General features: G+C 36.0%; 3 protein-coding genes, 1 long non-coding RNA gene and 1 pseudogene across 4 annotated transcripts in view; 4 read left to right on the top strand and 1 right to left on the bottom strand.

The window, feature by feature from the left end:
* The window catches only part of LOC110718396 (protein NRT1/ PTR FAMILY 5.4-like), a 13,689-nt gene extending 10,103 nt beyond the window's left edge, over positions 1-3,586 (top strand). Inside the window, exons 4-5 of the mRNA XM_021897232.1 lie at positions 1,594-1,931; positions 2,928-3,586. Coding sequence (XP_021752924.1) covers positions 1,594-1,931; positions 2,928-3,436 — 847 coding nt within the window. The 3' untranslated portion in view covers positions 3,437-3,586. The remainder of the gene's footprint in view (positions 1-1,593; positions 1,932-2,927) is intronic.
* A 646-nt stretch (positions 3,587-4,232) lies between these two features.
* On the top strand, positions 4,233-7,103 carry LOC110717220 (B3 domain-containing protein REM5-like). Its single transcript, XM_021895875.1, has 3 exons — positions 4,233-4,368; positions 4,475-4,739; positions 6,628-7,103. Exons 1-3 carry the CDS (start codon positions 4,279-4,281, stop codon positions 6,837-6,839), a joined length of 567 nt encoding a protein of 188 aa, XP_021751567.1. The 5' UTR covers positions 4,233-4,278; the 3' UTR covers positions 6,840-7,103.
* A 3,368-nt stretch (positions 7,104-10,471) lies between these two features.
* Positions 10,472-14,002, top strand: LOC110717660 (annotated as a pseudogene).
* A 7,177-nt stretch (positions 14,003-21,179) lies between these two features.
* LOC110718397 (two-component response regulator ORR10-like) lies at positions 21,180-22,398 on the top strand. The gene is made up of 2 exons (XM_021897234.1): positions 21,180-21,437; positions 21,557-22,398. Exons 1-2 carry the CDS (start codon positions 21,347-21,349, stop codon positions 21,961-21,963), a joined length of 498 nt encoding a protein of 165 aa, XP_021752926.1. The 5' UTR covers positions 21,180-21,346; the 3' UTR covers positions 21,964-22,398.
* A 12,051-nt stretch (positions 22,399-34,449) lies between these two features.
* Positions 34,450-37,105, bottom strand: LOC110718398. The gene is made up of 2 exons (XR_002510908.1): positions 36,583-37,105; positions 34,450-34,771 (listed from the first exon to the last, which is right to left on the bottom strand). It is a non-coding gene; the product is annotated as an uncharacterized LOC110718398 (long non-coding RNA).
* Positions 37,106-72,089: the final 34,984 nt, after the last annotated feature.

Here is a 72,089-nt window from a genome sequence, read left to right on the forward strand (position 1 = left end):
ATGGTTGGATCAAGTCTAAATCCTCTTATCTTTACTTAGGGCCTGTTCTGAACTGAACCGATTGAAACTAAACTAAGCTAAACTGAACTGAATATTTTATGAGAGAAGGAAATTAGAAACTGAACACTGAAAATAAGCTGAAGAGAACAGACCACTCATAATTGGTTGACTTGTATTACTTTATGAGAATCAAACTCTTTTGAATACGGACCACAAAAACAATCATAACTAGCTCTAAACAAATGGTGTATCATTCGTTTTTTTTTTATAAAGTGTAGGAAAATTTGCAAATTGCAGCAATTTAAAGTTCATATTTTGCAAATTGCAGCCATTTTTTTTTTTTTTTGCAAATTGCAGCCAAAAAGTTCGTATAAATTGTAAATTGCAGCCCGATTCAATTTTTTCATCGATTTACATGTTAAAAAAAAACTTTGGTTAAGGTTTTAGGGGTCATTTTAGTTCTTAGGGGCCGAATTGAGCTCGGAATTAGCAAAAAAAATAACGTAAGTGTCTCATATTTACAGTTTCCCATAAATCGATACATTTTTATTGCGCAAAACAAGATACTTGCGTTATTTTTTTTTGCTGATTCCGTGCTCAATTCAGACCCCTAAGCCCTAAAATGGCCCCTAAAACCTTAATCGAAGATTTTTCAACTTGTAAACCGATAAAAAAGTTAAATCGGGCTGCAATTTACAATTTATATGAACTTTTGGGTTGTAATTTGCAAAATACAAACTTTAAATGACTGCAATTTGCAAATTTTCCTAAAGTGTATCATTCATTCACAATTTATCTTTTCGTACTTTTCTCATTTTACATCTGCTTAAGTTAGCTCAGAGAAGGTGTCAAAATACCATAAAATCTACTTAGAATTACTCAAATACTAGACTAAATGATTCATCCCTTTTTTTAGCTAGTACTTTTCTCATTTTGTTTACGTTAATCAAACTTCTAGCTTTGTATAATTCTCAATTTGCTAATCACAGTTAATTTCTTTGCCAAATTAAAGTAGTTTCTAAAGTACTAATTGTAAAACTTAGCTTATTATTTTTCTAAAGCAATATTTTTGTTGTTAATTAATAAGCACTAGCAAAATGGTAAAGCGTGGAGTGTTAATCTCGAATACTCCTAGCTAGTATCAAACGATACAAGTAAAACTTTAATATTACTTAATATTTGATGATGGTTGATGATTTGTTGTTAAATAATTTGATATAATCTGTATTTATTTGTTGCATACAATTTTAAACATTCTTGAATATGCTACACGTTTTACAAGTATTTAGTTGTTTATTGCTATGTATATTCTAATTAAAATAAATTTCAGCCCATTTTAGTAACTATTTCCTTTATCCTTCCAATTGACCACTTACAAGTGCCTAACTTGTAAATATCGAACCCTATTAAAAAAAAAAAAAAAAAAGTCTAAAGAATAAGGGTTGAGATCTGATAAGAGTCATTCTTTCTTCAAAGAAATTAGAAGTTGGTCATAAGATTTTCATTGAATATTTGTATCAAAAAAATATTATATGTAGGAGATGACGCATACACTTTGTACATGTCTTTTTACAAGCAATCAAACTCTTGCAGATGTCTCGACAAGGCAATGATCATCGACGAGAGAGATTCATTGATGAAATCCAGAAACCCATGGAGGCTGTGCTCCGTTAATCAAGTGGAAGAAGTGAAGCTCATAGTTCGGTTAATCCCGATTTGGGTATGCACCTTTGCCTACGCAATAATCGTAGCACAAGTCCATACCTTCTTCATCAAGCAAGCTAGCACCATGCAACGTTCACTTGGCCCTAAGGTTTCAATCCCACCTGCATCTCTTCAAGTCATCCCTGGGATTACTATCTTAATATCGGTTCCAATCTATGATAAACTCTTCGTTCCTTCTATGAGAAATATCACTAAAATCCCCTCAGGTACGAGTTTTAAATTGTTAAACATTTCAATTATTAATATCAAATTTATTTTAATACTTCGTAGCAGTCACCCCATTAGAAATAATAACTATATTATTTTTTTCTCTTACAAAAATTATAGCCCCCGATGTTAAAAATAATATTGACAGCTGACACCCTATGGATAATAATGACACTCGTCTTTAAAACCTGGCCCCGCCACTGTTAGCCATGTTAGACTAGTAGAGAAAATCTTAATTGTTATCGTAACTATCTAAAGTGATGTTTCACTCTAGTCAATCGCAACCAATTAGTCATTGAAGATGCCTAAATATGTGTCACGGATTGATCATTTCTGATTATTATAAGAGAATACAAATATTAAAATTTGGTAAATTTCAAGTCATATGATGCGAGATAAAAATGAGAATAACCTAATTTAATAAGGATTATGTTATTCAATATATTCAATATTGTTAGTTTATGTTAGGTACTTTTCTACTTATTAGGAATCAACTTTATGTAGTGTCTTATGATACAATAAACACCTTTTTGTTTGGACAAAATTGCTTCTGTAGTTCTACTCTGTTAGCAAACTTGTCTTTTTTTGAAAATAAAAAGCTTGATAGAAACTTTTCAGTTTATGAAAAGCTTGTTCTGTTCATTTTTTTTTTTTTAAATTGTGAGCAAATAATAGCCAAAAGTTTTTGTTTGTTGGTTCTTAAGAAAAACTTTACAATAAAGGACATTTTATGATTAGTCCTACAATTAGAAAAAATTAAAATAAAATCACTACACAAGGCGGTGTTTCTAGTAACATAAGGGCATGTAACGCGTCAAAAGCTGTCTTATGCTCTTTGCAGGGGTACAAGTACTAAAATTCGCAAATGTTGCATTTGTTTTTCCTATTTTCCTACACGTACGCGTACTAGTATTTGTTACAAATTGGAAAAATTATTTATATGGATTGTATTATGTTTAATCAATGTATAACTATGTAGAGAAATTTTCCTCCAGGTATAAGCTCACTCCATAGGATCGGCATTGGGTTGGGACTTTCCATCTTGACCATCGCGATAGCAGCTCTAGTAGAAAACATGAGGGTTGGTGTAGCAAGTAAGCACGGGCTCATCAACGATCCAAAGGCTATAGTTCCGATGAGTGTGGGATGGTTAGTCCCCCAGTTTGTAGTGATGGGACTAAGTGATATGTTTGCATATGTTGGAATGCAAGAGCTTTTCTATGATCAAATGCCAGAGGACATGAGAAGCATGGGTTCAGCCTTAACTAATGGTGCAATAGGGGTTGGTGCTTTCATGAGTAGCGCGATTATAGTTACTGTACAAGAGATGAGCAAGAAGTGGGGGGAAGAATGGTTGGTTAATGATCTTAATCGCGCTCATCTTGATGAGTTTTACTGGGTTTTGGCTGGGTTTTGTGCTTTGGATTTGGTTATATATGTATTGGCTGCTAAATGGTTTGTGTGGAAGAATACTACTCAAGTGGATCAAATTGTGATATGTTAATTAGAGAATGCATGTATATTGGTGTGACTATACATAATTAATCTTGTAGCTCAATATGAGGGTTGCCTAAATCATAATATATGTCTAAATATGTAGAAGGTTTGTGTTTGTGTGAGAAATTATCAATAGAAGTAAAGTTTGTTTGGTAAAGTTCCCCTCTTCTAATGTGTCTTCTATAAGCTCATATTGTTATTCCCTTAATGTACACCAAAATGCAAGTTATATATTTGTTCTAGAGTAAACGTATATGTGAAAATGCACTCTGTCCCCATAAAACATCACATGTGACTGGATTAAAAAGAGACTTTACAAGTGAGGGAAAGTGTTAAGACATAGTTAGATAACCTTTGCAAACAACACATGTAAATGTCTTGCATTGATAAAAGATACGAAAGAAGCTATACTACTATTTCTATTGCCTTATGGATGGATGAGATGGAACCTCCTTAGACTCTCTCTTAGTGACGGATTCAATGGCTAATAACTTTGGTTGGTATTAAATTGTCTAAACCTTATGAGACTGTATGAGTATTCCATATTGATGAATTCCACTTCCATTGCCTTATCTTTTGAGTGAAAAGGCGATGATATCTCCAAAGTTCATCAGGCCTCATGCCATAATGAGTTGCTGGTACAATTATTTGAGGTAAAAAAAATTGAAGTTATTGACTTGTCACATGCCAATTTTAAAAATTCAACAGTGCTTTGACCACACATACCCATTTACGTACAGTAATAACGATGGTATAATAATCAATCAACAGTTACCAAAAATACCTCAATAATTGAAGAAACATTCATTTCTCCCAAATTTGAACAAATAACAAATTAAAACTGCTAAAATGCACACTACAAAATTTTCAGATGAACCAAATTCTAACAATGGTGCTAAATTCATGCAGCCCTTCATCCCGGGTTTCTTCAACACCTTTGTACGTCATCCCTCCCTTGATTTAATGATTTAATCCCACGTTTTGTTTACCAACTAAGCTAGTTGACATTGACCGTTTCTTGTTTATACTTTTGATTTGCATGCAGTCAATTCCGGTGTCATTTATGAAGCGTATAGAGATGGAGCTAGACGGTCATCAAGTGGAGGGCGTGGCGCTAGTCACGGACGATAACCACCATTGGGCCGTAAAACTCGAAGGCGGCTGCCGTTTCAGAGATGGTTGGAGGGAATTTTGTGAGCATAATGAGTTGAGTGTTGGTGATTTTTTGGTATTTACACAAATTTCTAAATTGATCTTCAGGGTTACTGTGTATGATCCTACTACTGCCTGTGCGCGCCAATTTAGTAACGGTATTTTCTCCTTTTTTTTATTTTGTTATTTTTTAAATTAAAGTTTTTTCTGATTTAATCAAATCAATGAGAAATTGAAATCTTTAGTGATTTTTTTGTGCTTAAAATTTTTTACTGATTTTATTTTGGAAATCATCAGGATTAACATCTTTGACGTATCTATATTTCGATTCTATTATTGACAATAAAAAGGGAAATTCTCATTGGTACACCCGTGGTTTTGACTTTTCCCATTGATACACTCCAAAATTTTTGTCTTCCCATCGGTACACCCATGGTTTAGTCTTTTTCCCAACCGTGACTAACACCGTTAAAAAGTATTTCATTAAGTTAAAATAATTAAGAAAAAGACTATAATACCTCTTTTAAATATCTAATGTCTCGATTTGCGTATCAAAAATTGTTCGGTTAAAGTTTTGGAAGTCATGTTAGTCCTTAAGGATCCAAACCTCGAAATTAGCAAAAAAAAAATAACGCAAATGTCTCATGTGCGTGTTAAAAAATGTCTCGGTTTGCGTGCTATTATTTTTTTGTGATAGTAATTGTTCGGTTAATGTTTTGGGGGTCATTTTGATCCTCTAAGGATCTAAATCAAACTCGAAATTGTCAAAAAATTAACGAAAATGTCTCGTTTTGCGTCTCATGACAAAACAAAAAAGAAATATCATGACGTGCAAAATGAGATATTTTTGTTAATTTTTTGACAATTTCGAGTTTGATTTAGATTCATAAAGGGTCAAAATGACTCCTAAAACCTTAACCGAACAATTATTATCACAAAAAAGTAATGGCACGCAAATCGAGATATTTTTTGACACGCATATGAGACATTTGCGTTATTTTTTTTTGCTAATTTCGAGGTTAATTTGGATCCTTAACGACTAGGACTCCCAAAACTTTAAACCGAACAACTTTCGACACGCAAATCGAGACATTAGATGTTTAAAAGGGGTATTATAGTCTTTTTCTTAATTATTTTAACTTAATGAAATACTTTTTAACGGTGTTAGTCACGGTTGGGAAAAAGACTAAACCATGGGTGTACCGATGGGAAGACAAAAATTTTGGAGTGTATCAATGGGAAAAGTCAAAACCACAGGTGTACCAATGAGAATTTCCCTAAAAATTACTCCAATTTATAAGCTAATTATAAATTTATACGGAGTAATTGATTACGAGTTTTTTACTACTGTGATTAAAACATTTGCACAAGATATTATACGGTTTACCTATGAATGTGTCAATTGTCAATGTGTCAACGAGAGTGAGATCCAACTCAAGTAAAAAAATATTTTTTACTTTTTTTTAAGAAAGAAATGACCGAAGTAAATTGGAACATCCAATATAAGAAATTGAGACAAGTAAATTGAGACGGACATAAGTAATTAAATTGTCATTATTATAATGTTTAATATGATGAGAGAATCATTTGTAAAGCCTTCACTAAAGACCTTTTAATTTGTAAGGTATGAAGACATGTAATATAAATAAGGGTCTGTTCACATTTACTGAGTTGAACTGAACTAAACTAATTGGAGCTGAATTGAGCTAAAATGAATATTTTATAAGAGAAGGAAATTAGGAGCTGAACTGAACTGAAATTAAGCTGAAGTGAATATTTTATAAGAGAAGGAAATTAAGAGCTAAAGTGAAGTGAAATGAAGCTGAAGTAAACAGGCCCTAGTATGGTAGTGATGGTACTATCATTTCTGGAATCTTGATTGGTGTTTATGAAGATCAAACAATTTAAGGCATTGTTGTTAATTTCAAACTTTCATACAGAGTAAATTTAAATTACTGGTAATTAAGAGGTAAGGAAAATTAGGATTGTGGAATTACACATTTGTTGTCTAGTAGTAAATTATTAACAGTATTATTAATGTGTTAGGGACAAAAAAGAGAGGAAACCCAATGGAAGAAGATGGTGCTGCAACGGCACAATTGCCATCAGCTGAATCCAAATATCCGACCTACAATGTCACTATCAGTCCTACTGTCATTAAAATGGGTCAAGCGGTAAGTCCATTTACGCCATCGGCCCATATAGCGAACAATGTACATGTTAGCTCACTTTGCAAGTTTTTTAACTTAAATTTGTGAGGTCGTCTTGTTTTCAGTTCCTAGTTTCCTACCAATAATTACTCTAGTCATAAATGACAATATCATATATTTATTGGTAACATACTTTACACCTTGTGTATTATATTGTATCAACATAAGATTTTAAAAAACCAACACGACAACCCCGTTAAAACATAATGTTCAAAATCCCACATTAGAGGTTATTGGGATGATACATACAAGTAATTACTTAATTATGAAGCATTTAGCCACATGTATGTACAAATTCACCCTCCTACTTCATATTATTCTTCCTACTTTGATCAATTTTGTACCATTTACATACGAGTGTTTCTAAATGTAGTATCTTCCGAAGGGCTTCGTAAAATCAAGCGGTCTATTAAATAGACAATGTTACATGAAGCTCATAGATGGGAAAGGAAAGGCTTGGAAAGTGATGCTAAAGTACAAGAAAAGCAATGGTCAATCCTACATTGGTCAAGGATGGAAAGATTTTCAGATTGCAAACGGCCTCAAGCCCGGACATAATATCGTCTTTCAGTTCCTTCAGGATGGGAAAATGCCTATCTTTAAATGCTTTCAATTTCCAAAGTCACCTTAATTCCTATAAATGCATGTTACACTTGCTTGTATTGTTCTTCCTCTATATATAATGTTCAAACTACGCTTACACATAATAATTCGAGAGTAGATCGATTTATATAAGTATTTTCTTGAGGGAATGAAGTTGACTCGATTATTCAAAGCTTGCTGAACTCTAATTAATTCAGATTTGAACCTCGTTAGACTCCAATTGAGGGTAAAGTTTTATTTACAAATGTTGTTGCACTCTTGAAACTTAATTTTCTTGTTTTTGGTGCAAATATGTTAAAAGATTAATTATTGAAAATAGAGGTGATATACTTCGTATTATAATTTTATTCTAAATTCTAATAGATGTTAAGTATAACACATTTGTTAGCCTAGATTCACCTAGTCATAGAATCACCAAGGCCCCGTACTTTAGAGCTGCTCTGCTTAAAAATAATACTTAATCTGTTCTGTTATGCTCTGCTTCAATATGCTCTGCTATGCCTAGAAACTCAAAAGAACATGGTCCAACTTAGGGATCAAAAATTGCTAAAAATTGAGTCATAGCCAACTTCTTTTTTTTTTTTTTTTTTTTTTTTTTTTTTTTTTTTTTTTTCAAATTGGTCTTTGTAACTTTCCACTATCACATATTCATGCACACGTGATTTATGCATCTTCAGTTTAGTTAATCTGCCTCAAACGAGGAAAATCCATAGAAAATTAATTAGGTAGTTTTTACAGATATCATAACTTCTGTATCATTTTTAGACTAAACATGATTTATGCATCTTCAGTTTAGTTAATTTGCATCTTCAGTGTGTTTACAAATTACAACTTAAGGTTTTATGATGTAATCTGGTTTTAAGTTTTTAACTAAATTTTGACATAAGGTGAACTAAACGTAGCATAGGTTTGCTAGGAAAAAGGAGATGGAAATAGCATAAGAGAAGAGAGGAGTGTAATTATGAACAAAAATTGAGAATAAAGAAAAACTCTATAAGAGGAGCTTCTACTGAGGGATTGTGCCAACATACAGAAGGCATCTACAAGAACAAAAAATGAGAATAAAGAAAAACTCTATAAGAGGAGCTTCTCCTGAGGGATTGTGCCAACATACAGAAGGCATCTACAAGTGAACAATTAACCGTAGATAACATGAAATTAATAAAATATAATTTATGTTAGATCCACTAGGTGAGAGAAATGAATTAAATATTGTAAAAACTTTTCAAGTAAGGAAATGAAGTAAGTATTTAAAAATGGTCGAAAAAGAAAAGTGGAGCAGGTATTTAAAAATGGAGGGAGTGTTCATTATTATTACTTAGAGATAGAGGTGTTAATTCAAGTGTTTTGGTCGGATTTGATTACGTCGGATCGGTCGGGTCATATTTCAAACTTGAGGCATACTAAATATTGTGTCCATGTGAGACGAAATATGAATTGAATTTTTTTTGGACCGTTTCGCATCGGGCCGAGTCGGGTGTGGTTTTGACATCTTAATTTCAGTACAAGTAAATTTAGTTTAATAAGGATAAGTTCAATTAAATAATTTCAGTTTAGTCTAAATTAGTAATTTTAAAGAAGATATATAACATAAAATTAGTTTTTTAAAAAAATCGTTTCAATAAAATTAATTTCAATTCAATAAAAATAATTTAAGTTCCGCAAAAATAATTTCAGTTCAACAAAAATAAAGTGAAGTTAACGGGCCTTACTCGTATTATTTTGTATAAAAATCTTTTAGCATTTAATTAAATAATTATGCTGATAAATGTAAGGAAAGTTATTAGAATTTTTATGTTTCCATTTATTTCTATCCATGTATGAGTTGTAACCATATGTAGTGCATGAACCTTTTAACCCAAAAAATAATTTGATATTATCCATTTCCTTACCTATTAAGAACTTTTAAAATTTGATTAACATTGTACTCCCTCCGTCCCATAATTACAGGCAAATAACTCTAAAAAGTACGGTTTTTAAGGAGGATGGAAAAAGTAGAGGAATATTGTATGGAAAAGCTAAAAAGTGAAGAATGTTGATAAAAAGTAGAGAATATTTATGGAAAAGTTAAAAAGTGGGTAATGATTTTTTAGGTATGTGTGTATTTTGTATGAAAAAGTGAAAAAGTAAGTAATGATTTTTTTGGTATGTGTGTAACTTGTATGGAAAAGGTAAAAAGTAAGTAATGATTGGGTGTTATTTTTAGTAATAGGAGGAATATTTTAGGACACCCAAAATAGTATATTTGACTGTAATTATGGAACGGAGGGAGTATTAAATTATCATTTAATACATAATCTGTATTGATATGAATTCACACAAGTCAGTTACAGCCAAATTTTGTGACTTTTTTTTTTTTAATGAACTTTCTTTACCAAAGTGATTGGTACATAAAATTAAACATGTGAGGATGCCTTTTATGACCTTGTTCAATAAACTCACTAGCTTAGAGATAATATCAGTGACATAGAGTTAACTTAAAAACTCATATGTGATTTGTGACTAATTATTGTTTCACATTAAAAAGGATTTGTGACTAATTATTGTTTCACGTTAAAAAGGAGTATAGAAGATGATGAATAACCTTTCAAAAAAAAAAAAAAAAAAACAAAAAGAAGAAGATGATGTATAACAAATAAGTTTGATAAGTTTACACTAAGTCACTAATAATTACCAATTAATTTTAGGATTTTATCTTATCTGGGATTATAGATGGCCTTAAATGTCCTCCCTTGTTGGCTTAATGGCATAATAAGCTAGTCCATGTTTATATTAAGTCTCCCTCCGTCACTTTATTAGATGTCTATTTCTAGCATTTATTACTTACATAATAAAGAGAAGTAGACATCTAATTAAGAGACGGAGGGAGTATTAATTTTCTTTCTACCAAATTCAGTGGACATTAGCTACATACTCTAATTTGGTTAGTAAACGTGATGTATCAGTTGAGTTTTATTTAGTTTTTAACTCATAACTCCTATGATAATTGGCATGAAGAAAATGCTTATAAAGTTGAATTAGCTTAAAAACTATGTTGTGTACATACCCAAGTTGTCCACTCTAATACACTCCAATCAATGGGTTCTATCACACTTTTTGAACTCAATCTCTTTCATTCCATTGATCGTGTTCTCTTTTCAAAGCTAGTTACTACTTTGAAAATACAAGCATCTTATGGCCTTGTTGTTTTGGCTAGAGGATGCAAAACATTGCAAAATCATAAGCAAATTAGCGGATTTATCGGATAACTTTCTTGATGATGTAGTCAATGAAGTTGTTTTGTGCATCAATTGTCTTAAAACAAAGACACCAACTACTCATAATGGTAGCCTTCATCTCTTGTCAAGAATGATGGACAAAGAAATATCCTTGAAAATAATATGTGACATGAAATTCACCGCGATTAGTTGTGTAAAAGCTTATCTAAATGATGTTTGTGCTTGGATTTTTACTGACATTTTAATGCAAGTTTTGCAAATGTCCTCTAATTTGACCCTCAACCGTCCTCTTTTTGTTCCCGGTTTTCCTCATCGTACCTTCGGTCCACTTGAAATATTTATCGTACCTATAAATGCTATTGTTCCTAGTAAAGGGTTATGGGGTTGGAAATTAGAATTCGAAGCTCCAATTGAAGATAGGACCCTATTCCTCACATTTTCACGAGGTTTTCCGGTTTCTCAATAGGAAGTGATGCAATTTTTTACACAAATGTGTGGAAATTGTATAGAGAGCTTTGAGATGGAAGTGGTTAATAATCACTCATCAAAGGTACAATCTTTGTATGCTCGAATGGGCCTACGTTGTGTTGCCTACATGTATCAAATTATGAGAGGTAAACATCTTGCTATGTTTCGTTCAAAAGGTAAACATATTTGGGCTAGAAAGTTTGAGCGACGTGACCTCTAGTTTGAGGGGTCATGCATGGTTACTTTGGTTAATAATGTAACAACGAAAGGAATAAACGCTACCTAATGAATAAGTTTAATTTGAAGAGTATTGTGTCCTTTATCTGTTATACTATGTTTTTTTTTTTTTTTTTGTAAATACTACTATGCATCTCTTTTAAATGCAACACTTTGATTTTTATACTATTTTTTTTTTTTTAAAATACTACTATGCGTCTTTTTTAAATGCAACACTTTGATTTTTATACTATTTATATACTCTATTTTGACTAGCTTTTATTGATTTATGGTTAAAGAAAATATAGTCATGTGACTCATGTCTAGGATATATGGACCAAGTCCTAAAATATAAGATTTGGAATTGGAACCATTGGATATCGATTTCGGTTCCAATTTCGAGTATCCACTTAGATATATATTTGTTAGAATATAATACAAATTATAATATTTATCTAGGTCTATTTTCATTTATTACTTATATATTTATTTTATAAAATTTATTTAGCGTAACAAATGTAGCATAATCGGGTATTTAAACGGTTTCGGTTCCAAAAATTTGAGAATTGAAATTAGTTATTACTGGCTCTTTAATTGTGCTCGGAATTTTTGCTCACCCTTAGGGAGAGCTGTGAGCACGAGGCACGCGTCACGTTAGACATGAAGTACGTAGCGTGTTTGAGCAATTTAATCTAGCATAGTGGTTTATATAGTGCTTGGAAACTCTGGTAGGTTCCAAAGTTCGGTTACTGTTGCAAAACACATGCAAAAGATGGTAAAACCATCAAAATCAGAACTGAAGAGTTGCAGCATTAATGGCGCTCGATTCATGCAGCCCCTCCTTCCTGATTTCCTCAACTCCTTCGTATGTTTCTCCCTTAGCTCAGCAACTTTCATTCTTGTTTAGTACTAACTCTAAATTAGGTGACATATTTTGAATTTTGTCTTTTGTAATTTATTGAAATGAAAAATATGATGTTAAATCTGTTATAACTCTCTTAAGGTGTATTTTCAATTTATAAAATTTCAATAGTTTTAATCGTTGATAGTTAGAGAATCTACAAATGAATTTATGGAAAGTGATTTTGACATACCACCAATTGATTTTGACACACCCTTATACGAGAATGACATAGATAATTATACTCTCGCATAAGGCCATAAGGGTGTGTCAAAATCAATTTTGGTTTTGGTGTGCCAAAATCATTTCATGAATTTATGCATGAAATAACTTAATATTCCCTCCGTCAATGCCTAGTTCTCTTTATTATGTGAATAATAAATGCTAGAAATAAGTATCTAATTTAAATAGGCGTGTATTCCAATATGGAGAGTGTACTCCCTTTGTTTTAAAATGATTTCCAATTTAAATAGGCGTGTATGTCAATACATAATTTTGATGTATAATATTTTTAATTGTTAGAGGACCAACTCAACCATCTCAACCAACAGCTTAAGCTCAAAGAATATGTTTTATACTCTTTCACTCCCTCTCACATGAAAACACAGGCCCACCTATACTTGGTGCGAATCAATTCCACTTTGAAGGAGGGGCGGATGAGATTCGAATCCGTGACCTTTGTGTCACGCGAATGTTAGAGGACCTACTCAACCAAAAGCTTAAGGTGATGGTTGAGGTCAGAAATATGTTTTATACTCTATTATTAATGTACATAAATTACTGACATTAATCAAAGTGGTCAAGTGGATTATGTAAGTAGTGCAAAAGGCTAAATTGAGACATTTCTTTTGATATGGATGGAGTAAAAAGAAATGCGTTAACTAATTTAAACGAAAGAAGTAGGGGTCTAAGTTAAGCATTATTGAGGCCATCAAAAAATTTTAAGCATTAATGAACATTGGAGCATGTTAAGTCAAAGGCAAAACAACTACTTTGTACAAAAATCGAATGAAAAATAAGAGCTTGTCCGGGCCAGTTGTCTCAGCGATTATCAAAACCGTTTATCACATGTCATTTTCGTAAATAAATCAACAACTTTATTCAATTATGGAGCCCACATTAACAAAAAAAAGTTATTGATTTAATTACAAAAATGTCATGTGATAACAGTTTTTATTTCAAACTTGTATTTTTTGAAGGAAAACTTGTCTAGAAGGAACATATATGTTCACTTATTTGTTTAGAAGAACCTTATAAGTTTGTTTTGTTGTTTGGGGGACTTTGATGTCGGAATCTGGCCCTTTTCCCCCCAAACAACAAAACAAACTTATAAGGTCCTTTTAGGTCACTTTAAATATAGAGGGTCCTTCTAATAAGTGAACATATATGTCCTTTGTAGACAAATTTTCCTTTCTTGAATAACAATAATATGAAGTATCATTGACGGCCTATATGGATATCCTTGCTTCATTTGCATTTGAATGCAGTCATTTCCATTGTCATTCTCAAGGAAGCTGAAGAAGGAGTTGCAGGGTTGTCCATCCTCGACAGTGGTGTTGACAACAAAGGGTCAGCCTCACCGTCATTGGATTGTAGAAATCGAAGGTGGTCGCCATTTGTTAGATGGTTGGAAGAAATTTTGTGTTGATAATCAATTGGAAGTGAATGATGTTTTGGTATTTGTATATCAAAACAGCTTTATCTTCTGTGTCTCTGTCTATGACTCTGTTACCAAATGCGAGCTAAGATTTTCGTTGTCCTCCGATCACCATATTAAGCTCAATGGTACCTTCTACATAGCTTAGCTTCCTTATTTAACTTTTCTTCATTTTTTATAAGTTTTATACTTGACATAATGTTGCATTGATATTCTCAAATAATTTGTTGTGTAACATTGATATTACAAAGTGTTAAAACAAATATGAAATAGATGAAGTGAAATCAACAAAAAAGTGTGTTGTCAACCATAAAGTGTTCCATAAAAAGGCACACGTCTTATGTATTTTCATGTCAACCAAATGACCACTTAATTAAATTTTCGAATCATGTCATCATGATACTGCTATTGCTTAAACACTATGCTATTGGTGGTATTCATATTTTGATGCTTAACATAGTTTGTTCACTATAGGCTCAAGAAAGGAAAGATCCAAATTGAACATTCGATCTACTACTTTGTCAACTCGTAAAAGGAAACGGCAGGACTCTGAAACTGAAATTGCAACTTCATCAGTACCAAATAGGCAATGCCAATCCCCAAGCTGCCATATCACTCTCACTTCCTATAGTATAGAAAAAGGCATTGTTGTAAGTTTTTCATTAACATTTACTCGCAATTAAGTAGCCTATTATTTTACTTTCCAAGAATTTTGTTCTGATTTCTTCTGCCTATGCATATTTATTTATCTGTTGTTTTTTTTTTTTGCAAAGTATGATCTTATACTAACTTGTAATGTATGACTGTATGAGAATAATGAGCACCGAAACTACACCTTGTGAACCTCAAAGTTTCCTTACTCCCTCGAGGTTAGGGTACTTACATACGAACTCCGTATATGTTGGATTAGACCCTACAGAGTCCTTAGCGTAACATATTTATGTATTCCTAGTTTTGCAGACTTGCAGTAAGTTAAATTTCATATTGATTGATGAAGTATTTTATTTGCATCAAATGAGGATTCTAAGCAATGTTTATAGCTCAAAGATCATAATCCAATGCCTTTTTTTGTTGTTGCAATACGATATTAAATGTCACAGTATACTTAGGATCGATAACTATCTCCACTTGTTTCTCTTGTCAGTCTGTGACTTGTTTGATCAACATGCTTTCAGAATATCCACAGGAGAAACCAGCATCTGTCGCGCATAGTATTGCATATTATCTGCTGATACACTTGCCTGTTACATAAGTAGCTGTAAAATTGCAGATCATTTTACAAATCACCTATTAGTCTTCTGATAGTTCATGAAAAATAAGTGCAGTATCTTCCTAAATCTTTTGTGGTATCAAGTGGTCTCCGAAGGATGTGCTGTAACACGAGGGTCATAGATGGAAAAGGGAGGTCTTGGCAAGTGAAGCTAAATTACTGGAAATGTAACGGTCAAGCATATATTAGTAAAGGATGGAAACAGTTTCAAGTTGCTAACAATTTAAAGCCAAAAAATGTCATCAGTTTTCGGGTTCTTGAAGCTGGAAAATGTCCTGTCCTGAAATGCTATGTAAGTATGCTTTTCCTTAAAAGATCCTATTTTAATCAACTTAGTATTTTCCTTTAAACTGATGAATTCAAGTTTCCCTTGAATCTATGGATTGTTATTTGTTAAGACGAAAGAATTGCATTACTGAATTTTAAGTGAATTTATTGATAATATTTGAGCAGATATCAACTCGAGCATAGTATAATTTCAGAAAAGGTTACTCTTTTGGCTAAATTACTAGTTCCGGAATCAACATAGACTCAGCTCGATCCATTCTCTTGAGGGTGCTGGAATGTTAAAGAAATGTTGCCTATGTTGCTACTAGCTAGGTAAACACAATTAGCTGATTAGTGTTCATATTAAGATCGGTATGTAGTTATGTACTATAACAACATAAGTTCTTATGCTAGACTAACTTTTGGCAAAACATAATAGCTATTGATAATTTGCTGGCTATACCTTGTGGTTTTTCCGCGTGCTAAATCTACATTGTTGTTTGTTATTAGTACTTCTGTATAAAATTGCACCCCATTCCAACGAATGTAGCATGTAGTCCTTGCTATAAAGTTGTTTCGAATTAAGTACATGAATGCTTAATCTCCTTCACCCCAAAGAAGTCCTTATTTACTCCACACAAGCTTTCGTGGATGAATTTACCGAGGTAAGTACTCCAGGCACAAGGTGATTAAGTACCGGATAGTTGGCTTCCCTTGTCTCATGATTCCGGCCACCATAGTGTTGGGATTATTGGCATTTCCTTCCATTGATCGGAATAGAAGCAGCTAGCATTCGCGAAGCAGTTCATGATAAGCTTAATAGAAGGATCATCAAAGCCACATCTAATTTTGAACAGAAATCGTTGTCTTCCGATTGATCTCATATTCGGCTATATTTTAGACATGTCATATTCTCATCAACTATTAGCCAGTCCCAAACACATTAATATGTTTTTCTTCTTACTATTTTTTGTGAATTTATTACATTCAAAATAGAGGTGATAGGCTTGGCTCACTTGATATTGGGCCCAAAAGTCCATCACCTAGCCTAAAAGCCCTTTAATGTGGTCCAGTTTTAAGTCGACGATGGCCCTTTGATTTGATCAGCTCTACTTTAATTTAATTACAAACTTCAATTAAAGAAATACTGTGAGTCTGTGACATGTGATGATGTGAATAAATAATCAACTAGTAAAAGTAAAACCAATTAATTTGGAAATTACTATGGAAAAATGAGATTGGGAGAAAATTGATGTATATTAATATGAATTTGATTGGATTAGCTTGTGACTTCTTGGGTTTAATTGAAATATTTACTACTTCTATAATACGAAAACAAATCAAATAGACACAACACGAAAATGAATCAATCCAGTATGAGCCTTTCAGAAGCTCGGCATGGCATGTCATTAGGCATTATCTTAATCTAGCACGAGTACGATTAGGGATGACAATTCAATCCGAGTTTGATTCGAATCCAACTCGATCCGAAGAATAAAATTCAATCCAAATCTGTTTAAAAGTAGTCCAAATCCAAATCCAAATAAGAGGCGAATTGGATTTGGACCCTACGTAAAGTCTGACCAAGTTTAACCCGAGACAATATGATATAATAAATAAAGTTTATTAGGGAAAATTTATGCAATTATAGGTACATCACACATTACAAAAAAGAAATAAAGTATGCGGATCATTTAAAGGTCTGAATAAACGGATCAGATTCGAATCCTAAAATTACGAGTTGAATCGAACTCAGATTTGGACTTTTCGAATTTGGATTCAGATCTGAGTCCAGAGTCCATTTAGTAAACGGATCGGATTCAGATTTAGGTACATCCGACCCAAATCCTATCTGTTTTCATTCCTAAGTACGATGTACCAACCCAGTCCATTTTTGGCCAATTAAAGAAAAAAAATATATATTATCATGTAACCTGGATCGCACATGATTCATATTTATGAAAGATTAACACAACCTACCGTAACACAAGTTTTTCTTGAATCATTCCTAACCCGACTCACTTGATTACGAGGCATAACCTATGACACGTGGATTTGCCTAGTTCGATCTATGTCCAACTCTACTTCTACTTCCACACGCGGGAGGCCACGAATATAATTATGGTCCGCGTATCCCGAGGACGGGCCCTTAACCTGACCTCATCTTCTCCCAAAAAAAAAAAGTTGAAACTAATGTGAGCCCCATGCTCTAATTAAAATCAATCCGATTCGGAAATAGAATGGTCATAAGGAGACAACGATAAGAATGATAATAGGGTGAACTGTCACAGCAATATCATTCATGCTGGGCCTCCTGTTAGCATCCCCAGATTTGAAGCAAGATTTTCCAAAGGATCTGGAAGGATCCACCAAGGAAGCGGGGATAGCCTTTTGTTTTTGTTTTTTTTTTCTTCAAGGAGAATATTATTTATTGTTTCTTTTCTAAAGAAGATTTACCCTCAATAAAGTAGACTTTGTTAACGACTTTCTCCTTCATTTCCAACCATGTAATATTCCCATGTGCGAACGTACGTTTTCAATTTTTTGATTCTTATGTCTAGTCTAGGTGGTATAAAATATAAATCGATGATTAATAATACGAGTACATATTTTTATTTATTTTTTTAATGATAAAAATGATCAGTCTTGCAGGCTTTTAAATTTAGTATTTGCGGACCAAACACTTAAAAGAATGGAAGTAAAGGAGATGATAAGAGAATTCTTACCCCCATTTATCCTCATCATTTTGATAGGATTCGAACCCCATACCTTTAATACGTATTATCATACTCATATAAGGTTTGCTAATTGAATTGAAATCTTATGTACAAAATTATTGGCGTTGTAATTATTTTAGGTATACTGTCACATTTTGATCTCCTCCTAACACCAAGTGTAGATGTCATGTTCCAATAACAAGGTTAATTAAATAACCGCTCATATATTTGAAACTAATTCTTTGCCCGAGCAACGCTCGGATGTTCACTAATTTTTTTTTTATAAATTACGACTCTACATTGTTAGTTGTTTATAATCGTTTTTAATCAGCAATCTCACTTTTCTTTATTATATAATGTAAAAAAAAATATGTATTTAAAGTCGTTGTAATTGTTCTATTGTTTGGGTTATTGCTTAGGTGGTAGATTTTTTTTTTAAAAGATACATTATCGAAATAAATAAAGTTTTTGGAGGAAAACTTTTTTAATATAAACTCAACACGTGTACTCTAAGGATAAGGCTGGTGATTACTTTAGTATACAGTAAATATCGATTAGTAAGTTCTACAACTCTCAAACCTAATAAAATGGTTGAAAAATCTAAAGATGGGTGGATGAGTATATATGAGCAATTGGGAACAGTAATGAACAAAATTTTATAAAATACTTGTTGCACTTGTCAAGTTGATTTGCACTTGAGGTAAAAACTTTGAGGACAACAAGTGCATAGTACATTAAATAATAACTAGCTTTTTGGCCCGTTTAATGTACGGGTTATTACTTGGAGTTAATTATATGAAATAATTGTTTTAAATCTAAAACTTAAAGGAAAAAAAAACTGAGGGTGGTAAAACTGTGAAAGAAGATGAAGGAATTTATTTAGATATATATATACATGAAGATTGTGAAATATGAAAAGATATATTAGTTTAAATTATATTTACAATCTAGAAGATGAAAAGATTATTTTTATTATAATTCATATGTTTATGTAATAAGTACTAATTAATTGAACTTTATTTTATTATGGTGGAAATTGAACACTTCCCTTCTTACTTGAATATAAATATTAAGGGAGGTGACATGTGTTATATGGGGTATTGAGGGCATGTTCTCTTACGGTGAAATTCAGTTCAGTTAAGTTCAATTCAGCTCAGTTCAGTTCAGTTCAGTTCATTTCAGTTCAGTTCAGCTCAGCTCAGTTCAGTTCAGTTCAGGTCAACTCAGCTCCTAATTTCCTTCTCTTATAAAATATTCATTTCAGTTCAGTTCAGCTCGGCTCAGTTCAGTTCAGCTCAGCTGAGCTCAGCTCAATTCAGTCAATGAGAACAGACCCTGAGTGACTTGTGATGCCATGTGTCATGTAAAAAAATTGTGGTTTGTGTTTTTAAATACTAAGTATAGATGTACAATTAGAGTAAGCGATAAGTGATACGATACGACAATATACGATACGCACTAGACAAGAAAAAAAAAGGGTAATTGTGAAGGAATGTGAGTTACTCTTTTTGTTAAAAGACCAACTCAACCAAAAGCTTACGTTTGGGCTAGAAGTGTGGATGCAGCATGGGCCCAAACACATACCCAACGCTTAATATTTCACTTGAAAGCGGGGGGTGGATGAGATTCGAACTCGTGACTTTTGTGTTATGATGGCTCTGATACCATGTTAAAGGCCAGGACTAACTCAACTAAAAGGTTAAATTGATGGTTGAGACCCGGGAATGTGTTTTATACTCTATCACTTTCTAATACTAGAATAAAAACAACATAACACGACACTTTTGCTTGCTCAATGAATAGTGTTGAGCTTTTAATGTAGCGTTTAACATGATTTATGTCAGCTTTGATTTATGCTCCGTATATTACTTCATACTTTGTATATCTTAAGAAATGATTTTAAGGGGTAAGTTTTAGCATCTCCAATAGACGTACAATGGTAAGTTACAATGTTTTGTAGTTTTCTTTGCCACATCAATTTAAAAGCTATGACACTTGATAACTATTAAGCGTTTCAATGGTGCGCTACAACATCTTTTAACTTGCAATTGTTAAATTAAAATAAAATCAAATAGTTGTACATATATATATGTCACAATATGATTGAAGTTTCCCTTAAAGTATATATATATATATATAAATATATATATATATATATATATATATTTGAAGTTTAGTTGTTTATTTTTCAAATCAAGCATGTAGCTTGTTTGGAATATAATAGCTTATTTTAATAGAATATTATACAAAAAAATAGAGAAAAGTTACTAAAAAGGGAAACATTTTATTTATTTAAACATGAAAAAAGTATTACACTCAATTTAATACTAAGTGTATGTGTACCTTATTATTAAGATAGAGGGGTTGGTGTCGATTAACATTACAAAAGGAGCAATTTAGGTATTTCACTAGATGAAATGGGTATCATTAGATAACCTTATTCAATAAAATATCATAAACAACCAAACCTTAACAAAAAAAAAAATATATTGAAAAGTTATCATTTACCTTTGGGGCATCCTAAGTCACATCAAACAAGCATGACATACTAATTCAAAATAAAACGTTTCTTAAAATAGGATAGGTTTCTTAAAATAGGATAGGTTAGTTTATAAACCTAATTACAAATTTTTAATTAGAATAATTCCCATTAATTAAATAAAATCCAATACTTAAACCCATAAAGAAAAGGTCAAAAGCCATACCCATTCACCACACAACATGGGTTTGATGGTGGCTTATCCTTATATCGAAGAGTCAAACAAATCCACCCAAAACCCAAGATATCTTGATCTTGGTATAGCATATATTTTCTATTTTGACGAAGATTTTCTAATCTTAGAAAATCAAGAATAAAGATATTGCTAAAAAGACTCGTACCAAAATTATAAAATTTAAATTCAAACTTTTTAATCAAATTCAAACTTTATTTTATTTTTAATTTAATCGACCCCACAAAATAAAATATGCCGACAAAAGAAATCCCGCAGATCCTCCTACGTATCCCTTCGAATCTCTTTCCTCAACTGTCCAAATCTCCTGAATCATTAATTTTTCTTACCCTCTTAAATAAAACCCCCCAACACATAACCTTATTTCCATTATTCCTATTCTCATTCTCTCTTCTTTACCTTTCTCTCTCTTGCCTTTACTATTTTTCCGTCCTCCGGTTTTTTTTAAGTGTTACACTTTCTTTCATTCGTCGCTAAAGCTCAAGTTGGAAGATAAAATTTAATCGATGGATACCCAATTTCATGTTCTTGCTGTCGATGATAGCATCATTGATAGGAAATTGATTGAGAGACTCCTCAAAACTTCCTCATTTCAAGGTACTTTAATTTCTCTTAATTTTAATGGTGTGGCGAGTCACATATAAGAATTTTAATTTTGTTTGTTGCGTGTTTGTTTTTTCATGTTATCTGACCTTTGAATTCGTTATTTTTTGCAGTTACCGCAGTCGATTCACCAAACAAGGCTCTAGAATTTCTGGGTTTGAGAGGAAATCAAGGGAGTTTCGACGAATCATTAGCAAACAAAGTTAACATGATAATCACAGATTACTCAATGCCAGGAATGACAGGGTATGAATTATTGAGGAAAATCAAGGAATCAGAAAGATTTAGGGATATTCCAGTTGTAATTATGTCTTCAGAAAATATTCCTGCAAGAATTAACAGGTGTTTGGCTGAAGGAGCAGAGGAATTCTTCTTGAAACCTGTGCAATTATCTGATGTTGATAAGCTTAAACCCCATTTGTTGAAGAGCAAAGTTAAGGATTTTTGCAAATTTCAACAACATAGAAGGTTGTTAACTTGGTATTCTGATGCTCAAAATTTATGCCAAAGATGCATATAAGTTTCAAATTATATTCGAGTTTTGAATGAGATGGATAGAATTTCAAGTTGTTTGACTTGAATTGGAGATTGGGCTTTCGGAAATGGTTCGAGGAGGTTCAGATGCACGCAACTTTATGGTTAATCAATATCGACGGAATTAACATGGGTTGTTCGGGTTGATCCATAAGCAAGCTAATTGGAGATTATATTGGCTTTTGAAATGGCCCAATTAGTACATGGTGTATCATCAAACAAAATTGTAGATGTGAATTTTCTTAACTTTAGTCAAAATCCAAATTAGAGGTGTTAATTTTTATTCGCGACAATATTCTTTTAGATTGTTTGAGAGGAATTTTTGTTCATGGTCCTCTTTATAGATCTGTATCTGTATATATCCAGACCTAAGTGAATAATTTGCAATAACATTAACAATGAATTTTTGTTCTTTGTGCAAGATTTTGAGGTTCATCCTCTTTTATTTTTCTTGTAACCTTTACCAAATTTTATTAGAATAATCAGAACAATCAATAAATTTCAATTACTAGACGTAGAATAACTTCTTTGTACAAACTTTGGAAGGTCAAAATTACTCGTGACATCATTTAAAATAAATGTACACGGTTTAATGGTAAAAAAACTTCTTTCCCATTTAAAAAATGCGATTAAACATCTTTATCATCGGAGATCCTTACAATCAGTACGGGTAATTAAAAGTTGACGGAAATTAACTATTATTCGGTATGACATAAATTAAGATCATAGAGAATATTTATTTCTTCTTCGTTACTCTTGGCTAATATAAAACCATATTTTAGGGAACCAAATAATCCTGTTGAGATCTTCAATCGTGGCCTTGTTGTCAATAAAAGTATCTTTTGCGCTGGATATAATTGATTTTTCTTAAGAATCGAAACCCAACAACCACTTGGTGAAATTAGTTGGAACAATACGGTATGGATTATATCTTAAGGAACATTATTTGTTTTATTATCAACCTTCAAAGCAATTGCTTTTGGTAATGGCTCCAGCTATTAAAATTAAGAGCATTTAATAAAATAAAATTTTAAATGGCTGTTCTGTTACTCAAGTTCATTATTAGCCTGTTCTGTTCAGCTTAATTTCAATTCAGTTCAGTTCAGTTCTTAGTTTTTTTTTTCTCTCATAAACAATTCATTTCAGCTCTGGTTCAGTTCAGTTCAATCCAGTTCAACCCTAATCAATTCAATTTAATTATTTTCAGTAAATCGAAACAACACCTTAAATAATCCATTTAATAATTTAGTTCAGCTAAATGATAAAGGGAGAAAAGCAATATTATGCTGGCTATTAATTACATCGTTGTCTCACATTAACTTCCAAAACTTATCATGTTTATTATTTTCGACTTTTACAAATCAATCACATAAGCTTAAAAAAGTAGGTGAAAATTAGGCCAAAAACACAAAGTTCACACATTTCAATTTGGTTTGGTTTGTTTTTAGAAAACCGAATTACTATTTGGTTTGGTTTTGACCGAATAGTAATTCGGTTTGGGCTAAAAACCGTAAACTGAACTTTTACCCTATATTCAATACCTATTATTGATTTTCAAATGTTGAAGTGATTTGATGTGCAATTATGAAGTTGATTTTATTGTTCCAATTAATCAAATTATAAAAAAAATGTAATTGATGAATTCATTATTGAAAAAAGGTATTTTCAAATTATTTTTTATTTTATGTTCTAATTATTGTTTTTGTGTTATTTTCTAAGGTTGAGGATGATGTTATTTTGAACAATTATTGTTTCGTACATGCACGTGTACCATTCGTATGGTACACCCGAAAAAACATTACCCTATAAATTAAAGAACATAACTTATAAATAAAAGATCATTACATATAAATGAAACAACATTACTTATAAATAAAAGAACATACACTAGTAGAAAAAACGTAATGGCAAGCGGTTCAAACCCCTTAATGGCAAGCGGTTTTGAACCGCATGGGCTTAGGGGGCTTGCCAATATCCATTTAATTGGCAAGCGGTTCAGAACCGCTTGTCATAGGGGAGAATGACAAGCGGTTTGGCGCCAAAACTACTTGCCATAATATTATGTCAAGTGTAATGGCAAGCGGTTTGGCGCCAAACCGTTTGCCATTTGTTTAATTTTTTTTTCCAAAATTAATATTAATTAATAATAATAGTATTAGTGACCTGTTTTGATATACATATTAATCTGTCATTATAAAAATTATTATTATTATTATTATTAATTAATTAATATTAATAATAATTAAAATATTACAAATTTAAGAATAATAATACAATAACAACAATAAAATGCATAATAATAACATATATAACACTCACAAATAATATATAGTACTAATTATATATAATTAATGTACATATAAAAAAAAGATAGTAACTAAATATTGTTCATATATAATAACAAAAAAACTCAAGCTCACTAATATAATTCTACCTAGATGCCATCAAATGTCACGAAAAAAGCCCACATTTATTCTACTGCTTACATAACCTATAAATAAAAAGGAAAATTTGTAATTATTAATCCCAACTTTAGGCCATTTACTTTGAGTAATCCCAACTATCCATTATTCGTGAATAATCCCAACTTTGGGGGGTATTGATTTTTATCAGGTCCAAATGACTGATTACCTGAAGAGAAGATGTTTTTTTTTTAAAAAATCGCCACATGTCAAGCTCTAAATGGTCCAAAAAATGTCCTAAAAAAATCGTCAATCCACGACTGCTTCTACCCCCAGCCCTAAACAACTGGCGACTGCTTTCACCCCTAGCCGGCGACACAACCGATGCCGACAACCTTCCCTTATCCCGAAAAATCCCCCCTCGCTGAGGCCCATCCCCCTTATAAGAAAATACCTCCCAAACAACCCATTGCGAACCACTAGCCCCCGCTTGCTTCCGCCGCAAAAATTGAACCCTAACCCATTGGCTACTGCAAATTTGCCCAAAAAACCACCATTATTGCTTGGTGTGCGCGTTGCATGGTCTTCCTGGTGCGTGCATTGCGGTGGAGCAGCCAAATCAAAGAAGTGGAAGGGAAGGGGGTGTTTTACAGGTCGGGGGAAAGGAAGGGGAAGGGTTTTGGGGTGGAAAATAAAATTTCTGGACGGGGGAAGGGTGGGGATGTAACACCCCCAAATCTCCCTCTACGGAAATACTAGTATAATACGTATAAATATACCGTAGAGATAGACTTAGGCGTATTACCGCCGCGTGAAAACGCAAGACTACTCAAACTTATTAAAAATAAACCAATACTTTGCAGCAGAAACTTCAATACTCTTCTTTATTAATAATATAACCATAATAGTAACCAATGTTATGAGTACTCCAAATAGATACAAGACCAAATTCCTAATTTAGTGAAAACCAATCCCGGGACTCCAATGCATCATTTATTGACTCCAACCTGAAAATAAGCAACACTGCTTACCATTACGGTAAACAGGGCGAACCAAAACAAATAAGAAGTACGGGTTAGAAAAATATGCTAAGTACGGTAAGTGCAAGATAATTAAACTCAATTTATTCGCAAACATGCTTTAAAACCAATTTCCAATAAATAGTCCAATAATTCCAAACTATGGTTTAAAACCAATTCTCAATAATTCCAATATCAATAATCAATAAAACCAAATCCAATTATTTTAAAACCAATTCCTCATATTAAAACCAATTCATCTCCCAAGTGTGCACACCCCCCAAGCTAGTCTCCTTATGTTACAAGGCTATTCTTGAGGAAAGATGGTCATGCAAAGTCCAAGGCCTTATCAATAAACCAAATCCGCATAGTGGGATTACCAACATGCTTATAAAGCATAAATAATAATAAATCCATGATTCAATAAATTCTCTTTTAAATCCAATAATTCAAACTTTAATAATAATAATTCAAACTTCTTTTAATAAATTCAACATGCTTTTAAAATCAATCCTTTAAACATACTTTTAATTCATAAACCATAATTCAATTTAATTTAATTCAATCCATTATAAAATCATTTAAACATGTTATTCAAATCGATCACTTTCAAGGTATCTAGCCACCTAACGTACCTTGATCTTCACTTAGCCAACAACACTTCAAAAGAACTCTCAAGTAGCTTGATCAAAAACACCCTACAAGAAATATAACCTTAATCAATATAAGGTTAACAAATAATCACAAATAATTAAATTGAACCCTCCCAACTAAATGTACATGAACCTCTTAAATTAATTCAACATGAACATTATTAAAATATGATTTTATATAATTAAAAATACTCATAATAATTTTATATTAATCTCCCATAATAATAATAATTGAATAAAAGAAAAGGAGAAGAAAAGAATTGGATTTGCGTAGGAAATAAAAGGCATAACTTTCAGAGGCTATAACTCCTTTTATATAGCTCCGAATTGGGTGATTCTTGATCCTAACCTCAAGGATTTTTTGAGAGGAACAACGTTTTGTGAAACGTCACTACCCCAAAAACGGACCATAAGTGCCCAAAAATTGGCTTCAAAGATGAACAAGATGATTTGTGTAAAATTGAGGAGAAGAAAAGGAAGAGAATTGGTGTGAAGAATGTGAGAGGTATGAAGGGGTATTTATAGGCTAGTATGAGCATGAATTATGGTAGGAAAATGTAATTAGGGTTTAAGAGATTACTTGGAGAAGTGAGCAAAAATTTAAAGAAAGTTTTGATATTTGAAGGGATTGTGTATAATTGAATACGAAAGGTATGTATGTCATGAAAAATGTTAAGGAAATTGGAATTGCTTGGGGAATAATTAAGAAGAATGAAATGGAAAGAAAATATAATAATTGGATATCAAAAAGATGGAGAATTAGAATTATGGAAAATAGGAGATTTTAGGGAGATAATTAAAAAATACAAATTACCAAAATATTTTCCTAAAATCTTTATGGGATGGCCAAAATTATTGAGCTTTCCCAAGCTCATATTTTTGGCCTTCCTATTTAGTATTTAGGAATATATTTTGCTAGCTTAAAGGAATTAAAAATAATTGTGTAAATAATATTTATTGTAATAAATAATTAAATAATAAAATACCAAATATTCACCAAATAATTTAACTAATAAAACCAGATTTTATACATAAGAAAATCTGAAATTATTAGCTAAATAAATGGGATTTTTGGACTTATTAAAATAATAATAAAATATAGCTTTTGCCTTAATTAAAATATCCGAAATATATAAATAATCCGGTTTTTAAAATAGGATAAATGGATAATAAATCTTATCCAAAATAATGATTAGTTTTCAAAATACTTTTGGCGCCAAAATTCAAATATTATTTTGGCACCAAATAATAAATTTACTAAAATACCTTTTTTATAAAATAATTCCTAATAAATTAATTAGGAAAATACATATGAAAATACCGGGTATTACAGTCTACCCCCCTTAAAATAAGTTTTGACCCGAAACTTGGTCAAAAGAAACGAAGATTATTTTGAAATTATTGGTTCATGCACATCCTAACTTGACTCAAGACTCCAACTTAACTCAAGTAAGACTCGAAATCACTCAAAAATGACTCGAAAAGTAGACGCACGAAACTCTATCGCCCTCTACCCCCCTTAAAAGGAGTTACGCCCCGTAACTCGACCATTAACCTTAGGCAAACAGTTCTGGGTAACGTTTCCTCATATCAGCCTCAGCTTCCCATGTGGCCTCTTCAGTTTTCTGATTTGACCACAATACTTTCACAATGCTCACATCCTTGTTCCTTGTGCTCCTGACCTTAGAGCCAAGAATCTTTACTGGTCTTTCCTCATAAGTCAAATTCTCATCCATCTCAATGGTTTCTGGTTGTAACACATGTGTCACATCAGGAATATACTTTCGGATTTGGCTCACATGGAACACATTGTGAACCCTTTCAAGCCCGTTAGTTAAATCCAACTTATAAGCCACTTTTCCCACTTTCTGAATGATCTCATAAGGCCCTATGTACTTTGGGCTTAATTTTCCTTTCTTCCTGAACCTCATCACACCTTTCATGGGTGAAATCTTTAACAAAACCTTCTCTCCTACTTCATATTCCTCTTCCCTCCTTTTCAAATCAGCATAACTTTTCTGTCGATCTTGGGCTGCTTTAATCTTTTCTTGGACCAACTTGACCTGCTTCACCATATCCTCAATCATTTCTGGTCCAAGTACCATAGTTTCACTTATATCATTCCAACATACTGGGCTTCTACACTTTCGACCATACAAAGCTTCAAACGGTGCCATCCCAATGCTTGCATGGTAACTGTTGTTGTAAGAGAACTCTATCAAATCCAAGTGGTCTTCTCAAGACCCTTGATACTCCATCACACAAGCTCTTAACATGTCCTCCAATGTCTGAATCGTTCTTTCTGTCTGACCATCTGTCGCAGGATGAAATGCCGTGTTCATTAACAACTTAGTTCCCATCACCTTTTGCAAACTTTGCCAAAAGTTAGACAAAAACCTTGAATCTCTATCCGAAATGATATCCGTGGGTACCCCATGGTACTTCACCACAAACTTCACATAAGCTCTTCCCAATTGATCCATGGTCCAAGTACTTCTCATGGGTATGAACGCTGCTGACTTGGTCAACCTGTCCACTATCACCCAAATAGTGTCATTTCATGCCTTGGTCCTTGGCAAAGCTCCCACAAAATCCATAGAAATCGAATCCCATTTCCACTTGGGCACCTCCAAGGATTGGACCTTTCCTTGAGGCCTACGATGCTCAATCTTCACCTTCTGACATGTCAAACACTTAGCAACAAATTCAGCCACTTCTTTCTTCATATTGGGCCACCAAAAAGTCTTATTCATGTCCTTATACAACTTATCCCCTCCAGGATGCATTGAATAAGGATAATTATGGGCTTCTTCCATCAATCTTTGCTTCAAATCACTACGATTCTGCGGCATACACCATCTTCCCTTAAAGAATGCTTCCCTCATCACCAATGGTGAAATCCAACACTTGCCCTTCATCAATCTTCTTCTTAATTGCTTTTAACTTCTCATCTTCCAATTGACTATCCCTTATCTCATCATAAATGGATGGTTGAACCACCAAGGCATTCAACATCCTAGCCACTTCACCATGTTCCATAACCTCCAAGTTCAACTTCTGAAATTCCACACACAACTGATCTGGGACTACCATCACATTCACTGTATGTTCTGACTTTTTGCTCAAAGCATCTGCCACCACATTAGCCTTTCCCTCATGATACTGAATATCCAATGTATAATCACTCATATACTCCAACCATCGTCTCTGTCTCCCATTCAAGTGCGTCTGGGTGAAAATGTACTTCAAACTCTTATGATCCGTGAAAATCCTACAAGTCACCCCATACAAGTAATGTCTCCAAATCTGCAAGGCAAACACTATTGCAGCTAACTCCAAATCATGGGTTGGGTAATTCCCTTCGTGAACCTTCAACTGCCTCGAGGCATACGCAATCACCCTTCGATTCTGCATCAACACACATCCCAATCCCAACCTCGATGCATCACTATACACGTCATATAGATCACTCTCATCCGGCAAAGCCAGCACAGGTGCTGTAGTTAACCTTTCTTTCAAGATCTTAAATGCCTCCTCACACTCTTGGGTCCATGAGAACTTATGATCCTTTTTCATCAAACTTGTCATGGGCTTCGCGATCCTTGAAAAATCCTTCACAAACCTTCTATAATAGCCTGCTAAACCCAAGAAACTCCTTAAATCCGACACACACTACTAGAAAAAGGCTCATTTCCGACGGAAAAATTCCGTCGTAACCACCCCAAAATCCGTCGGAAAACCCGTTTCCGACGGAATTCCGTCGCAACCGTTTGTCGAAAAACCCTTTGTAGGAAAATTGTCTTCTTCCGACGGAATTTCCGTCGGAAACACTTTTCCAACGAAATTTCCGACGGAATTTTCCCTCGAAAGAGGTTTTTCAGCGTCATAAAAATCCGTCGGAAATTTCCGACGAAAATTTCCGACGAAATGAAATTCCGTCGGAAATTTCCGACGAAAATTCCGTCGGAAACTGTTTTTGCGAAATTAAAAAAAAAATACGCCGTGCCACCACTGGCACGGCGTATCACCCACCTCTAACCACCAGCCCCCTAACACATTCGGCCGTTCCACTACCCACAACCACCAAAACCCCTACCAACCTAACCCTAACCCACACAAACGAGCCCAGATCTACCACCCCACCACCCACCAAAAACCACCACCGCCACCACCAAAACAAACCATCACAACCCAAAAATTAAACAAAAAAAAGAAAAAAAATAATAAATCCCAACCCAACACCCAGAAACCCGAATAAAAATTGAAAACAAGACAAAAAAAAAATTATAATAAAATCCCAACCCAACACTCAACACCCAAAAAATTTAAATCCCAACCCAACAACCAATAACCCGAAAAAAATGAAAACAAGACAAAAAAAAAAGATAAAAATTCAGAACAAAAAAATTAAAAACAAAAGATTAAAAAAAACAGTAGATCTACTACACTTACCATAACGATTCAACCACAACAACCGAAATTTGTCTTGAAATTGGTTATATAAGGCCAAATTCGACCATGGAAACACTAGATCTAGCCTTTCCATGGTCGAACTTGACCTTAATACCATAAATTCGAATTAAAAAAAACACGCTGGAGCATTTGAAGGCCACCTTTGCCGGAATTTAACAGCAAAGAGAAAATAGAAAGGAGTAGCGAAGGAGAGGAGAGGGAGTAGCGAAGGAGAGGAGAGATAAAGAGAAGAGAGGGAGACTAAAGAGAAGAGAGGGAGAAGCGTTGAGGAGAGAGAGAGGAGAGATAAAGAGAAGAGGGAGAATGAAGAGAGAAGGGGAGTAGGGTGCGGCGAGAGAAGAGAGAGAAATGGGAGCTGAAATGAAGGGTAATGGGTTAGGGTTAGCTATTTATACAAAGTTTTCTTTTCTTAAAATAAATTTAGTTAGATGATTTTTGCGACGAAAAATTCCGTCGGAAATTTCCGACGGATTTAAATCCGTCGAAAATTATTTTGTTTCCGATGGATTTTTCCGTTGGAATATACTTTCCTACGAAAATTACGTCGGAACTGTTTGAAATCCGTCATAAATTTTCGACGGAACAAAATTCCGTCGGAAATTTCCCAGTTTGCGACGGATTTTCGGGCTCGTCGGAGAAATTCCGTCGGAAATCGGCCTATTTCTTGTAGTGACATTCTTTGGGGTTGGCCAATCACTCACAGCTCGAATCTTGCTTGGGTCCACCGAAACTCCGTCCTTGGAAATCTCATGGCCCAAAAATGCTACTTTCTCCAACCAAAACTCACACTTAGACAACTTGGCATAAAACTGATGATATCTTAAACATGACAACACTTGTCTCAAATGCTCCTTATGCTCTTCTTCATTCTTTGAATATATCAAAATATCATCAATAAACACCACTACAGACTTATCCAAGTATGGCCTGAAAATCCTATGCATCAAGTCCATGAACACTGCAGGTGCATTGGTCAAACCAAATGGCATAACTGTGAACTCATAATGACCATAACGGGTCCTAAAAGCACTCTTTGCAATATCTTGCTCCGCAATTCTCAACTGGTGATAACCCGATCTCAAATCTATCTTTGAAAATGCCCCTGCTCCTTTCAACTGGTCAAACAAATCATCGATCCTTGGTAATGGATACTTATTCTTCACTGTCACCTTGTTCAACTCTCGGTAATCAATACACAACCTCATACTCCCATCCTTCTTCTTTACAAACAATACTGGGGCTCCCCAGGGTGATGAACTAGGCCTAATATAACCTTTCTCCAACAAATCATCCAACTGGGTCTTCAACTCCCTCAATTCAGCTGAAGCCATCCTATATGGAGCCTTAGAAATAGGTCTAGTTCCAGGCACTAGATCGATAGTGAACTCAACATCCCTCACTGGTGGCATACCAGGAATCTCATCCGGAAACACATCTAGAAACTCTTCTACAACAGGAATACCCTCTTCACCTTTCTTTTCCTCACTTTCAAACTCTTGAACACTACACAAAAACAAAGGACAACCCTTCTTAACCAGCTTCTGTAGTTGCATTGCAGACACAATTCTCAACCCTGAACTTTTTCCTTCCTTTTTATACACCACTTTGGTCTTACTTAGGCTAGCCAAGGTGACCTTTTCAGCCGCACAATCAATTTTTGCTTCATACTTTCCCAACCAACCCATACCCAGAATCACATCAAAGTCATTCAAGTCAAACTCGATCAAATCAGCCAGAAACTCTACCCTAGAGATGGAAATAGGCACACTAAAAAACAATCTTGAACAACTCCTCACTTCCCCAGACGGAATAGACACATCTAGAGAAACAGACTCCGGACTCTCTAACCCGAGACTCCCAACTACTTCCTTAGAAATAAAAGAATGCGACGCCCCTGAATCAAACAAGACCTTCACAGGAGAAGAACTTATAAAGAAAACACCAATTACCACATCATTAGCAGACTCAGCCTGCCGACTATTCATCACGAACACACGACCCTTTGGGGCACCTCCCGCACTGTTACTGGTTCCAGCCTTGGTTGTAGGTCCACTAGACTGAGGTGGTTTACTAGGTGCATTAGACTCTTTCACCTTCCCAGACTTAACATTAGATTCCTTCTTGAAACACTCATACTCACGGTGTCCCAACTTCTGACAGTAACGACAAGTTACCGGGTTTCCCTCACAGTCTTTCCCTGGGTGGTCTTTCTCACACCTCTTGCAGAAATACTTCCTCTTGGGTTTCTCACCCCTTTGGTTCTCATTCCCTTTATGGTTGGATGACTGTCCCCCATTCCCCTTCCCAAAGTTCCCCTTGTTGTCCTTCCTATCTCCAGAATTCCCTTGGTAATTTCCATTAGGCTTGTGCCTCTTTTCACCCCCGTGAAAAGAGTCTGGGTTCTTCTTTTTCTCTCCCACCTGCTCCATCTCCCTCCCCTTAATTCCGTACAGATGGGCTGCACGGCCATAGACTTCATCTAGGGTCTCAAAAGTCACTCCCCCTAGCTTCCCTTGGAGGGTCAAGGTTAGGCCTTGCTCAAATCTTTGAGCCTTAATGGTTTCAGCAGGGACTACTTCCGGGGCAAACCTCATCAACTCAATGAACTTGTTGTAGTATTCACTGATTGACATGTTTCCCATTCTTAGGTTGGTAAACTCCATACACTTCTGCTTTCTAAGGTAGGAAGGGTAAAACTTCTCTCTCAAGGCTTTCTTGAACTCATTCCACCCAAAGTTTGGTCTTTTCAGCAACTCATCCTTTCTTTGGGCCCACCATAAGTCAGCTTCCTCCCTCAAGTATTAAACTACATTGTTCACCCTCAGCTCGCTTGGGCAATTGATAGCATCAAATAGCTTGTCAAACTCCCTAATCCAGTTTTCAAGGCTGGCTGGGTCCTCTTTTCCCAAGTAAATAGGTGGTTTAGCTGCAGCTACCCTCTTAAAGACTTCACTATAGGCATCAAGCTTAGGATTTCGGTGTTCCCTGTTCACCACCTTCGTGTTGTTCTCAGTAATTTGGGTCATCTGCTTAAGGACCTTTCCAACTTTGGAACCAGTGCGCTTACTCCTTAAATGTTCCCTCATTCTTGGCGACATAATTCCTGGGTATGATTATTACACTTGGAAATCAAAACAAGTTCTACTCATACAAGCATTTAATTCACTTAATAACACAGAGAAATTTCAAATAATTCATTTTATTTCATTAATAATTACTGAAAATACAACCTTGTCACTTAGGACAATTATTGAAACATGAAACAAAAACATAGTTAAAAACAATCAAATAACACTATGGGCATAACCATCTTCAATAGGATCATAATCCGGATCATCACTTCTATTGCTTGGTTCGGCCATGAGAGTTGGGTTATAACCACTATAGCTTGGAATAAGACCTGATGAGTTTGACCCAGATTTACTTATATTTCTGTTTGGGGCAGGAATGTAATGTGGTCTTTTTGTTGGACTTACATCCCCACAAGGTTGGCTCACTACAACAAATTGACCTTTGTGCCACGAGTAAAATCGTGGCACAAGTTTAAAATTCCCGTGGCTATGAAAATTAGCCAAGGAAATTTTGAATTTTACTCCCGTGGCACAAGAGGCTGTGGCTAGGAATTTGCCATGGGAATATGAATGTCGTGGCAAATTCTAATTTTTATGCCACGGGTATTCACATGGCAAACAAATTCACTTTCCACAAATATTAACGTGGCTAACAAATTATTTGCCACAAATTTTACCGTGGCTAATAAACGTTGTTGCCACAAATATTACCGTGGCTAATTTACTTGTTTACCCAAATACTACCTTGGCTAATAAAATCAGTTGCTATTAATATTATCGTGCCTAAATGGTTTAAAGGCAACGAATTTGCATTTTTTTTTCACCCAAATTGATCAACAAACATAGTGCATATATACACATTAAACTTAGATATTTTCATTAATAACTTGTAAATTTACAATGTTCATCCAAACAAAAACTGAAAAAGAATAATTAATTAATTAATTAATTAATTAATTAGAGTACACTAAATTGGAGCAGCAACAATCAGCAAAGCAGAATCAGTAGCAGTGTGTTCAACAGAGAGCAGCAACACCCAATTTTAGCAACGATTCTAGCAATTTTAGCAACGATTCTAGCATATCCACAACATTCTTTCTTCCACCTCTCATGAGGAGCACTGCGAGTCCCAAGAAAATACTTTTTACTCGCACTACTTACAACTGAAACAAGTGTCTGTCCAGCATGTACAACCAAAAGGTATAATCAGACCACGCAGAGATAGAGAAAAAGACATGAATTCATGTTAAAGGCACATCAGAGCAAACGTCATGGATTTTCTTCACCTTATTAGTCTTAGAAAATACACACCCTATCTAAAATCTCACCCCAAAAAAAAGAAGTTTTTTTTTAATATTTTGATTCAATACTGATTTGAAAGCACATAGTAGTTATGTGGCTCATTAGAAGAGAGAGTTCCTATTCAGAACAAGGTGTTGTGGAGTCACAGTGGCTATTACAATCCCTTTTATATTTAACACACTACGATGAAATATATTAGAGGCCTAAGTGGCCATAAACTTGTTTACAATAGTTGTCGTCAGATACTTGGTACTATTACGGTATGAAAACTTAACACCAGAAGCAATATGCACATAACCATCACATAAATATTGGACTGAGGTACTAAGAGTTCTTGACTAACATATGCTTACAACTATTGAAATATTGTACATATTAATCAGTCATATTGCCAGAAATACACCCATAGGACATCCACATCAACAAACCATGATTCAGATTTGACAATTAGACACATCATTACCCAACTGCAACTTTAAGATGGCTAATATACGAACAACACAAACAATACCCCAGTTAATGCAAGTTAAACAGCTTTTCAAAAGGGCAGAAGGGGCATTACTCACCCTGTACCCAGATCTAAACTTTAAAGGGTTCTGAAACATATTAGCAATAAAATTTGATATAATTATCAAACTAGGCTCATAATTTTTGAGAACAAAAGCCCCAATTACATAGTTGCATCCACTAAATTTATTCAAACATCAAATTAAGCTCATAATTTTATAGCAACAAAATTGAGTTCCTTATCTTATTAGTACTCATAAGATCACATCCCCTTTCAATTAACATGTTCCTCACCAAACAATTTCATTAAAAGGAGTTGGTTTTACTAAAAGCTCGAATCATCAATCTAGTGACTTAGCTTATCTTGCATTGGCAAGGATCACGGTGACTCTCAATATTCACCCTTCACCCACAATTTATTTTGGTTTCAAATACATAATAATAATCAAACTAAGGTATCAAACTAACAATTTACATATTGTTTCAAAATACATTACAATCAAACTAATGTCACAAACTCATAAAGTGTACAATGTGAAGGCATGATTTCTAGTTTTCAACAATAATTGCTCATCAACAACCACTTATATCACAAATGACCATAATTTATATTCAATATGCAGGTATACATAACAAACATCCATCAATCACATTCAGAAAACTTAGATAATTTGAATAAAAAAAAAATCACAGAGATAAAAAAGTAAAAAAGAAAAAAAAAAAAAAGAGAGAGAGAGACAAAAATGCTTAGAATTGTATACATTAATCCAGTAGATACGAATTGAGCAAGTACCTAATAAAATAACCCAATTTAAGAAGAAAAAACAGGGAATTTTGCCCTTAAAAAAGAATTGTAAGTTTAATTGCAAATAGTGGAACTAATTTGATATCAAATAAGCATTACAGTGAAATCAAATCAAATTAAACCCAAGAAATCAAAGCATTAAACAGGAATAATTGGACCAAAAAGGCAAAAAATAATGCAAAGCTAAATAACCTATAAACCCTAACCTCAAATTTCCGATTTTTGATTCGAAAATTGATTCGAATTTGCTGTAGGTTGAATTATTGCATGAAAAACCGTTTAAATTGGCTCAAAATTTAGTCTAGAATTTTTCGAATTTTCTCGAATTAAGGCTGAATATTTTCGTTCTTGAGGAAAGTTCAACGAATTCTACCTTATAAATCGCACAAATTGAATCCAGGACTTGTAGACGACGATGGAGGATGATGAATCGAAAGCCGAGAAATGGAGGATGTCGTGGAGCTTAGGAGAACCCTCAATTTGTGTGTAATGTGAATTAAATTTAGGATATATAAAAGCCTAGAGAAATTGAAACTGGATAATGAAAAAGAGAAATTAAAATTTTACCTTAGAAACTGCTTCAATGGAGAACGATAGGTGCGCTTCAATGGAAAATGAGAGAGAAAGAAGGGGAAAATACAGCAAGAGCACGGATCATTTGGGGGGTCGTTAAACTGGGGTAGTTTTTTATTTACTCAAGTTGACTGTTAATAAAACTTTTACAGAAAGAAGGGAAGTCATTTGGTTTCATATTAAAAAAATAAAAAAATAGAAATAAGGGAATTCATTTGTGAATGCAAACGAATAAATTAAAAATCGAAAACAATATTAAAATTTCTTACAGCATATTTTCTCTATTGAAATTTTATGAAAATGTATTATTTAATTGGTATTGATAGCTCCATTCCCTTTTTTAAGTTTGATTGGTACCAGTAATAAATATAATTTTCTATAGTGACTTTATCAAGCGGTACCAGTAATAAATATAATTTTCTATAGTGACTTTATCACGCGACTGCTGATATGGCTAATAATATAGATTATCGAAATTGAGGTTTTTATAAAACTAATGCATTCTTTAGGTGAATTTAAAAAAAAATTCTATTAGTCATATGCACTTGTTGCCATTACGCTGGAAAACATAATTTAACCATGTATTAGAAATAGATCCATGTTATCTTTCAAAAAAAAAAAAAAGGTCATGTTAAAAGACAAAATTCTTTAAAAAAACTATTGCCCCTTTTATATCATGATAATTAATATTTTTTTATTTTAAATATAGGGACCGAAGTTTATAAACCAGTGCTTTTATTTGGAGTCTTTTAAAAAATTTCTACTAGTGATTAGTGATATACAATTGTTGTGTTATTGTGCGAAAATAAATAAATCAAGCTTATTTATAAAGAAAATATAAGTGTGTATTAGAAATATAAATATATTTGACCTCTAATTTGTATTATGGTTTTATATAAACTAGTTATAATATGATATGATTTCCTCCTTTCCATGTCATGAGTAGATCAAGTTACAATTTTTTTATATATATTTTTAGCAAAAATCATGGCATAAATATTGTATGCTTGTGTCAAAAAATATTGTATGCTTGTGAAGAAAGTATTATTACCTGTAACACGAGTGTAAAATTTGCCACGAAAAAAAAAACAACTCGCAGCAATAATGTAAAGTTTGCCCACGGGAAGATAGCATTCGTGGCACAAATGTAAAGTTTGTCACGGGAAAAGCGCTACTCGTGGCACAAGTGTGATATTTGCCACGGGAAAATAAATACCCGTGACATAAATTATTCTTCTTATTCAGGTTTTGTGTCATATTTTTTTTTCCCGTGGCTAATCAAAATTATGCCACGAATTTGGAATTCCCGTGGCATAATTCGTGGCACAAGTGATGATTTGTTGTAGTGGCTTGAAGAAGCTTTGGGGTTTTGGGCTCTTTCTTTTGCAGTTTGAGAACGAATTCTGGGCCTTTTTGCAACATGGAAATGGGCTTTTGGGCTAGGTTGTTTGGAAGATTCATAGCTTGGAGTTTGGCTAAGAGAACGATAATGCTTGCTCCTACCAAGAGGTGGTACGGACTCATCACTAGATTCCACATACTCATGTCGCTTCTTTGGGTATGAAAAAGGTACTTGGGCATTTAAGAAGTACATTTGGTCATTAGGTCCAAAGGTTCGATCTTTTGGGATCGTGGGAATTTTCACAACTTGTAACACCCCCAAATCTCCCTCTACGGAAATACCAATATAATACGTATAATTATACCGTAGAGATAGAATTGGGCGTATTACCGCCGCGTGATTACGCAAGACTACTCAAAATACTTAACTCAATAACAAAAACTTGCTGCGGAAACTCAACTTTATTTTATTAATACTTATGAAAATAGTAACATTGTTATGAGTACTCTAAATAAAGACAAGACCAACATTCCTAACTATGTGAAGCAAATCCCGGGACTCCCATATGCTCATTCATGACTCCACCTGAAAATAGTCAACACTGCTTACCATTACGGTAAACAGGGCGAACCAAAACAAATAGGAAATACAGATTAGCAAAATATGCTAAGTACGATAAGTGCAAGATAATGTAAACTCAATTTATTTGCAAACATGCTTTTCAAACCGATTCCAATAAATAATCCACTAATTCCAAAACTCATGATTCAAAACCAATTCCAATGATTCAACATTCAAAATAATTGATAAACCAATTCCTTTAAAAATCCAATTCCTTTTTGAACCAATTTCTTTAAATCCAATTTCTCACCCAAGTGTGCACACCCCCCAAGCTAGTCTCCTTATATTACAAGGCTATTCTTGAGGAAAGACCCGGTCATACAAAGTTCAAGGCCTTATCAATAAACCAAATCCGCATAGTGGGATTACCAACCTGCTTATAAAGCATTAATAATAATAATTCAATGGTTCAATAAATCCTTTTAAGATCCAACAAATCCAATATAATTCAAACTCCTTTTTGATAAGTCCACATACTTTCAAAATCAAAACATTTTAAATAAATACTTGAGAATAAAATCTCATATTAATAGCTTTCCAAAATCAATAACTCTTCCTTAAAAAACCTTTTATTTAATTCAACAAACCTTTTAAAAATCAAATCATTTATTTAAACACGATAAGTAATTCAAACCATTTAAAACATGATTTAAAAACCAAAATACTTTTATCAATACCTCCAAACATGATTTATTTCAAAATCATAATTCAAATCAATTTAATTCAATCACCAATCAAATCAAATAAAACATGTTATTCAAACCAATCACTTTCAAAGGTATCTAGCCACCTAACGTACCTTGATCCTTGCTTAGCTATACACACCAAAAGAACCTCAAGAATCTTGGTCGAACACACCCTACAAATAAATATAACCTTAATCAATATAAGGTTAACAAATAATTAAAAACCCCCAACTATATGTACATGAACCTTTTAATTAATTTCTCATAAACATCATAAAAATATGATTTATATAATTAAAACTACTCATAATAATTTTTATAAATCCCCCATAATAAAAATAATAATAATTGAATAAGAGAAGAGAAGAAGAAAAGATAAGAAACCAAGGAAAAGAGAAGAATTGGATTTGCATAGGAAATAATAGGCAGAACTTGCAGAGGATATAACTCCTTTGATATAGCTCGGAATTGGGTAATTCTTGAGCCTAACCTCAAGGAATTTTCGAGAGGAACAACTTTTTGTGAAACGTTTATACCCCAAAAACCGAGCAGAAGTGCCCAAAAATTGGCTTCAAATATAAACGGGATGATTTGTGTAAAATTGAGGAGAAGAAAATTGGTGTGAAGAATGTGAGAGGTATGAAGGGGTATTTATAGGCTAGGGTGTAGAAAGGATAGATTTTAAGGTGTGATATGATTACTAGAAAATGTGATAAGTTTTTGGGGTTGTTAAGGTACTTGAATCAAATTAAGTCTAGATTAATAGTTGGGTTAAAAGATAAGAAAATTTAAATGGATATACATATGGTTGGGAGAAGAAAGATAGGAACAAAATGAGATAATGAAGAAGAAAATTAGAGGATAATTTAAAATATAATAATTAATAAACTAAAGTGATAACAATCAATAATAATAAAATATTTGAATAAATAAATATTTTAGATAATATCAAAATTAGTTAAATACATAATGTACATTAAATATTTCTCTTGAAATAGTTAGTAAAATATGGACCGACCTTAAAAAGATAATTAAACCTATATTATTAATTTAGAAATCCGAAAATAATTAATTATTCAAATGATTAAATACTTATATTTGGCGCTAAAATTCAAATATTATTTTGGCCCCGAATAATGAAATTACTAAAATACCCTTTTTATAAAATAATTCTTAATTAATTAATTATTAAATACGTATGAAAATACGGTGTATTACACAACTTTCCTCTTAGGTTCATACTTGCGCTCCACATGGTGCAAGTCCCTCTTAAGGCTAGACATAGTTGCTAACCACTTCCCTTCATGATGGTGCTTCTCATTCCACATTCCGTCTTTCTTAATCACATCCCCATATTTGTCAAAGAGAGGTTGGTATTTCTTAATTCTAGGCAAATGGGCCAAGGCTCGAAGAACCATCCAAGGTTGTTGGGTCAAGACTTCCTCACCATCCTTCTCATAAAGGGTCAAGGCCAAAGTACAAATTCTAGTTATGAAATCACTAACTGTGACTCCACTAATTTTCAAGTAACGAATGTCAAAATATTGGTGTCTCATTGCATCAATCATTTTCATCTGTTCCACACATACATGCAAAACAATTATTTAAGTGTCAAATCACACAAATAATCCAATTCAAAATCCATTTGCAATAAGCAATTCATAACTCAACCAAACATAACTCAAGATTACCCAACCATGGGTAATAACTCAAAAATCCGGACCTCTAGACCACACTCTAAGGTGTTTTAACACCAACTTTAATGCACACATAATCGCATACTCAAGTTTCAAACAATTTCAATTCTTTTTATTTTCGAAAATAATAAATATGTACTTGAATCGAGATTAAAGGACGGTCGAGCCCGCATCTCCCAGGAAAGTTACCTACGACGTTGAGGCGAGCCTTTCCTAAACAGAGAGTCGTACCCATTATAGGCCTCCGTAGAGAACTCAAGAATCCTTTTCTCTTCATCTTTCCACAAATAAGAAAATAGTTTTTTAAGTAAAAATAAGGCTTTTGACTCACACACAAATGCGAAACTCTATCTATCCTATATGCCCTCTTAAGTCTACCCACAATTTTAATTACTATTCCCATTTTAATCTTTTTAGGACCTTGAAAACTGATACCACTTTGTAACACCCCCAAATCTCCCTCTACGGAAATACTAGTATAATACATATAATTATACCGTAGAGATAGACTTAGGCATATTACCGCCGCGTGAAAACGCAAGGCTACTCAAACTTACTAAAAATAAACCAATACTTTGCAGCGGAAACTTCAATACTCTTCTTTATTAACAATAACCATAATAGTAACCAATGTTATGAGTACTCCAAATAGATACAAGACCAAATTCCTAATTTAGTGAAAACCAATCCTAGGACTCCAATGCATCATTTATTGACTCCAACCTGAAAATAAGCGACGCTGCTTACCATTACTATAAACAGGGCGAACCAAAACAAATAAGAAATACGGGTTAGCCAAAATGCTAAGTACGGTAAGTGCAAGATAATTAAACTCAATTTTTTCGCAAACATGCTTTAAAACCAATTTCCAATAAATAATCCAATAATTCCAAAGTATGGTTTAAAACCAATTCTCAATAATTCCAATATCAATAATCAATAAAACCAAATCCAGTTATTTTAAAACCAATTCCTCTCCCAAGTGTGCACACCCCCAAGCTAGTCTCCTTATGTTACAAGGCTATTCTTGAGGAAAGACTCGGTCATGCAAAGTCCAAGGCCTTATCAATAAATCAAATTCGCATAGTGGAATTACCAACATGCTTATAAAGCATAAATAATAATAAATCCATGATTCAATAAATCCTCTTTTAAATCCAATAATTCAACCTTTAATAATAATATTTCAAACTTCTTTTAATAAATTCAACATGCTTTTAAAATCAATCCTTTAAACATACTTTTAATTCACAAACCATAATTCAATTTAATTTAATTCAATTCATCATAAAATCATTCAAACATGTTATTCAAATCGATCACTTTCAAGGTATCTAGCCACCTAACGTACCTTGATCTTCACTTAGCCAACAACACTTCAAAAGAACTCTCAAGTAGCTTGATCAAAAACACCCTACAAGTAAATATAACCTTAATCAATATAAGGTTAACAAATAATCACAAATAATTAAATTAAATCCTCCCAACTAAATGTACATGAACCTCTTAAATTAATTCAACATGAACATTATTAAAATCTGATTTTATATAATTAAAACTACTCATAATAATTTTATATTAATCTCCCATAATAATAATAATTGAATAAAAGAAAAGGAGAAGAAAAGAATTGGATTTGCATATCAAGTAGCTTGATCAAAAACACCCTACAAGTAAATATAACCTTAATCAATATAAGGCTAACAAATAATCACAAATAATTAAATTAAACCCTCCCAACTAAATGTACATGAATCCTTAAATTAATTCAACATGAACATTATTAAAATCTGATTTTATATAATTAAAACTAATCATAATAATTTTATATTAATCTCCCATAATAATAATAATTGAATAAAAGAAAAGGAGAAGAAAAGAATTGGATTTGCGTAGGAAATAAAAGGCAGAACTTTCAGAGGTTATAACTCCTTCGATATAGCTCCAAATTGGGTGATTCTTGAGCCTAACCTCAATTATTTTTCGAGAGAAACAACTTCCTGTGAAACGTCACTACCCCAAAAACCGACCAGAAGTACCCGAAAATTGGCTTTAAAGATGAATGGGATGATTTTTGTAAAATTGAGGAGAAGAAAAAGAAGAGAATTGGTGTGAAGAATGTGAGAGGTATGAAGGGGTATTTATAGGCTAGTATGAGCATGAATTATGGTAGGAAAATTTAGGAAGAATTATGGTAATTAGGGTTTAAGAGATTACTTGGAGAAGTGAGTAAAAATTTAAGAAAAGTTTTGATATTTGAAGGGATTGTGTATAATTGAATATGGAAGGTATGTATGTCATGAAAAATGTTAAGGAAATTGGAATTGCTTGGGGAATAATTAATAAGAATGAATGGCAAGAAAATATAATAATTGGATATCAAAAGGATGGAGAATTAGAATTATGGAAAATAGGAGATTTTAGGGAGATAATTAAAAATACAAATTACCAAAATATTTTCCCAAAATCTTTATGGGATGGCCGAAATTATTGAGCTTAAGCTCACATTTTCGGCCTTCCTATTTAGTATTTAGGAATATATTTTGCTAGTTTAAAGGAATTAAAAATAATTGTGTAAATAATATTTATTGTAATAAATAATTAAATAATAAAATACCAAATATTCACCAAATAATTTAACTAATAAAATCAGATTTTATACATAAGAAAATCTGAAATTATTAGCTAAATAAATGGGATTTTCGGACTTATTAAAGTAATAATAAAATATGGCTTTTGCCTTAATTAAAATATCCGAATATATAAATAATCCGGTTTTTAAAATAGGATAAATGGATAATAAATCTTATCCAAAATAATGATTAGTTTTCAAAATACTTTTGGCGCCAAAATTCAAATATTATTTTACGTATGAAAATACGGGGTATTACAGGGGAAGGGTTTTGGGTGGGGCTGCAAAGCCTAAAATTCCGATGGTAGGGGTTTGCTGATGGTGTCGGCTATGGAGGTTTGCTGGTGGGGCTGCAATTCCGGTGGGTGAGGCTGCAATTATTTGTTTTTTTAGAAATTAGTTTTTATTTTATTTTTTTTGGTTTTTTTTTAGAAATGGTGTGCTGACACATGGAAAATTACCTGCTACAACAGGTTTGGTAACCGGATTGGCCTGATAAAAATCAATACCCCCAAAGTTGGGATTATTCAGGAATAATGGATAGTTGGGATTAATCAAAGCAAATAGCCTAGAGTTGGGATTAATAATTACAAATTTTTCAATAAAATATTATAGTTATAATAATTTATTATACATTACAAACGAACTAAGAGTACATCATGTTTTCTGAAAAAGAACAATACATATAAAATAAAGAACGTTATGTACGAATAAAAGAACATAACTTAAAAAAGGACATTACATATAGATAAAAGAGTATTATCTTTTTGAAAAAGAACATTAAATATAAAATAAAGAAAATTACATATAAATAATGAAATAATGTTACTACCTAAACTAATGGAAGAAGATGATGAACAACAATGGTAGTACCAAAAATTCAAACAATCAAGTAATTTCATTGTAATAAAAACTTCTTATGAGCAACAAACATCATTACAAACACACAAAATGTAGGTAAAAAGAACAAGCAAATAGAGTTCACCATTGAAGCACAACCTAAGGTTCGTTTCAATGAAGTAGAACAGAGATGAACAAAGAAAGAGAAATCATACCTCAAATGAGTAGGAAACCCTTGTACGTAAAGTGAATTATTAGTGGAAATCAAGCGGGTAGAACACTCAATTGCAAGTTCTGTAATCTACTCTGTCAAATTAGCATATATGCTCGGTAAGTCCTATAATCTGGATCTTTTTTCATAAATCCCGGATATACATTTGGAAGCTGAAAGTAAACCCAAAGGTCCACCACTTTTTGTGGCTTGTTTGCACTGGAACACTCCCTGTGCGAACTTATCTCAACTTTAGTCATATGACCGATTTAATTGATTGTCCTTGGTGTATTGGATGCCCAGAAATCGTGCAACATGCTTTGTTTGATTGCCATACTGTTTGTGAAACTTTGGTTAGAATGTGACTGCGTGGAGATGTCTTTTTGGCCAAATGGTATGTCTTTCTTGTAATTAATTGATTCATGGAGTAAGTTGGATGCATGACAGGGTATATTCGTATCCCCAAATCAAAAGTAATTCCTAAATCCTCTAACTAATGTAGATAGGGAAGTAGGGTCGAATCCACAGAGAAACGGATCTTTCTATTCCTAATTAACTAATATAATCTAGATTATGAGGTAACCAAAGTTTATATTTGAATAATAAACTAAACTACGGAGATCAAGAATAAGGAGAAAATAATATATAAAAGGATCTAGGGCATAGGTTCACCAATAAATAATATTCCAGGGTAGAATATAATAATCATTCATCAATGCATACATCAATCAGATTATAAAGGGCTTTCACTACGTATTATAATCACACAATTAATTTACCGGTATTAAATCTCATCTTTCGAATCTCGACCTAACCATTTATAAATTAACCTGCCTATTGAAACTAGACCTAAACATCAAATCTCATCTGTCGAATCTCAAATCAATATTGTAAAACTCATGCATAAAAGATCAGGCCTAATCTAGTCACAGAGCATTAAACAATCAATAGGAAATTAATCTAGCATTGACAATCAACAACAATAAATTACCCCTTCATATTATTTATGGATCCCCATAAACCCTAGAAAGAAAACTACTCACACATAATAGAAACTAAACTAATCAAAGCAATAAAGCAAGACATGATGAAAGGAATGAAATAAACAACTAAGATTAAGAGTAGAGAAATCGTTACCAAAATAAATCTGCTATTAAGAGTAGATTAAGAACAAAGGTTTAAGAGGGAGAAATCTAAGAAAACAATTAAGAGAGTAAAGAAAGAGTAAAAGGAGAGAGAGAGAAAGCGAAAAAAAACGTATTACGGAGGAGTATTTATACTCCGTATAAATCCTAAACTAAAACAAACTAAAACGACGCTAATCGTCTCCTAATAAATACACGCGCCCAATCGGGCGAGGCACCGCCCGATCGGGCGCGCCTTTTTGCTCAATGTACTAATCTCGCGCCCGGCCGGGCGCGTCACCTGGCGCCAACCTTAGCTTCTCTCGCCAGGACGGGCGCGCCTCCGGGCGCCAGCCTCTTTGGCCGGGCGACTCACTTGGGCCACTATTTGGACTACGATTGGGCCCCAATTCTTCGGACCAATCTGGATTTCCTCTTCCGGTCTTGAATACTCAGTTCAAATGCCCCGGTATCACCTATACCGAGCCCTTAATCACCGGTTCGATGGCTCTAAACGGCCTTGGGCTATAAAATCTGGTCGTGCTTCTCCAATGTTCGTGATTGCTCTAAAATATCTCGGGAAAATGCTCCAAAAGCATAAATCCCTGCAAAAGTCAACCAAATCTACGTAAACACTAGAAAACACCAATTAGTAATAAAAGTGGCTCTAAAGAGCCAAAAACACTACCAATTATGACCAAGGGACGGAGGTAAAATACTATATAAAGTAGACACATCAATGCAAAGGTGCAATTTTGATGTGGAATCTATGGAGCAGAAGGAACGAAATGATTTTTAATGGGAAGGAAGTATACCATCCTGTGATCTTGGAGTGTACCCACAGTCTAGCTATGATTGCAACTCTTATATGAAGAGGATTAATCATTTATGGAGGGGTCAAAAAGAATATCTTCCGCAGCTCTAAAGTATGGAAAGCGCCATCTGAAGGACTGATCAAAATTAATTGTGATGCCTCCCTGAGCGACGATGGATGGATAGGCCTAGGGGTGATTGCTAGGGACTGGAATGACGATGTCCTATTTTCTGCTACCAGAAAGATTAAGGGAAAATTGACCTCCAATCATTGTTAAAGGCAAGGCTGCTGCATTGGCGATCAAACTTGCTCAATGTTATGGCTTCACTGATGTCATCATCAAATTGGATAATCAAGTCCTCATAAATCGCCTTTCCAAAGCTTCGATCTTCTTCACCGATCTTGATGCAATTTTAGATGAAATTTTCTCATCTTGTACTTTTCTTAATTCTATCGCGATCGTTTGGTGTCATGTTAAACGGGACTGTAATGTTGTTGCTCATAATTTAGCCCGTTTAACACCCTTTGGTGTAGAACAAGTATGGGAGAACCATTACCCTTGTGAGGTTTCTTCCTATGTTTTGATGGATAAATTATCAATATAAGGAACCCATAGCGGTTTTTCAAAAAAATTGCAAGTTCTTCAGCCAAAATAAAAAATACCCAAAATTCTCAAATCATGAAAAATCCGAAAATTTGGTTGTGAAATTCGGATTTTGGAGTGTTAAAACTTGTAAAAATATGTTTTTAAGTGATGAATTAAGCACATATATAAAAGCTGTAAAAATCAAGAAAAAAAATGAAATAAGAAGTTAGAAGGAGAGGGGAGAGAGTATCGAAGAGAGAGAATGAAGGGTCGTGAAAGAAACATTACATATAAAATAAAGAACATTATATTACATATAAATTTCCTTAAAAAATATTATTAAATATAAATAAAAGAACATTAAATTTGTCCCAATGTTCTTTTATTTATATGTAAAAAAATATACTTTCGGGTGTACCATGCACATTATACACCCCCTCTACAATACTATTTTCATCTTTTGATTGTAATGAGTGTTATTTTTTCTTTTTTTTTTGAGCCATCTTCAATTTTTTTTTTTTTTTTAAAAATTGAAATATGACATAAGTTCTTTGAGTCTCATCAATATATTTCTTTGGCTATGAACAATATAGCATCAACTTTTCTGTAAAAAAAAAAAAAAAAAAAAAAAAAGAAGCATCAGCTTCATCGTTCGCGATGCTCTTGGTGCTGTGTATGTTAGGCCAGAAATACCTTTGTAGATACGAGTCTTGAAAGGGGTTAATGAATGTGCCCGCTTGCTAGTTTGCGATTAACAATGGTTAACAATAACGAAAAAGAAAAAATAAGTAATAAACGAGACATGGAGGAATTTACCGTGGGAGACCCAAGAACATAACAAGATTTCAATTCACCATATGAAAGCTCCCACCTCAAACTCACTCTCTCAAATACTCAAACCTTAAATGTTTGGGTTTACATTGAGGCTTTCTCTCTACATCTTTCTCATCATTCTAGAGTATATATATTGCTAGATTATTACAACGGCTAAGATTACATCCCAAGCAAAATAAATAAAATCGTGCGTTGGAACAAGGGTAGGGTTGTTCAGTCGAACCTCCAAGAGGTTTGGTCGAAGCTCCAAGAAGGTTCGGTCGAACTCTGGGAAGTCGGAAACTTTCGCCTAACCGAACTTTTCAACAGTTCGGTTGAACCCGCACTACGCGAAAAGTCCTTTGTAAAATGGTCGTTAGTCACTCGGTTCTTAACCAAATCGAGATTATGACTGGTAGTTGTAAGCTCTTGAGATAAGATATCGCCTCCAACTTGAATCATCTCAATATCATTTCTAGCTACATCTTCAGATATGTCCATTTGAAGTCAGCTCCTACTTTTCATTGTTGCTTTTCACCAAACAAACATTCCATAGCTTAACACCAAATCTATGCACCCTATATTTCTTGAATTGTTCTCCACACTTCTTAAACCCAAAAAAATCTTATAGTTATCATGCATATTCACTAGTAGAAAAAAAGTAAATGGCAAGCGATTCAAAACCCTAATGGGAAGCGGTTTTTTAATCGCTTGCGCTTGGGGCTTGCCATTGACCATTTAAATGGCAAGCGGTTCAAAACTGCTTCCCAATTGAAGATAATGGCAAGCGGTTTTGCTCCGAACCGCTGCCCATTATGACTTTAAAGAATATTTTTTTTTCATAGAAATTGATACACAAAAATAAAACATATGTACTCCTAGTAATAAAAAAAAATATAAAAAAAAACTACTAAACAATAGTAATATTACATTACAATTCTATTAATAATTAGTTGTAATATTACATTAATAATTAGTTGTAATATTACATTATAATTAGTTGTAATATTATATTATAATTAGTTGATTACAGTATAAAAATATATATTTTCATTAATAATTAGTTGTAATATTACATTATAATTCAACACACACACAAAAAAAAAAAATACTAAACACTAGTAATAAAAAGTCACTGCCACGCACTGCCACCACCGCCGCCACCAGTCCACAACCGCAACCACCTCATCATACGTAACCATCACAATCGACACCACCAGCCCATCACCGCAACCGACGCCACCCCGTAACTGGAATTATTAAAAAAAAAAATAGCTCAAAAAATTTACACATGCAAATAGAACATGAAATTTGCAATAACATAAAAACAGATGTAAACACATTAAACCAGATCTAAAAACTGATAAGTCTATTTTATATATATATTTATTCCCCGTCCCACGGTCATATACGTTTTCTAGTGTTTTTGTAGAGTTGGTATTATTTTGTAGGAATTTGCAGAATTACGATAACTCCAGAGCTTATTGAGCCACTACGAAAATATTAGAGTCGGATCGTATCTTATGACCGTATATTTTAAGCCCAAGGCTGAGCTAGAGAATTTAATCCGGTGATTAAGGGCTTGATACAAGAGAAGGTCCAAGATTTTACAAGTTCTTATATCACGGATCAAACAAGTGAATGAATTTGGGCTAATGAACTCTAAAAAGACCAAGTCCAAGAACAAAAGGGAGGTAGAGCTTTGAAGCCCAGCTTGCAGCCCAAGCTAACCGGGCCCGATCGGGGGAGGCATGGCCCGATCGGGCAGATATAATCAGCGACTCACTTAGGCTATTTAAGATATTGGGCCTACAAATCCTTGGGCCTTACTTCGCTGAACACGTCTTTATTTGCTGAAGGAATTTGTTTGGTGAGGAGTTTGAGTGGGAATAAAAGTCCTTTGACTTTTCTTATAAAAGGGGTAGTAGTACGTAGGTTGGAGGAGGGAGGTTGGTAGCTTTAGTTTAGTTTAGTTTTATTAGTTAGTTTTAGTTTTTAGTTTTCTTTTTTTAGTTTAGTTTTTCTTCTCTCTTTATCTCTCTAACTTTTCTCTCTTTCCCTTAATTAAACTCTTAGTATTATTTTCTCTCTTGTTTCTCTCTCTACAACTCTTTGTTTAATCTCAGTTATTTATTTTATTTCTTCTATCATGTCTTGTTTAATTGCTTTATTTAGTTTATATTTAATTATGTGTGAGCAGTTTAATTTCTAGGGTTTATGGGGATCTAATAAATAATATGAAGGGGTAATTTGTTGTTGTTGATTATCAATGTTAGATTAATTTCCTATTGATTGATTTAATGCTCTGTGACTAGATTAGGCCTATCTTTTATGCATGAGTTTGACAATATTGATTCAAGAATCGAGAGATGAGAATTAATGTTTAGGTCTAGTTTCAATAGACAAGTTAATTTATAAATGGTTAAGTCAAGATTCGAGAGATGAGATTTAATACCGGTAAATTAATTGTGTGATTGTAATACGTAGCGAGAGCCCTTTACAATCTGGTTAATTGATGCATTGATGATTACTATTATTGATTATTGGTATTGCATGATAATTTCTTATTGGATTGTTTTAATGTTTTACAATTGCGGCTTGTAAAAGTATAGCAATATTAAATTGATGAATCGAGCATATGTTAATTTGATATTAAAGGCTATTTTCAATAAGAACTTAGATCTTAGTAAATTGCGAGAGCCTGTTAGATCTATGTTGATTAATAAATTGTGAGAGCCTGTTAATCATGTTATTTATGCCATGTCAATGATTGATTACCCTGTTTTACCCTGGAGTATTATTTATTGGTGAACCTATGCCCTAGATCCTTTCATATATTGTTTTCTCCCTACTCTTATTCTTTGTAATTTAGTTTCTTGCTTAATTATAAATATTGGTTACTTAAATAGTTTAGATTATAATAATTAATTAGGAGTAAAAAGACTAGTTTTCCTGTGGAGATCGACCCTACTTCCCTATCTACCTTAGTTAGTGATTTAGGTAATTATTTTTTATTAGGGGATACGACTTTACCCTGTCAAAAACATAAATCCCGTTCAGAAATGCATATAGAACTTTAAATTTGAAAAACATAAAATTTGATCTAAATTATTACCTAAAAAGTAGAATTCCATGATCGAATATTAAAAAAATCCATCCAACAAACAAACCCAATTACATAATACCAGAGATAAGATGCGAATTTATATTAGAATTTATCAAGCAGTAATTGAATTGAAAAAAAAAAAAACTAAACTTATTATTGGCAGAACACAATTAAACAAAAAAAACAGATAAAAATAGTAAACAAGGAATTGGATTGAGAAAAGAGAAACCAGAATTAAAAGAAACTCATTTGAAGAGAAAGAGAATGACTACTTGGCGAAGAAATCCATTGAATATGGACGGGGAACCGCTGAGCTTTGAGCATCCAACTTAAATCTGATTACCGTCGATCGTTGAAGATATCTGTCATCTAATTTAAATTTACTCGGATTTTTTTTCAATTTAGGGTTCGAATATTCTGGGGTTTGATAGTTTTTTTTTGCTCAAAAATGAGGGGTTTTAGGTTCAAAAATCTGGTGTTGTTTGGGAGGAAGGAGATCAGATGGGGGAGAATGGAGAGAGGAGGAGGAAGTGAGAATGGAGAGAGGAGAGAGAAGGAGGGCGTGACAAATGAGGTGAGGGAGGAGAGAGTGATAAATGAGAAGGAGGCGTGAAGGCCAGGCGTGTGAAAATTTCTAGGGTTTTTTTAGAAATCGACAAGTAGTTTATTGTTTGAACCGCTTCTAATTACATTTTTGGGAGCGGTTCAACCCCAAACCACTTGCCATTTGATATCTGATGTTTTTTTTTTGGGCGGGTTGTTATAGGGATATTGAAGCGGATTTTAATAATCGTTTCTCATTTGGGCTTCCTATTTACTATATTCTACCAGTGATTCCTGCAATAGGCGATCCACTGCTAATTTGTTATTATTTGAAATTCATTTGTAATTCTTTTTATACGTATTTTATTTATTTCTATTCACATATATTAAAATTGAATATAAACGTACGACAACTAATTTTTGAATACGGAGTACATTTTTTATTTTTATACTCAAGTTGAAGTGAGTTGTGTCTAACTCTTTAAGCACCCATTTATCTATCATTTTTTTTAATGTAGAACAAATCACATATTTTTGTAAAAAAATCATTAATCAAATTAAATTTTAACCCTCCAACCTCCCATAAAATTTGCAAAATTTTCCTTCCTTAATAGATGGATCGGAGGACTAACCATAACACTCGTATAAAATTATATTGTACCTATTTAGTATCGACTTCTTTTTTCATGTATAAAAGCTTGCTTTTAAATTCTTATTATATACGTTATAAAATAGTATTGAAATTTAATATATGCGCACACATGTCTTATTTCATTAAAAATTTGAACAAAAACAAGCTAAGTACCTATTATTTGAGAATTGAGAAAGATTGATTCTACATCTAACTTCTATTATTTTATTTTATTAGCCCTCTCTTGAATATAAACCCCAGGCTTGTCACTAAAATATGACAAGTATCTCCATCAAATGATAGTAAATGGAAACCAATCAAACCATCCATATATTTGTTGAAAGATTTTAATAATTTCTATAAGTATTATTTGTGAGATATTAAATATTTTAAAGTTGCAAATAATATGAATTGAAATAGAGGTAGTATATATATATTCAAAGGTCAAGGTATTTAATAATATTAGAAAATCATGAATTATTGTAAGGGATGTCCTGACTCCTTTTTCGGCCATCCTTGGTATAGAACCCTAGTAAAATTGTGTTGTTAAGAACACTCTATTATTATATCATGGCCAAATCTTTTGTTAAAGAGTCAAATTAAAGTATCACCAAGTAAATGGATGATCAAGATACAATAATCTAGATTTAAAATATACTTGTAAATATTATTTTTATATGATAATATCAATATATCATAGAAAATATGTAATGTTTTTTTTTTTGAGGCCAAACAAGCAAGACGAATTATATTAAATCAACTTCCGCCAAAGTAATAAGGCTTTGGGGGAAAGACTCCGTACAAACTAGTTCTGAATTCTCATTCACTGCCCATCGAGCAATCAAATGAGCAAGAGAATTACCACTCCTCTTTACATGCTTACACTGAAAATAATTAAAAGCAGAGCTAATAGACACAATATCATCATATAGGGTGTAGATTGGAGCATGCCCCTTCTCTCTTGACTGCACAGCCCGTACCACCTGAAGAGCGTCACACTCGAGCACAACATCAAAAAAGCCAAGTCTGCAGCTCAACTCCACACCAAAACGAGCAGCTCCAGCCTCAGCCATAGCGGGACTCCAACATACATCAATGTGTTGCACAACAGCAGCCAGTAAATTCCCCCCTGACCCACGAATCACAGCCCCAAACTTGATCCCCCTCCCCTGCATCACGTGTGCATTAACATTTACCTTCACCCTTCCACCTGATGGTGGCTTCCAGGAGGTGTTTAGCCTTGGAGCAGGCCTTCCCCTTGGTTTGGAAACCTTACCATTATACGCACAATAATCATAATACAGCTTCACAAAACCCACTCCTATACGAGTAGCATCCAAATTCGAACCACCCTTAAAGAGGTGAGTATTCCTGCAATGCCAAATTGCCCAGAACAAAGAAGCAAATACACCCAGACGCTCCTTGCTTACCTTCGAAGCCAACCACGGCAGCCTAGCGTCAAAAGAGATTGCAGGAGCAGCATTAATTAAATCCCCAAAGTCACTCCTCTCTCACACCTCCTTGGCATAGATACACTGAAAAAGCGAATGCATAATTGACTCATTCTCTTCCCCACAAATAGAGCACCGAGCCGAATCCGTAACGTGGCGTCTATAGATCTCTCCCATCACTGCTAAAGACTCCTTACACACAGACCATAAAAAATGGCATAGTTTAGGAGGACCTCCAACACCCCATATCAGTTTCCACAATGAAAGAGAATTATCCCTGTGAAATAAATCCCACGCCCTCAGCTGCCCTACACGACCCATCCAATATGCACTCCTTACAGTTAAAATCCATCCTTCGTAGGCCACCAATACCGAATATCCCTTTGATCAGTTCGGGACATCAGTACATCAAGGATTGCTTCTCTATCCGCAGCGATAAAATTAGCAGCAATCACATCGTCATTCCAACAATGTAAATTATTATCAATTAAATCACATACCAATAAGTCAGGATTGCTACTAGGAGTAGGAGAAGGCACAACATAAGCACTATTGCCGGGTAACCATGACTCCTCCCACACTCGAATACTCCTACCATCTCCCACTCGCCATTTCAGCCTATCGAGCAGCAAATTCTTAGCGCCCCACATGCTACGCCAACTGTAACTCGGATCATACCCTCTATTAGACTCAAGAAAATCAGAATTCTTGAAATATCGCATCTTCAAAACACAATGTAGCAGAGAAGAACCATCATTCAATAATCTCCAACCTTGTTTTGCCAACAACGCTTGATTGAAAACCCGAAGGTCCCGGAACCCCAAATCTCCTTTCGATTTTGGAAGACAAAGATCCTCCCATTTATGCCAATGCATCTTTCTCTCCGACCCAACTGAGCCCCACCAAAATCTAGCCAACAAAGAATGAATTTCATCAATCAAACCATCGGGAATCTTGAAAATACTCATCATATGTGTAGGAATTGCTTGAGCCACCGCCTTAATGAGTATCTCCTTTCCCGGCCTAGAGAGCAATTTCTCTTTCCATCCTTGTAGCTTCTTTCATATACGATCCTTCAAACAAGAAAATATTGTTTTTTTTTTATTTTCCAATAACTGTCGGCAAACCCAAGTACTTCTCATGTTTATCCACTTCCCTCACCCCAAGAGTCCCTATAATGGCATTTCTCCTTTCCACACTCACACATTTACTAAAAGCGACCTCAGTTTTGCTTAGATTAATTTTCTGACCCGATGCTCTCTCATAAGTACTGATAATTTCAGCAATTTTAGAGCATTCTTGCAAAGTTGCTTTCGCAAAGAGAATACTATCGTCAGCAAAAAAGAAGTGGGACACTCTAGGAGCCCCCCTACACACCCTTGCCCCATGAATCATATTCTCTCTAGCCTCTTTCGAAATCAGAGTAGAAAAAACATCCGCACAAATCAAGAACAAGTACGGAGAGATAGGATCCCCTTGTCGTAATCCCCGGGAAGGAATTAACGACCCTGAAATCGAGCGATTATATTTGAAAGAAAAAGACACACTCTCCAAACATTTCATTACCCTACTGACCCAAGCTATTCGGAAACCCATTCGGATCATAACACTCTCAAGAAACCTCCACTCCACCCTATCATAAGCTTTACTCATATCAAGCTTAAGAGAAATCGAGCCATCCTTTCCTTCCCCTTTCCTCTTCATAGCATGGAAAATTTCAAAAGCAATAAGGGCATTATCCGAAATCAACCTATTCGGGACAAAATCACTCTGGTTTACTGAGATCACTTTACCAAGAAGAGGTTTCAATTTATTTGCAAGGGTTTTGGAGATAATTTTGTATAAAACATTGCACAAGCTTATGGGTCTAAACTCCGTCATTCTCTGAGGCTCATTACATTTCGGGATGAGGACAATGCAGGTTCGGTTGACCTTATTTAAATCCACCTCCCCGCGCCACCAAGATTTAACAAAGTTTATTATATCTCTCCCCACAATTCCCCAGAAACTCTGAAAAAATAAAGCATGAAGCCCATCCGGTCCCGGGGCCTTGTTGGGATGCATTTGAAAAAGAGCTTCTCTAATCTCCTCCCCTGTAGGCTCTTGCTCAAGTGTCACATTCATTTCATCCGAAACCAGATCTCAATCCCTGCAAGAGCACCATCAAAATCAACCGGCTGATCAGACGTGAAGAGCTCATCAAAATATTGAGAAATCACCGAGTCAATGGCAAAAGACGAAGATTGCCATACACCATTCCCATCAAACAATCCTGTGATGGTGTTCTTCTTTCTTTGTTGGCTTGCTTTATGGTGAAAATATTTTGTGTTCTTATCCCCGTCTCTGAGTTCAGTTACCCTCGATCGAGAATACCAATAAGACTCCTCCATTCTTCTCAGCTCATTCAACTCACTACTGACAGCTTGGCATTGTTGAAGCGTCGAAGTATCCATGCGCCCCCCCTGAAGTTCACGCAAATTACTCTCAGTTTTTTGAATTTTTTTCTTTAAATCACCGAACGTTTTCCCAGCCCACTTCTTAAGCCTTTCTTCCAACACAACAATTCGATCAGTAATAGGAGCAGCCACCTCCTCATTCCACGCATCCCCCACCACCTTCCCACACTCATCACTCGAAATCCATAAGGCCTCGAAGCGAAACAATTTTTTACTTCTATTATTCTCGACCCGATCACCATATTTAAGCAGAATTGGAGCATGGTCCGAATGGCACATTGGAAGATGGATCACTTCCAAACTCTGAAATAATGCACACCACTCCGAATCGGCCACATACCTATCGAGTCTTTCACGAACAAGAGTCTCCATCGAATTCCCCCTTTGCCAAGTATATATGCTACCCTTATACCCAAGATCCCTAAAACCACAGTCATCAAGGGCTCCCCTAAAAGCATCCATTAGCCTCTCTTCACGCACCACCCCTCCACTCTTCTCATTCATCCCCACAATTTCATTAAAATCCCCAAAACAAAGCATAGGTACAGCAGCTCCCTCCTTCAATCTTCTCATAAGATCCCAAGTCTTATATTTGTACTCCGTTTCTGGCCATCCATAAACCCCCACCGCCTTCCACATAAGCACACTATCACTATTACATACATCCACCTCTATATGATGCACTGAAAAAGAGCACACTTTCACATTCATATCCCTCCACCACATACCCAGTCCCCCTGAGCGCCCACTACTACTAAGACACAATCCATTAACAAAACCACATCTATTCCGAATTTGCTCCAAGCAATTATTATCAATTTTTGTCTTCGAAACAAAAACCAACTCCGGCCTATCCCTCCAACACCAATCTTGGAGGGCGCGCACTGTCAATGGGTTGCCAAGCCCATTGCAGTTCCACACTAAGATTTTCATTGCCCTTCGCGGGATTGGTTATCCCCAATCACCGCTACTTGAGTTGTTTCAACCCAACCCGGGGTATCATGACTACTCCTCTGCTTTTTTGTTTCCATCCCCTCCAAAACCATACCCCCCTCTTCCCCCGAATGCACTACCTTTCTTTTCCCTCCATGACTGCCCCCTGCCTTACCATCTTCATCCTCCTCCATCACATCAGCAAACACACCATCTCCCCCAGCCTTCCGATTCAATTCTATCTCCTTCCCACCCTTCTGCTTTCCCGAGTAGCGAACTACTCTTTTTGGTTTCTTAACCTGTATCTGTGAGGTACAAACTCCCATAGAGAAAGAAAGACTCTGAGGTTGCCCAGTAGGTAAATACTGGACTCCAGATGTGGACAAGACATACGGCTTCCCTTCAGAACACGGAGAAATAGCTTTGTTTGGTCCCTCCTCTTTCTCAAGAATGGTATTATTTTGATCAAAAGGGGTACAAACAATAGGAGTGAGTGCAACATTATTTGATTTTTGATTCAAGATGGCAGAATATTCCTCCTCGTTCGAGACAAAAACAGAGTTTCCACCAACAGTCAGCTCTCCTTGCTTCCCATTCATCCCATCTACAGCTCCCCTCAACACCTCCTCCCTTCGACTAGGATCCTTGTCCTTCGTCACAAAAAGTTGTCTTCTGCTCTGAGTAACATTAATTACCTCTTCGTTCATCTTACTGACACCTCTTCTTGGAGACGCTTTAAGAAATGTCCCCCACCCCATCTTCCTTGACTTCTCATCCTCCGAAACAGCCACGCAATCCCTCTCGGAATGTCCAATTGTACCACAAGCAAAGCAAAAAAATGGGAGCCTTTCATATTAAAATTCAATTTTAACCATCTCCCCCTTCTTATCCTTCATCCATTGATATCGCCGTAACGGTTTCTCAATATTCATCATCACTCGTACCCTTCGATATCTATTCAAACCCAATGTGTCTTCTTCTAATTCCATGAATTCTCCAAGGTTCGAGATAATAGCTTTTGCATAGGCATCACTACAGCAATTAAACGGTAAATTCAAGATTCTCACCCAAAAAGGTGAGTGTATTAATTTTACACGATCAGGTTGTTCACTACCCTCAATTTCTTTCAAAATCAACAAATTATTCTCCCAACACCATGGCCTCCCTTTCAAAACTTTCTCCTTGTCTTTCCAGTGAAAAAATTGAAAGGTATAAAGATTAGGACTAATTACCCTAATAATCAGATCATGAGCAGGGGACCAAACCTTAATCATCGTTCTCTTGAAAGCATCCACATTATATGGCCTAGCAGTGCATAATCTACCAACAAGCAATAGGTCAATTTTATCATCGGACTCCGGACAGTCAATATCACCAACATCAATTAAGTCACCATCCTCTTCCTCAATTCTGAGTGCCGAGCATTTTAGAGCCAAGTCGTCAGCCATCACCAGAGAAAAGAGGTAAAAAAACGCTCAGTTAGGGCACGGAGCGTAGAGCAGTCGTTCGAGACGGAAAAGCGTTCTTTCTTTCGAGAGAGTTTCGCCCTTTCTTTCGAGGGAGCTCTAGAAAATACAGATGTTCACGTCAGAAAATATGTAATGTACTAATATGAAAATTTCTCACAAATCAAAATCAAGAAAAAGTAAAGAGATCAATAGATTCAGAATCATGTATGATTTCATATCATTTTCAAATTGACAAGGATCCCAAGTAAGCTAAGTTAGCTAAGTACAATTGACCTATCAATCTATCATCATAATATTATTATTAATTAACTATGATATACCCTAAAAAGGTCATCAATAGTTTGCACTCTTCATATGTATAATTTCATATATTCTATTGGAGTTATATTTGAGTCATATTAAAACTTCTAAGCTATATGACTATGTATGGCTATGGAAGTATGGATACACGATTCTTTGTTCTTACTGTTGAGGATAATTCTCTTGACAGAAAGATCATCGCAAGGCACCTTAGAGTCTCATCTTTTTTAGGTTCATTAACTTAAATTAAGATTAATTCAATAATTAATGATAAATTAATTAGTAATGATTTTGATGAATTAGTATTTAATTTTTTTAAAAAATTATTTTGCTTAATTAGAAGAATGAAAATTTATTCCATATTAAAAAAAAAAAAAATGTTTAGTCCAAAGAAATCATGTTAAGATGTCACCTTTGTTCTTGTTATACACTCCAATTACATGTATCAAGTTTTGTTGTCGTAGCACTAATTAAATTTAAGGAAATTTTGCAAAAAATCACCTTTTATAAGCAATTTTTTGCAAAAAACCACCTTATAAATTTTTTTCTTTTTTTGCAATGACACACCTTAATCAAAATTTTTTTTTGCAAATCAATACCTTTATGTCGGAAAATGAGGTTTGACCCCATTTTCCGGTGTTGACTACCCCAATCTACCCACGAAACCACCTCTCTCCCCAACCCCACCCACGAAACCACCTCCCTCCTAAGCCCCACCCACAAAACCACCCTTTCATGGCGTTGACCACCATAAACACACCCCTTTTACGACGTTGACCACCCTAAACACACCCCTTTAACGACGTTGACCACCCTAAACCCTCGTTTATAGCCCTAGCCACCCTTTTCCCCTCCACTGTCAGTTTCGTGGGTACAAATGGCGTAGTCAACACCGGAAAATAGGGTTTGACTCTATTTTCCAGCATAAAAGTATGGTTTTGCAAAAAAAAAAAAAAAATGATTAAGGTGTGTCTTTGCAAAAAAAAAAAAAAATTATAAGGCGGTTTCTTGTAAAAAAAATGCTTATAAAAGGTGGTTTTTTTTATAAAATTTCCTAAATTTAATTTAGTTGAGAACTTGAGACTACTTCACTAATTAGATTATATGTTCTAATTAATTATGCAGTGACTACATTGAATTTAGGCATATTAAGTGTTTGTTCACTTCAGCTTAATTTCAGTTCAGTTCAGTTCATCTTCAATTAGTTCAGTTCAGTTCGTTTCAGCTCCATTCAGTTCAGTTCAACTCCTAATTTCCTTCTTTCATAAAATATTCATTTCAGCTCAGTTCAGTTTAGCTCCAATCAGTTCAGTTGAGTAAATGTGAACAGACCCTAAAGCTTTATAATTGTTGGGTTTGCGATGAAATGAACAAAATAGTGACACACACTAATAATACACTATATCATCAAGTACTAATTCAACACTAATTAAGTTAGGCTTTGGAAATTCATCTTTTGAAAATTTAGTTAAATTATTGCATTTTATCTTTATGTTATCATGAAATGGAGGTTAATTCCATTTAATTATAACTAATTATATAGTATGCCTGAAAATGACTAGGTATGAACTGCTCAAGAAAATTAAGGTATATACTACCAATTTAATTATTTAAATTTTAGCCTAGGTTATTTTATTAACAAAATTATATTGCTTTTCCTAGCTAGTTTTCTTATGATATATTTATTGTACAGGTGTGTTGACAAACAAGTTAACGGTAATAAAATATTTGCTGCACTCTTTACTCTTATATTAGTCTTTGTATTATACTATGGATCAATATAATATGAAAAAAAAAAGTTGATATTTAAATTTGATATTCAGGAATCTAGGAATCTAAAATATATACCAGTGGTGATCATGTCCTCTGAGAATATCCCTTCTAGAATAAACAGGTAATTGTAAGTTTTTGATTTGACAAATTACATACTTTTATTTCTTATTATTTGTAACAATGGGGTATTATTTGTGCGGTATATATAAAAAAAAATACGTTTATTGTAAATAATTAGAAACGCAAGCAGCAATAATATTTAAGCGAAATTTTCTGCTAAGAAAGGCAATATTCATTGTTCAAGCTATATTTTTCACATTATATTGATATTATTTGTCGTTGTACGTATATATTACATTACATAGTGATAAATCGTTAATTTTTTTTCACAGAAATGATGATATATAATAATAACTCATTTTCATTATCTTAATTTACAACAAAGATGAAATGAAATGGATTAGTAATTAGTTGCGAAAACTAATTTAATTTTAATTTGTTGATGGAAAAATATGGAACAAATGCTTGGAAGAGGGAGCAGATGAGTTTTTGTTGAAGCAAATCAAAGAAATCAACAAGCTAAGTTTAATGACCACTTATCCTTTAATGTTATTTTACGTTGCATTTTGAAAGTTGCAAGCTAGCTTTATTGACATATAAGAGGTAGGTTATGTAACACAATGTTATTGACTACTTAATTGAATAGCTTATCCCTAATTAATCAAGTATACAATCAATTTCATTATTGATTTCAACAATTACATGAGACAATAAAGAAACATCTATCATATGTTTGATTGCCAGCAGGCCCAAGCATTACAATACGTACTTAATTGTTCATTACTAAAATTTATACTTGTTAATATAGGGCTTGTTCACATTTACTGAACTGAATTGAACTGATTGGAGCTGAACTGAACTGAACTGAACTAAAATTAAGCTGAAGTGAACATGCCCATATACATATACATAAAAAAATAATATACATACGCATAAATAAATACAAGTACTATATCTGTAAGTACATGAAAAAAAATAGATGAAAAAAAATAATTGTGTAGCTTGGAAGAAAAAATAAATAAAGAGGAATAGACTAAACAATTCCAATACAATAAAGAGTTATTCTCTTTAATTCTCTTTTTTTTTACTAACATTATATTTTAAAGTAGCAACCCAGTGCAATATGCGTACACCGAGCCACACACTAGTTATAAAAATTGGAATTTTTCATACACATCGTGTACATACATACACTATTTTAAAATTTTGGATGCTTATAAGGGTGATATCGTCAATTTTTTAACTTTGTAAGTGTTTCGGGGTTTTCTGATGTCCTGCGGGAGAGCTACAATTCCGAGACTGGAACCGGACGCCTGTACCTGCAAAATAACGGAGACTCCTGAGAGCTCCGCCTCCAACGGTCAAGTTAGTACCTGATTAAGGAGTAATTAATACAGAAATTAAAGTAATAAGGTCTCTCTAGGTGAGAGTATTTAATGTAGGTAATCTGCTTTGCTAGCGAGATCAGCCGGTTATTAGTGTGTTCCGTAATGTTTCTCCTCCGTTCCGTTAATTATTCGGTCCCTCGATTAATGAGGATTAATCGAGTATTTATAGCCTTGGGAAGCGTGCAACTCTCGAGGTTTAAGGTAAACCTAGGGCCGAACGGGCTTCTAGACTGAAATGGGCCTTGATGGCCGGTTGTCCCATTTGGCATGGGTGGACACGTGGCGTGTCTTAAGTGGTCCGTGGAGGACGCGTGGCGGAACCTGGTTGGTCCACTTGTCAAACGGCGCTTGGTGGATAAAAATCCCCTAATCATTTGCCCCTCACAGGTGGCACGCGACTGGTCACGTGTCGCCTGTGACAGGTGTCGCACGGTGACAGGCGACGGCCCGTTACAGGTGTCACCTTGCAGACGGCCGGGAGACTCTCCCGCCCAAATTTGAATTCGGAGGCGACCCTTCGCCTTCTCATTTTGCCTATAAAAGGAAGTGCTGACTTCGGTCATTTTCACATTTGAGAATTTTTGCGAGAACATTCGGACCCCTGAACTTGCTCTGACATTTTCGGACTTTTTCTGCCTACCGCCTGTTCTGACAAGCCGACTGACCCGAACTTTCAGGACTTCATCAACTGTCATCCGTTCAGGTAACTCAGTTCTCTTACTCTTAATTTTCTTTTTATTTTTTGAAATGGCACCATGGAAGCACACGACACGCCCTAAGTTAGTGATCAGCCGGTCACCGGGGACGGCTGAATCTAGGACTAGGAGTGCCGCCTGCCCTTTTCTGGACCCATCTTTGCCCTTTATACAAAGTCCGACTGAATCTGTGTCTATGCAGAACGTGATGGCCAGAACAAAAAAGACTGCTAGAATATCAAACTCAGACGGCTCCTCCCAAAGGGTACTCCTTAGCGAAACATCTGACCAGGCGCCAGATGTGGAACGAGGCGACTGTCAAGCTGACAGTTCTGAGAGAGGGACCAAGGTGTTCCCTTCTCATCTAACCGTGGACATGTCTAATTTACCTTCTGCTCCTTCTAAGGGAGAGGAGGCGGGCCCCTCTAGGAGAGGGGAGGAGTCGTCCTCTTCGGACTCGTCAGGGGACGAGTCCGATTCCAGCTCTTCTGACCATAGTTCTTCTGACTCAGAAGAAAAACATAACCGCCTACAAGAGGCGAGAAGTTCCCATGCAGTGGAGAAGGGGGATAATTGGGCAGAGCCGTCCGCCTCTTACAGAGAGGAAAACACCCCCTACTACTGCAGGGTGCCCCGGGGCCGGATCGCAACCATGCGAGACAACGTGGCGAGCTTTATTGCTAACCACAAAATGAGCCCGGAGTATTTACTGTTTGTGCCGGATCCAGAAGATACTGTCGTCTGGCCGGCTGGTACCAGCTATGGTGACGGCTGTTTTGGCTGCTATGTGGCGGCCATCAAAGCTGGTCTGCGCTTCCCATTACATCCGGCTGTTCAGCGGATTTTAGATGGGTATGATCTGGGGTTATGGCAGTTAGCCCCCAACTCTTGGGTAAACGTACTCGGCTATGTGGCCGGGTGCGAACTGAACGGGGTGGAGCCAAGTTTTGAGGCTTTCGCCCACATGAACTATCTCAGCCGGACCCCTAAGTCGGGAGGTACCGGCTGGTATCAACTAACAAGCCACAGGGGTTACCTCATGACGAGAGGTAAGGCAAACAAATGGAAGGATTGGCGGAACACCTTCCTTATTATCGAGAGTTCAGACACGGAGCTGAACAAACGTTTTAACAAGTGGAACAGAGATCCGCCTCTTCTTGCAGGCGGCCGCAGCATGCCGCCTGTTCCCCCAAAGGCTAAAAGAGAGATCCTAGACAAAGGACTCTTCAAAGTAGAGACTAGGGTGAACTCTACTTCAGGGGTACGAGAGCAAGTACCCCTACACTGCGTCCCGAGCTTCAAGTGGCTCTATGATGAGTACTTCTTGGCCGCCTGTGGCCTCGGCAGTCGGTGCTCTAGAGGTAGCCGGCCTGACGAATACTCTGTTTTCTCACGCCTTGTTTACTTGGGATTTTTACTAACTTTGCTGTTTATTTCTTTCAGCCGACGCCATGAGTAAAATAACAGCATCTAAGACTGCGGCGGCCATGCTGCGGGTTTCGCTAATGAAGCAGTCGTACGCCGACTCCCCCAGCAAGGAGGCACCCTTGGTAAGCTTTGAAAACTCTTCCCCTTTAAGTTGTATTATGCATATACTAACTCTTTTTTGTTTTCAGTCTGGCACTCCAAGGGCTTCTTCCTCGCAACAGCCGGACCCCAAGGCCCGGAGAACGACTGTTGCAAGCTCTCCTGGGTCTTCCAGGAAAACAGTGGCGGCTGAGAAGCAGCCGACCACTTCTTCAAAAACCCAGGCGGGGCCGCCTAGATGTATGGACACTTGCTTGTAAAAACTCACTCTTGCTTCCTTCTTGATTAGGTCTAACTTGTTTTTCCTTCTGCTTAATGCAGCCGGCCCCCAGGGACTTGACTTGGTTGAGGTAGCCAAGTCAATGGTTAAAGTAGTTCCTCCCTCTGACAGGGAGGCGGTCAAGGGTGCCGGCACCCTTGACCTCGATGGAATTTCGGGGATCCTAGCTGAGGTATACCCTTTTGGAGTTTCAGGACGCCTGTTAACCCTTTTGATTGGAAACTGACGCCTGTTTTTCTTTGTACTTAGGCCCTGCTCCGAGTCAACAGCCTTCGCAAGCCGATTGATCGGAAAAACAAAGAGGTAAAGGCCGCAAAGGCTATGGCCGCCTCCAGCTGTGATAAAGCAATGTTTCAAATTGCCCAAAATGAAGTACTGACCATTGATCTTCTTTATTATCAGGCGCAGGCGACCGCCGCTGTTCGGGCTCAGCTAGAGGCGGCCCAAAAGAAGGTTGACGAGCTGGAGGGGACCGTCACCAAATTTAAAGCCGAGCTGAAACCCCTTCGCCAGAAAATGCACTCTTACGAAGCCATGGAGAAATCTTTGGCTAACGTAAAAGAACGCCTGGTGAACCAGGAGAAGAGTCTTACCCAAGAGCTCTCGGACAAGGCCGAGCAAGAAAAACAAGAGCTCGTCCGGGAGATGGTGGAAGACTCCGCCCAAATCCAACGCATGACCTGGGAACGACTGTTCCCCAGTGCCGACTTTGCCTCATGGGAAAGAACGTACCGCCAGTGTTCGGAAATATATAATCAACAGATCCTGGCGGCTGCTGAAGAAGAGGCGATGGACGTTGCGTTGGAGGAGGAAGAGCCGGTTGTGGCGCTTGTGCCACTTGGGGGAAAGGCATCAAAAGATGATGCAGCGAAGGCCGAGTCCAGCAAGAAGAGTGCTGACCAGGCGGCTGCTGCTGATACTGAACTGCCCCCTTCTTAAGCTTTAAGTATATTTTTTTTTTTTCCCACGGCCTGCGTGCCGTTTGCTTTGTAATTACCCGGCCAGGGGGCCGGGGTTTTGAATATTCTGCTGGTCTTTTATGGCCGGCTCATTTTAATCAAATTTTTTGTTTTTGTTCAAATTTGTCTAAGTATTTGAAATTTGCTCACTAGACAGACTGTTGTGTATGGCCGAACGTTAAGACAGGTACAAATAGTAAGTATGCCGCCTATGCCCCTGGACGACTGGTTGTCTGTTTCCAGGATAGATGATCAGTCGGCCATTTAATCAATCGGTATTCGAACTCTTTATTCAATTTGACCAAGTAAATAGAATTACCAAGTAGCCAAGGAATTTAAGTAGGAAAACAAGCGGCGGGTACCGGTTGTTTCCCTTTATTGCCAATGTTGGCCTCTAATTTGTTATTTGTTAACCTAGCAAGAGTATTGGTTGAGAGCCTTTGTTTATTAAAAACAAGTGGACGACTCGTACCTTTTAGGCTCAGTACTAAGTTTGAGTGACTATTAAGTTAACATAGGAGTTACTTAGTCTTCGTCACAATCTTGATTGAGTAGTAAAGGTATCAGGCGGCGTAGGCCGGCTAGACCCTTTGATTTACCAATGTTTGTTGGCTATTTACTCAATAGGTTATCCAGTAGGAATAGGGGTTCGAGTGCCCTTGTTTGTATAAAACAGGCGGACGACTCAAACTTTTTAGGTTCCGTACCAAATTTGAAGGAGTGACTATGAGTTAACTTTGGAGTTACTCAGTCGCCGTCACTTTTGTTTGAGAAGTAGAGGTACCAGGCGGCGTAGACCGGCTAGACCCCTTGATTCGCCAATGTTTGTTGGCTATTAACTCAATAGGTACCCCCTGCATTTATCCCAAGTAATACAGGCGGTCATCTGACTCAGATGTCAACTGCTACCACTGGTTTGGTTAGTGATAGAGTTATCCTTGTCTCAAAAACGGCTACGTGGTTGCCCTTTGGGACAGTCGTATAGGTGCCGTGTAATTAGTTTATAGAACAATGTTCCACCCAAAAGGGAGCTGCTCTCTGCGACGAATTTCATCCGAATGGATGCCGCCGGACGCCTGCTATAATGTTGGGACAGGTCGGATTAGTTTTTAAAAGTTAGATCAGTTGACTAGGCGCCTGGTCTGATCATTCGGCCAGTGGCCTTGGTATGTTCTTGGTGAACGTATGTGCTAAGTAAAAGAAGGGTAGCCGCCTGGTAGTTACAGGATCGGCCAGGCCCTAAACTTTTTAGCTAAGTATTGTGAGTAAAATACTCGAGGGAGAGTAGCCGACTGTAATGGAACAGACGGCATGCCCCTGTAAAGATAAAGAGTGAAACTCAATGGAGAGTAGCCGACTGTAAAGGTACAGACGGCATGCCCCTCGTAATACAAAATCGAATAGTAAGTGCCAACTTTTTTAAGTAGCTCTTTACTTTACATCATTCAAAAGAAATATTTCTTAAGGTTATCTACATTCCAAGTTCGAGGCAACGGTTGTCCGTCTGGTGTTTCCAGACGGTAGGTACCGTCCCTGACTTCCGCATAGATTCGGTAGGGTCCTTCCCAGTTGGGAGTTAGTTTGCCAGACTCGTTAGCCCTACCAACTGCTTCCATTTTTCTAAGTACAAAGTCCCCTACTTTGAGTGGACGCCTGTGCACTTTTTTGTTGTATGATCTAGTCATTCTCAGGCGGTAGATTTCATGGCGCAAAACAGCATTGCCCCTCTTTTCAGGAAGTGAGTCTAATGCCAGGCGCATAGCTTCCCAGTTTGCCTCTTCGTCATATAGCATTACTCGAAGAGTCGGCTCGTAGTGTTCTATTGGAAGAACAGCTTCTGCACCATAAGTTAGGAGGAATGGAGTTTCTCCAGTCGCCCCTTTTTCAGTCGTCCTAATGGCCCAAAGAACATGTGGTAGTTCATCTGCCCATAGGCCGCCTGCTCGTTCAACGTTTTTCTTGAGACCGTCTGAGATGATTTTATTAAAGGCTTCTACCTGGCCGTTTGCTTGTGGACGGCCGACAGATGCAAAGTAATGTCCAATTCCTTGGTCTCCCAACCAGCTTTTGAGAACAGGCGTCTCAAATTGGGGACCATTATCAAAAACCATAGACATGGGAACCCCGAACCGAGTGATGACGTTTTTCCAAATGAATGAAATTACATCTTTCGTCTTGATTCCCTTTACAGCCTCCGCCTCTACCCATTTAGTGAAGTAGTCAACGGCAACAAGTATATACCTTCTGCCGCCTGTAGCAGGCGTATATGGACCCAGAATGTCCATGCCCCACTTAGCAAACGGTAGTGGGCTGTGAATGGTAGTGAGGTCAGTAGCCGGACGGTGAATTAATTTGCCAAACCTTTGGCACTTGTCACATTTTTTCACCATCTCTATTGCATCTGCTTCCAAAGTAGGCCAAAAGTAGCCCTGCCGCCTTGCCCTTTGAGCAAGCATCCTACCACCTATATGGGAAGCACAGAAACCAGAGTGAAGATCATCTAGTATCTCTCGTCCCTTTTCAGGAGTAACACACTTTAAGAAGGGTTGAAGGTGCCCCCTCTTGTGCAGTTCCCCCTGTATCATTTCAAAACAGGAGGCTCGTTTTTTCAGTGATGCCGCCTGTTGAGGATCATCCGGCAGTGTACCGTTTGTCAGATATGCCCTGATTGAATCCATCCAGGTTGAGCTTCTGTCTAGAATTCCAATAGGATTTTCCTCGATGCTTCTCTTCTCCATTACTTCCCAAAACACAGTTCGAGGAGTATCGGAGGAGGCGGATGATGCTAATTTCGAGAGTGCATCTGCCTGGTTGTTTTCTGATCTCGGTACTTGGATCAGATGGAAATCCTCAAGGGAGCCGACTGCTTGTCGGACCGCCTGTAAATATTTGATCATGGCCGGATGTGTTGCTTCGTATTCGCCATTGTACTGACTCACTATCAGTTGTGAATCAGAACAGGCGTCTATTTTCCTTGCCCCGGCCGCCTTACACATGCGGATCCCGGCTAGTAAAGCTTCATATTCTGCCTCATTGTTTGAAGCCTGGAAACTGAAGCGTAGAGCATACTCGAACCTGTCGCCCTCTGGAGATTGACATACGACGCCTGCTCCACAACCGTTTGAAGTAGAGCTTCCGTCCACATATACCTTCCAGACTTGGTCTGGAACTTGAGAGTCAGGAGGACGAGTCATCTCTACAATAAAGTCAGCAAAGGCTTGCCCCTTCACTGCTTTTCTAGGCTCGAAAGTAACTTCGAGACTCTGCATTTCTATGGCCCATTTGATCATTCGTCCGGAGGACTCCATGGTGGTAAGGGGCCGCTTGATCGGTTGGTCGGTATACACGACGACTGCATGTGCCAGAAAGTAGGGCTTCAATTTTTTAACAGCCATGAAGAGTGCAAGACCAAATTTCTCCACTAGGGGATACCTCAACTCGGCATTTTTCAGTACGTGACTGACAAAGTAGACCGGAAGTTGACAGCCGTCCCTTTCAGCAAGGAGCACCGCGCTTAACGCATGATCAGAGACGGCCAGGTACATGTAGAGATTTTCTTTGGGCAAAGGGCTGACCAGCCTTGGCAAGGAATGCAAGTGAACCTTTAATTTCTGGAAGGCGGCCTCAGCATCCGGCCCCCATTCAAACCTTGCCTTTTTCTTAATTGCCTGGAAAAAGTATAGGCATTTGTCGCCTGATCGGCTTAGAAATCTTCCCAAGGCCGCCAGACAACCTGTTAACTTCTGAACCTCTCGGACGGTACGAGGCGACTGCATGTCAATGACCGCCTGTACCTTCTCAGGGTTCGCCTCTATTCCTCTCTGGTTGATAAGGAATCCGAGAAATTTCCCAGACTCAACTCCAAATACACATTTCTTGGGATTGAGCATGACATGGTGCCGCCTGAGTGTGGCGAAAGTTTCTCGGAGGTCCGTCAGATGATCTTTCTGAAGTTTAGTCTTAACAATCATATCATCAATGTATGCCTCGACGTTTCTCCCAATCTGATCAAAGAACACTGTGTTTATCATTCGTTGGAATGTAGCCGGGGCATTCTTAAGACCAAACGGCATGACCGTATAGCAGTATAATCCCTGATCAGTGACGAAGGCCGTCTTCTCCTGATCTTTCTTCCACAAAGGAATTTGATGAAAACCAGAATAGGCGTCCATAAAACTCATCAAGGCATGGCCGGCTGTTGAGTCGACCAGGTTATCAATTTTTGGCAGAGGGTAACTGTCTTTGGGGCACGCCTTGTTCAAGTCTGTGTAGTCTACACACATTCGCCAGGTGCCATTCGGCTTTTTAACAAGTACCACATTTGCAACCCAATCTGGGAAGTAACATTGCCGAATGAACCCTGCATCAAGTAATCTTTTGACTTCGGCGGCGGCCGCCTGACCTCTTTCTTCACCATGGTTCCGCTTCTTTTGCCGTACCGGCTTCTTTTTCGGATCCACAGCGAGTTTGTGTACTGCCAGATCAGGACTAATGCCTGGCATTTCATGGACTTCAAATGCAAAGATGTCCTTGTATTCTTTCAACAGGTTGTGAAAGTCATCACCAAGGTTTCTCAGAGCAGTCGTCCCAACTTTGACTGTTCGGACAGGGCGGGAGTCGTCTAATATCAGGTCCGTATGCTCACCAGCCGGCTGAGGGCGGAACTCATCCGGCCGGTCCTCTGCCAATGATTGCTATTTTCTTGCCTTTCTGGCGGACTCTGTCTGGGACGCCTTTCTTTTTCTGTCGCTTGTTTCTTGAACAGGCGCACTTTCCTTGACATTGTCAAGGTCTGTTTTTTCTCCACTTGAGCCAGTGGCCTTAGCAGTGGGTTTGACATCCGAGAGATAGCACTCTCGGGCCATCCTCTGATCTCCCCTTAGGGAGCCGACTGTTCCATTGTCCCTTTCAAACTTAAGCAGCATAAGTGACGGGATTATAACAGCCTTGGCACTATTCAGGGTTGGGCGACCCAGAATCATGTTGTAGGCAGAGAGTTCCTCTACAACTAGGAATCGGACTACCATGTGTCGTCCTTCCCCTTTTTCGCCCAGGCGGACGGGTAGATCAACTCGTCCCAGTGGGTGGACGACTCCTCCTCCAAACCCTATTAAAGGGTGGGAGGCCGGATGTATGCAGTCCGTCTGATATTTCAGTTTTGACAGACATTTGCTGCTGATGAGATCTGAAGAGCTCCCAGTATCTATGAGGATTCGACCAACTCTCTGGTTGGCCACTTTACATTCAATAACGAGAGGGTCGTCATGCGGCCCCCTTATTCCTCCTAGATCCTCTTCAGTGATGACAATCTCAGGAAATGTATATTTGGACGGTCGTTCTTGGTGAACGGAATTTACATCTAACCGCCTTATATTATCTTTGTTGCCCCTAATAGTGGGGCCGCCTCCTGAGAAGCCGCCTGCAATGGTGTAGACGACTGCATCATCTGTATCGGAACTGTCGGCCTGTTGATTCTTTTTGGCCGACTGCTTTTTTGAGGAAGTATTCCCCGTAGATTTCTTGACATAAGTGTCAAGATCACCTTGATCAGCCAAGCGGTCTAGGTACCGCATGAGACTAATGCAGTCGTTGGTGTGATGACCAATGTCATCATGATAAGCACAGATTTTGTCTTGGTTCCGGTTGCTCGCAGAACCCTTCATGGGGAGCGGTTTCTCAATTGAGAGCCGTCCCTTTATTTCTTTTAGGATAAACTGGTTATCCTTGTTAAACACATACTTTGGGGAGTATGGTTTGAATTCCTTTTTCTTCTTGGCCGGCTGTTTAGAGGAATCAGCCGCCCAGACCCCTTTTCTTTTTTCATCTTTGTTGGACGACTGTTTCTGTCGTCCTTCTCTATTGTCGAACCTCTTCCCGTCCGACTGTTTCATTGTACACAGATCAGTCGCCTGTATATAGGCTTCTGCTTCAATCAAGGCCTCTTGAAGAGTCGCCACCCTTTTTCGAACTAAATCAAATTTGAAGGTAGACCCGTCTTTGAGACCTCTAAAAAAGTCAGTATAAGCTACCTCATCCGGTAACCCTTGAATCTGTATTCTCATCAGGTTGAACCGCCTGATGTAGGAACGAAGCCCCTCCTTTTCACCCTGCTGAATTGTTCCCAAATCAAGGGTCGTTTTCTTCGCAGGGATGTTCATTGCAAAGTTGGAGGCAAATAAGTAAGCAAGCGTCCTGAAACTGTTTACACAACCAGTCGGCAGGTTGCCGAACCATTGCTGTGCAATTCCCTTGAGAGTTGCTGGGAAACACTTGCACCAAGTGGGATCATCCAACCCTTGAAGGTACATCAGGTTGGTGAATGCCATCAGATGGTCTTCCGGGTTAGTAGTGCCATCATAGGCGCCTACTA

The sequence above is a fragment of the Chenopodium quinoa genome, unplaced genomic scaffold, assembly GCF_001683475.1.
Source record: "Chenopodium quinoa cultivar QQ74 unplaced genomic scaffold, ASM168347v1, whole genome shotgun sequence".
Taxonomy (NCBI): domain Eukaryota; kingdom Viridiplantae; phylum Streptophyta; class Magnoliopsida; order Caryophyllales; family Amaranthaceae; genus Chenopodium; species Chenopodium quinoa.

What these genes read in the sequence shown, in the direction of transcription:
- LOC110717220 (XM_021895875.1), top strand. Translation starts at nt 4,279, where the DNA reads ATGCACACTACAAAATTTTCAGATGAACCAAATTCTAACAATGGTGCT. An exon ending in CGGGTTTCTTCAACACCTTT is followed by an intron (nt 4,369 to 4,474) that starts GTACGTCATCCC and finishes ATTTGCATGCAG; the next exon opens with TCAATTCCGGTGTCATTTAT. An exon ending in TGCGCGCCAATTTAGTAACG is followed by an intron (nt 4,740 to 6,627) that starts GTATTTTCTCCT and finishes TTAATGTGTTAG; the next exon opens with GGACAAAAAAGAGAGGAAAC.
- LOC110718397 (XM_021897234.1), top strand. Translation starts at nt 21,347, where the DNA reads ATGGATACCCAATTTCATGTTCTTGCTGTCGATGATAGCATCATTGAT. An exon ending in CAAAACTTCCTCATTTCAAG is followed by an intron (nt 21,438 to 21,556) that starts GTACTTTAATTT and finishes TATTTTTTGCAG; the next exon opens with TTACCGCAGTCGATTCACCA.